Source organism: Ascidiella aspersa, chromosome 1 (genome assembly GCF_963924565.1).
Source record: "Ascidiella aspersa chromosome 1, kaAscAspe10.2, whole genome shotgun sequence".
NCBI classification, from domain to species: domain Eukaryota; kingdom Metazoa; phylum Chordata; class Ascidiacea; order Phlebobranchia; family Ascidiidae; genus Ascidiella; species Ascidiella aspersa.
In genome coordinates this window covers 19,142,324-19,203,271 of record NC_139447.1, presented here as the reverse complement: position 1 = coordinate 19,203,271, position 60,948 = coordinate 19,142,324, and the positions used below count along the sequence as shown (strand labels likewise).

The following is a 60,948-nucleotide window of genomic DNA, read 5'->3' as shown; positions in this document are numbered from 1 at the left end:
TCTATATTTTTGACTAATCTATTTGACGATATATAATAAAATCATGTCAGTTTTCAAACATATATTTAACTAAGTAGCCTACTTAATCACAACTTGGATAAGTAATCCGCCAACGCGAGAAAAACATTCGCCGTTTTTAAACCGCCAAATAAAATGACATTTGACACCTACTACAAAGATACGGTATCCAGTTTCGTCGCTGAGTTAACAGACAAAGAAATTCGGCGTCACGCAGTAAAAACAAGTTGTCAAGATACGTTTCATAAAAGCTTTGTCGGAATTTCGTCGTAGGATTTTCTGGACGTCATACGGCAGGCGAGGCAGGCATTTTGTAGCTATTTAACTATAAAAATGGAAGAAGATAATTACGCCAGTAAGGAACATCGTATAATGCACAAGGTAACATGACGAATGTTTGACGTTGTTTTTATAAAGGTTTTTTTTTATAAACAATGAAAATTAAGTTTTGTCACTAAAGCGGTTTGTTGTTTATTGTCGTTTGATCTGAGTTGCGTTAATTAAATTATTGATTGCTAACTTAAAAGTCGTTTGTTTTCAGAATTGCTTGCTTTACACGTACTTCGCAGCCCACACTGAATTGAATAAGGCCGAATGTTTTGTTTCGCATAACCTTTTTTCTTGATCAAATTAACTTAATATGGCCAACCTAAATTATAATGCAGGTTACTAACAAAATTAATCGCATTTTTTAGGTAAATAATTATTGTTACTTTTATTCAATAAAGTTTGATGAACTTTCGTATGTAACTACAAGTAACAGCCGTTTAATACTTATACGAATATGCGGTTATTTAAAGTTTGGTCATAAAACCTGCTAATGTTCTAACGCAGTGCTTTTCAACCTGGTACGGTATACACATGCGTGGGCTATACCAGATCAATTAGAGCAGTGGTTTTCATAATCCTCCCTTACAAATTCAAACACTGTCGATTCCTCCCCAAAACACGCATTCTATCCTAATATTTATTACCGTAATTCGATGTACCCTGTTGACAGAAAAACGAAAAGCAAACCTACAGGAAAAGAGTCGACAAAATTAAAAAAATATATTTAAAATTATATTTAAAACAAATGTGAGTACGGACCACAAAAAAAGAATATTTAGTGCGTATAAACAAACGAGAAAGGGTTAAACAGTACTTACAGGTACTTACGATATATGTACAATAATTTACCTCCGTAACGTACGCGATCCGACTCCACGATAAACAGTTTGAGCAAGTGCTGATTTTGGTTTCAAATGCCAGCGCTTAAATAACGCATCCCAGCTGGCGGTAATTATATTTCGTAACTATGCGGTTCAGCGACGCAACGAAAAACAGGAAATTCGGACAATTCACAAAACACGATCAGCAATATGTTGTCAAATTGAATGAATACACGCAGGCCGGCGTCGTGACATCATAACCGACCGGCTGAATAAGCGATCCAGCGAAACAAGCTGTTCACCGAATGAACAGAGCTGACCCGGTCATAGTTCCAAAGTCAAAAACCTTTACACTACAAAACAAAAATCTGCCAAAAGACAAGACTTGTAACAAAATTTGGATGCGCTAATCGTCTGAAAGTTAAGTTTGCTGTTTACATTAATCCCTATGTAAAAATGCCTGCATTGGTGTTATTTCTTAAATGCCTGCTACTGTGAAGAAAAAATAGACATATATTATGGGCCTAATAGATTGTTTACAATACCCATCATTACAGTTATTTAGGGCTTTATTGCATATAAGCATATAACCGAATAAACAACTTATTTTTTATCCACGTTTTCTCCCCAATTTCTCCTTGAAACAAATTCCTCCAAAAATTTAAAAATTCCTTCCTTAAGGGAAACACTTTGAGAACCACTGAATTAGAGTATATCACCTTCAAAAGTTATACGAAGGATGTACATATTAGGTCAGTTATAGTACTGTAGGCGCACATAAAACACAACCTCTCAACAGCGCGTAGTTTAATCGAGTGACCTTACATGCAGCACAACGAGACACAGCGAGGCACGAGACGCAAGTCGCGTGTCGCTAATACAATAATGAAACGACATGCTACATTACGTAAACATGTGGAATTGCATGTTTTTGTTGCAAGAAATATAAACCAATATATTCACTAAACTTAAATAAACAACTATAGAATGATTAGTTTTTTACTTTTTGTTCAAGGGGGGTCTAGGTATGGGGCACGTGGTCATGCTCCCAACTATAATTGCCTGTTTTCCTTACCTAAATGCAAATATTTTTCGAATCTTCTATAGCTATTAATATGTTTATACGATTTGAAAAACGTGTTCAGCCTTAGGGCAGTGTGCGTAACATGGCACTCTTTAAAATTATATTTTTCTAAGTTACAAATGAACATCTTTGCGTTTTTTGTGTGTGTTTCTCGTTAAAATATCAACGCAACATAGAGAGTTTTAAGGCATAATTTAAATCGCAATTTTGTTAAATTAGAATATGTAATCAATAAACGTTGTCGGGCTCTTGCAAATTTTTTTTCAATACGGCTCACCACTTGTTTGCCTAAATTAGCTTCTTAAATGATTTATATGACAAATTTACTCTAAAAAGTTTGGCAATTTAAAGTTTAAACTTAATAAACAGAAGGCTAGTTTGACTCGTTTATTTTTCCTTTTCATACGAGTTTTTATAAGTTTTCAAGCTACTTGTTTTATGGCGTCACGTTATGAAATTTTATTCCGTGCCCCTCTCCCCCAATACCAAAAACATCTCTGTGAGTTTTTATTTTATCTGATGATCAAAAATCAGCTTCAGAATGATAGATCACAGTTGTTAATACACATATGTATGTGTATGTTTCATTGCATACCACGTTAATATTAAGTTTTTAAAGGTATTCAGGAGAAAAAATGTTTAAGAGCACTGTTCAAATTATTGGAAAACGCGCTGCGGTGTATGCATTAGTACTTCCAAATAAACATATATATTTTTGTCGCGTCAACCCTTTCCGCCATCTTTCAGTTGTCTATTTACGTATACAAGTTCTACCCTGAACAGCATGTTTTCAAAAAAACGTTTGTTAGCTTTATGACTGCTTTCTATGTTTAAAAATGTATGGCATCTCAAATTCTGCAATGTGTATGTCATCTTAAATATCTCAAATTCTGCCCGATTTAGCTAATGTTTTACCTGTTTGCTCGTATATTTTTCTACGAGTAAGCCGAAATAAAATGGATGTAAAAACTTTGTGTTTAAATTAACCAAAAATCCCTCTTTTTTATTTTGTTGGGAAATGTAAGATAATCAGATTAAGATTTTATTTACGTTTCGGGAATAAAATATAAGTCGAAAGTTTAGAATTGCAAACCATACGACGTACAAAGCAACAAAATAAACAAGGGTAATTTATACTACTAGTTTTTAGACCAACCACATAATAAAGACAAACACACAGTAGACAGTATAATGTCTAAAATCGTCAGAATAGGACGTAAACCTGTCGGAATAACTAAATGTAACGGAATAAGGCCTTACTGGACAATTCAACGCCTAAAACTATAGGGAAATGGAATGGACGATTGGGGGACACCTGTCTGATATCGGCCGTTTTGATATCGGTATCGGATTGTTTGCCCTGGTTTAGGGTTAGTGGCGGGTATTGTATGGGGTTAGATATTGGATTAGGGCTGAAACTATTAAGAATGGAACAAGAATTAAACTCGTCTGACCGAAGCTTTATATCTTGTTCCGGCAATTTTTGATCTTGTTCCGACAGCTCCAAGCCTTAGTCCGACAGTTGTTACACGTATTCCGACGGTTTTACCTTAGGTCGTATTCCGACGAGTATACCCTTGTTTTGAAGCCATTATGTCAAGTCCGAAGGTTTTCGGTCTAAATTTACAGTTTTTGAACTTATTCTGGCGGCTTTTAGTACTAATCCGACATCTTTATACCTTTCTTCAAAAAGCTTTTCGATTAAAATCGAACTGTCTAGAATAGATAGATCTTATTCGAACAAAGTTAGGTTTTACCTAATAGCTTTCACCGGTCTTATGCCAAGGAATTTTGGTGTTATTACGAAGGTTTTGGATGTTATTCTGACGGATTTTGGTGTTAACAAATTTTGTTATTTTTCCGACAGGTTTATACCATAATCCGTTGTAGTGTTTATTGTATTAATGGTTTAAATCCGCTGTAGATGTTATTTCAGTTTTGGTTTTAGTGAAACGTTGGACCCATTGTTGCATTGGTAAAATTGCAACGTTTGGACTTCAAAGTTGGTGTTAATCTGATTTTAATCTTATATCTAATTTCGTTGAAACCCGACTTTGATTTATTACAAAGGAGGTATTGTGACTGGTGTCCTTAAATTAAGGCTAAAAACTAAGAACACAAGAATTGGCACTGGACATCCTAAGCACCATAAGTGAATCTTCGGTGATCCGCATTCGACTCTCGTTTATCATTTTGACTCTCGTTTATGAGTAAAGTAAAAACCTAAAAATAGAGTAAAAACGCAACCCCTCTAAAATTTTATTGTATCACACCATATAACCTTGGCAGAAAACCTATGCGTAGTTAACAAAATTTATCGGATCTTTTCATTTTTAGATTGTTTTTTGTGCAATATATATAATGTACCATTTTTACAACTGTTTATGACTCATTCGAAGTTGTTTGTAAAAAAAAATTAATGGAGTACTTTTTTAATTTAACGGCCCAGCTTATTTTATTGTGGGCTCTTAAACAAATACCCATTAAGTAATATGTTTTGTAATTAAAACATGCTCTTTTTGTTTGAAAATATTTAACCAATAATGCAAATATAAACTCTATAAAGCGTCTGAAAGAGTCTGAGGTCAAACTAGAACAGCTTTACGAGGGTTCGCGAGATGCAACATACAAATTTAAATCGTCCTTTAATGACGTTCAAAAAGCTGAAAAAGAAACTGAACTTCTTCGTCAGCAATATTACCGAATGTTGGAGGTATGTGAAAAATTGCTTTTTTAGGATTTAGCGCGATAGGGACAATCTGCTTCAGAAATGCTCATTGTTGCAAAAATGCTAAACTTTGTTATTTGTCATTAATGTAAACAAATTAAAAAAAATGCTGTTTTAAATACGTGTTTTTACAACGTGTTTAGACCCTAATAAAACACTTTTTTGTCATCGTATAATTTCTAAACAACGTTTTTTAGTCGTTGTAAGTATACAATTTGAAACATTTTGTATTCTAAACGTTTAAACCGATTTTTTTAAACGCAATTGCCCAAACCTTTCGTTCAAATGTACGCCTTTACCTTCTAAAATACCCTTTATTAAAAAAATATATTTTTTAACTGTTTAAAATAAAATTTTTTATTGAGATGAATTTTAACGATTGTTAATAAACCATTTTTGATGCAGTGCGAAAACCTCTACTTGTTTGGAAATTCTTTGTTTGTTGTAAATAGTTTACAGCGTTTTTCAACGCAAATCAAATATGTTGTTTTTTATCGTCAATCGGGTACGTCGGATTTAACGATTCAAAACTCGTTCCCTTAATGGTTCTGTCCCACCCAAACTTCAAGAGGTATCCAACCAAATATGTATATTTTTAAGGTGATCCACTTTAAATACTTCAATAGATAGGATGAGTATATAGGCAAGTGAACGGTGTTCTAAAATAAAATATTTATGTTAACTTCACAGGTTGAATGATTCTCAGAATCCGGTTTAGTTCCGGTTTCGGTTCGAACCGGTGTTGTAATGGCTTAAGTCATGTTTTTAAATGACTTGATAGACTTAAGTATTTTGGACAAATGACTTGACTTGGACTTAAGTCATTTTGTCAAATAATTTAATTAAATTAGGTGTTTTTCATTAAAATGTATCGTAAGTTTTGCGCATTAAACACTATTGCTGTATATTGCGTTTGTGTTATTTTTTAGTTAAATTCATGCTTATAATCGGACAGAATTTATCAATTTTAATAGTTTAACAGTTTTATTTTATGTCAATAATATGACTTGAAATTGACTTGGTCTCTTAATGTTTTGACTAGGACTGAACTTGTTCTTTTTGCAAAACACCTGACTTTGACTTATTTTTCAAATGACTTGACTGGCACTTAAGTCATTTTAAAATAACTTGTTTACAACACTGGTTCGAACTAATAATAAGTACAAGTTTCGTTCGTCTACTAAGTTGTTTGGAAAAGTGATTTATAAAGGTTTTGAAGTGTTCAGGTTCAATAAAAATTAATTAAAAAAAACTAAAGACTAATCGATATTCTAACTTGATGTTTAACCTAGGTTTTACGAAGTAAAAATCAAGAGGCAGTCAGTTAATAAAAATCCTGAACATTAAAAATGCGCTGACGAATGAGAAATGTTTTGCCGTCATCTTTCACGCTATTGTTGTTATCTTTATTACGTTTTTTTGTTCAGTTTACCTCTACAGTTTAAAACAAATGAATTTACAAATTTGTAGGCCTATATGGAAAGAGTTTATCACTCGGGGCATCTTTATTACCTCTTATTTACCACTTTACATTTTTTAGGTTATAAAAATAACAAGTAAACCGTTGTCTAATATTCAATAGAGTAAGTTTTAACTTTGCGGGATGATGACAAACAAAGATTGAAAAAATATAAAAGAGAAAACAAAAAAGTGCATTAAATGTTTTGCTGCGCGATATTCAAACTTGTAATCCTCAAGTTCTATGATGCTGCAGTGAACCGTTTTTAACAGTCCTGATTTTGTCAAGGTTCGAGTGACCGCCAAATATTCGATAAGTCCAGGTTTGAATACTAAAATAGGTTCAGGTTCGGTTACAGTTGGGGTTAAATCATCCTCAAAACCTGTTTATAAAACTGCGGATATGAAGATTCGTTGGGCAGTTAGTGCACTCATACGATTTATTTGGTGGAATAAAATGTGTTAACAAATAAGTAGGCTAATGAAATTCAACATTGAATAGAGAATGATAAAGCTGCCGCCTTTTCAGAAATCGGCTTACAGTGAACAAGAAAGAGAAGAGTATTTTCTATCAGAAAGCAAATTGGCAGATTTGAAAGATATGTACATTTGTCAATCTCAAAAGTTAGCACACGAGTAAGTAAATCTAATTTTCTTCATGTTACAAATTATGGTAAGTTGATTTATCTATTTTAATTTTAATTGCGTATTAATGGTGAACTGAACTAGGCTGTATCAACAGTGATCTGGCAGGGGTTACTTCAATCGCTTAACTAATCAAGGATTTTGGTAAGACAGGGCCTTGCTAGGAAGGGCATAGTTTAAACTCGACCTGACGTTATGAAACGGTTAGGGTCGTAAGGTTGAAAACATTTCACCCAGTTAGACATAATTGAACCACAAATAACTTAGAAAATTGATTTATGGCACCCTGTTATGTCATTTGATGACCATTTTAGGTCCTATCAACGATTCCGGTTACCACGGCATAGGCAGAGCGACTCTTTTCGGCACTTCGTCGAGTAAAACATATTTGCGAAACGCGTTTGGTAAAGGAAGACTAAATGGCTTGACACTTTTGAACGTTCACCGCCACGTGTAGTAATCCGCCGAAAAAGTGGTTAACGTTTCTAATGAGAAAAGGTGTGGAAGGCTTAATTTAGTCTTGTAAATTGTGTAGGCCTAATTGCTTTTTTATTCAGTCTACATCAACTACGATTTTGTTGCAAATTTTTTTATGCGTACGGAATAAACTATATTCACTCATATGTCGAATGAACACTTGCTATCAGCAGTCTACCTGAACGAATAGATAGATAAAGGCGAAAGAGAAAGAAACGTTTCGCGTTTACGGTCGACCCAGGTGCAAACAAGAGACCAAAAACGGTGTTTTGCGTTTGTGATTTTAGTTTCCTATTAGGTTAAGACTCGTGAACGAATTATAATAAAACATTACCTCCAGAAACAACAAAACCGAACGAAAAACGATAATAGCACCTCCAAAATAAGGGGGGGTCCAAATTATTTCAAGCTTGCAAGGGGATACGGTTCCTTGTTATTTAGACACATTCCCACATTTCACTTGGCCACATTTTTCTTGACTCTATACAGTTATTAAAAATTATAATGAATTACACCGATGTTTACAGTAGCGTTACGAAATTGCTCACTGTAAATCAGGTTAAGCTAGTGCAGTTCTCCATGACGTCATTGCTACCGTTGGCGCACATGGACTTACAGTAATAGCGCTATAAAATGTTTGACAAATTAAAACACAGTTATGCTGAAAAGGCATAATTTTAGCCTGTAAAAAGAGGGGCATATAATTCTCTCATTGTAAAAAAGTCCAATTATCTATATTATTTCAATAAAAATATTAAACGCATTATAGTCTTTATCGAATTTAATTGCTTTAATATTTTTGTTGAAATTACTAAAAAAAACGTCTGTTGTGTTCCAAAATATCTATATTAAATTTCAATAATTCAGTTTCATGCAGATAATATACTAGTTTATTTTTTATTTTTCTTAACAGAAAAAGAAACATATTTTAGTTTTTGTTTTGTCAGCAGTCTAAAAATATTTTATAGGAACTCCGCTTACGTTGTTTATTCAAATGAACTTATTGTTCAACATGAGTCATTCGTGATGGATCTACTTAAAGACGCTGACGAATACTACAACACTTGTCAAACGATTGCAAGAGACAAGGAGAACTATAAAGCTCAAGCCGCGGATCTACAAGATAAGGTTTAAACATATTGATTAAAAAGTGCCGACGATAGCGTCATAGTATTGCGTGTACCGGTTTTAATGTAATTCATGAAATTTTGCCACGTATTAAACTCTTATTTAGCAGCGCTTTGGGCCCGCAACAGTATACAACAAAATTTTACAAAAGTTTTAGTTGCTACTCGCATATTTATCACCCAAAAAAACAAAAAGTTTTTCTGTAGTGCCCTTATGCTTTTAAAGAAAGTTCACTTTTTATTTTTTAGTATTAATCAACATTTTTCTGTATTACCCTGTTTTTTCTGTATTGGACGCACAAACAGATCAACTGAAAGAAGAATTATGCATCAAGTAGTCTAATAATAATTATGTAAGGATGCACAATTTGTTTTGGAATCATTACCTCAGCGAATGCATCGTAATTTGTATTTCGCATTCCTATGCTTTGTGTTGTATGTAGCACTAGATGACAACTATTCTTTCTCAGTTAAAAAGTGTTGCTAGCAGTTGTTGTGGGCCGAAAGAGAATTTGTGTCTTGTTGTAGGTTTAGGCTTGAAACCCTTAGCTTCAGAAAAAATATACACAGTCTGAAAATTTTTTTAGGATTGGTTATATTTGCGTGATTTCCATCTATAAACTAAGAAATCCTTTTCTATTACACTGGTCAACACAATTTTTCTTGCACACGGCGTTTGAATCCAGTGCATTTTGGTAACTGATTCCAAATCTGTTATTATTTTTTTCCTATCACATCAAGTTCTAGAGTTTTAGAATTTAAACTTTTTTTGGCAAAAACTTCAATTTTAAGATCTAAAGAGAAAAATACTTTAATTTTTTACTATTTATTTGTACAGGCAAACTGATGATGCCATTTATATGGCAAAATGCATATTCGTATTAAAAGTTTTAGACCTTTGCTGACTGATTTTTGTTCGGAGCGGTGCGCTTCTCACGCTTTTACTGAATTATTGTATTATATATGAGCCATTTCTAATTGAATATTCTAATCAGTATTACATTCTGTTTAAACATGTTTGGTAGCATTTATTCATGTCATAACGACAGTAAAATTTATCTCTAATTAAGCTTCAGTAGTGATTAGCCATCACATAACACTTCCATTTCCCTTGATATCGCTCCTCCATCAGCTTGATATCCTGATAGAATCGTTCACCCTGAACCTTGCTTACGTCGCCAATATTTTGTGGGAGCGCGTTAATGTGACTGTACAGGACTTAATGATTATGTTACACCCCAGTGATTTCAAGCTGAAGAGGAGTCCTTCCATAATCGAGAGACTTCTTGTTCCCGAGGAAGTATTTAATTAACGAACCACTGGTTAATCACAAAAACATCACTCTTCAACCAGTCCCATTACTACACATCAAACTCGGATTTATAAAGCATGTAGTTAAATCTCTTGATCAAGATTCACACTTTTTGCTTGCATTTTTTCTGGGATTAGCGAAGGGCAGAAGAAAGTTTGGATATTTGACGGACCGCAGATTTACATTGCTTAGAGACCGCAATTTTGTTACGACGATGGCCATTCTTTAGGTTTGGCCTTGGAACGCATTTGCTGATATGGTACCTTTTTGTGGTCAATCAGTGGTTCGTTTTTGTGGTGAACCAGTGGTTCGTTAATTACGTTCCTTTTCCTGGGTATCAAATTGATATTTGAGGGCCCTTACTCTATCACGCAGTGCTCCGGGATTTATGAAGGGTACCGTAGCCTATTGTAATCAATTTATAACATCCTGCCAAAGTAAAGGCTCGTACCGTATTGTAGTGGCATTTCTTCCTGTATGATTCAGCCAAATTGTGTATTCTGCAGTTCTTTCAAAATAGTGAAATATCAAACTCTTGCTACAAGGGAAAACTGTGACATAGCCATGAACTTTTTAATGTTCAGTTTTGCGTCTTTTCACAGAGAAAAAAAAGTGTTTCAAATTTCATGTCAAATGTCAAGCGAATCAGTTGTCCCAATCGGGATTGTATTGAAAGGAAGGCCAGGCTGAAAAAATTCAACCTACGGTGAGGTGCCCAAGTGGATACCATGTCTTAGCTTCTTGTTTCGGGCTCTAGGTTCCTTAACATGAAGTTGTTTGAACACCCAGGGTGCAGGAGTCACAGTAGTTATGGTTGTTTCTTCACTTGCTTCACTATTGTGTATGCGCAGCTTACTCGTTAGACTCGTGGTTCTCAAACATGTTTTAAAAAATTACGCAACGTTCCCTTAATTTTTTTCTAAATTGCTCACGGTCCTCTTAAAAATATACACAAACAAACATAAAATAACACGTTGTTTTTTACAATGGTATCAATGGGACGGTTGCACTTGCTTCTGATACGGTGCCTTGTAACGCTAGTAAAATCACTTTATATAAGTTAAGCAATCGCAAACAGTTTTAAAACCGTGACCGTACTGCCCACAGTGGCAGCGCAGCAAGCTGTAAAAACCCAATCCTCATTAGTACAAAGCAACATGACATCACAATGCACAATTTAACTCAAATCAATACAATCACGTGAATGAAGTCGTAGCTTGTGATGACGTAATGCCACTTTCGCGTATAGGTCGATCCTGAGTTTGGCGTTTTTTCTTTTGTCCCACAATTAGGCCTATGCACGACATACTATTATTGTATTTCTACAGCTTGGAAAGTAAGTTGCCTAAAAGTTTTAATGCACAAACAATTTTCTGCTTCAAGAGCGTCGTGTTGATTTTTTGTTAGGTTCTTCGCGGTCCCTAGAAGTTGTCTCGCGGACCCTAAACGGACCGCGGACTCCAGTTTGAGTACCACTGCTCTAGAGTGACGGTCCCGGTATGGCCGAACTTGTATGTTGAATCTTACCTGAGAATAGATTTTTCTAGCCTGGGGCGGCATTATGAACGCACCTCGCTAAGTTGAGCGAGCTCGCTAAGTCGACTTTTGGTATTACGAACCCACTTCTCGTTACCAAAATCTCGCTAAACTCCTCGCTAACTAACGAGCGGCTCAGACCACTCGGTAACGCCTAATTTGTGTTCTAAAAACCTAACTGCTGTTAAAAAAATCATCTTTTTTTATCAGTAAACGTTTATAATAATGCCGACAACTAATGGATGTCATAATAAGGATTCATAAATAATTTGTGAATTTTTCACCAAAATGGCGCGAAATATGGATTTAGGCGATCTCCTACCTACACAATATGAAGTTTGGGGTGCTTACGGCGCCAATAGCATACCCAGTGAAGACTTCTATTTTTGTTGATGCCTACAACTTGAGTTACTATTTTACACATATTCCGGCAGTTAGTCAATTTTATTGACCTTAAAATACATTTTAACTCTTTTACCACTCTGCATGTAAACTTATATTTTTAGTGGACATTTTGTGACGTCATACTTGGCACAAATTTTCGCACACCTGTCAAAAAAGTCGGCGACTACGCTACACACTGATTTAAAACAAACTTCACTTTAAATGTTTTTTTATTCAACCAATTAAGAATTTACAAAAGCAGCATATTTATGCCATAACTCATTTTATTGGTGCTTTTGAGTCAGTTGATTAAACACATATATTCAGTACTAATCAACTAATGCAAAAATATGAACATTTTTTTATAACAGATAGGTAATTTTTAGCAATTGATATTCATGCATGTATATTTTTCATCAAAAGAGTATTTTTGTATGAGGTATTATAATACCATGGTGTACCAGTGGTCCAGCATCTGTCATGATTCATTCATTATACAATAAACAAGAGCTTCAAAAGTGAAGATAAACTTTATAAAACTTATGTTATTTTAGGAACAAAATAGTTTTGTATTAAATAATCCAAAGAAACCCTTAAGCCAGAAGTGCAATTATAATCACAAACACAATTTACTATTGTTTAAAAAATATGCTGTTGTATGTAAGCTTATCAAGTATTTTTGAGTCACAAAAACATGGTATATAAGACAATATAAAAAGAGAAAATAATATACTTTTAGTTGAACGAAATAAGTTATGCTAAAGCATTATTTTATCAAGCCCAAAAATTTCACACAGCAAAATATTTAGGCAATACAATTGAAAACTATATTACCAAATATAAATGGTTAAACTGCAGCCCAATTCATTTCTTTTTATACAAAGAAATTTGCTTTTACCAAAGTTCACAGCTGACATTGTATGATAGCTATTTTTGGGAACTTGAAGAAAACAATATTTGTGCACAAACTGCAAACCGACTATTCCATTGTCTCGATCTTTGAAAGTAAGATGATTCAAGACTTATTTGTTTTTTTTCCAAATTGTATTGATCTATACAAAGTTGTAGGTGGTTCTCATGCTGCTCTTCTGCTACAACTTATCGGTGGTTCAGGAATGTCCAAATTGGACTGCTTTTTTCAGTGTCTCCCAAGTTTTATTATTTTTTTGGTAAACTAGTAACACATGGTTTTTAAATTCAGTTCCATGCACAATTTACTGGTGAAAGTCAGAAGGGTGTAACACCAGCAGCATGTTGTAACTACTGTTTTAAAATGCCAGTGTTAGTGCTGTAATTGTTGCATCCTGGGGAATTATTATCAAAATGTTTACAGAAGCTAGCTTACTAAATATAGATACAAATGAATAAAATGTTTTAAAATAATTATTTTACAAACACGTATATATATAAACGTTGGGCGCTAGAATCCTTCCATAATTGTTAAATAGGGTGCGAGTTAGCGTTTGTAACAGTCATTGTTTAATATTAATACTTGACCCACCCTAATCCAAACGCTAACTCGCACCCTAACCCAAATATTATGCGTTGTGGTAGGATTATAGACCCGCGCCAAACGTTGTTTCCCAAAGCCGTTTTCTATGATCGACTAATTAGGAATTAAATTCATGCGGTTTACCTTGAAAATTGTTTCATAACAAATTTAACATTCAAAAGTAGCTAACAATTTCCTAAACAAAGCGCCAAACGACGTTTCTGCAGCAATTTTGATGAGTCAGTCGTCCTTTTTCTTATGATTTTGACGCATTCTCTCGCGCGTGCGTCTCGTTACAGCGAGGTGTCGGCGAGGACCGTTCGTAATACCAAATGCGTTTGCGAGTTTCTCGCTCGCTCATCCCTCGCTAAAACGAGCTCGGTAACTTAGCGAGCGAGGAACTGTTCATAATGCCGCCCCTGGCCTGTACAAAGTATTGCGTGATCGTTGGCCAGAACTCATAAGCAGGGCTGGTCGCAGTGATTTTACCCATGTGATTTTTTATGGCTCAGTTGTTCTGTACTCACTTATCTTTTAGTTTTTAAAATTTAACGTAAGTCAGATAGAGTGTGCAAATTGAAACGGTTTGTCGAATTAGTTTATTAATTAGGACGGGGATTGAACACACCCTTGGGTGAGTTTACTGGCATATGTGGAATGCAGCTTAGACTAGTGACGTTAATGAGGTGTCAGAATAGCAAAGTGGTCCATCAGTTTTTTTTATAAAAGATGGTCGACGGGCAAAAAAACTTAAAAATCGCTGACTTATACTATGGCAAGAAATGATCATTGTTGCCAGGATTGCAAGCGAAAATTTGTAGAGAAACCTAGATAACATTTCAGAAATCTAGATTTTGCAGAATAAACATAAAATACAAATTCATTATTTTTTCCTAATAACTCGGGAGCTAGTAGAGATTTAAATAGCATGTCGAGTACAAAAGGTTTGACTATTTAGACTTAGAGCATATAAGGGCCCCACATGGACCCCTAAATAGCCGATCTTAAGTTATGAATTTGGTGCGTTTAGAAAGGGGGGCTGTTGAAAAAAAACCCAAATTTCGGTTTAAATATCATGTCGAGTACATCGATCAAACTATCTAATGTTGCGCCACATAACAGTGTCAATAAATGGCCGATCTTAAGTGCGGGAAATGGTGCAAAAACCTTTATGGGGTCACCATGTCACGTTTAAATATCATTTCGAGTACAGAAATGAAACTGGGTGGAAAGTAACTTTATATCCTAATGCAACAGCAATCGTAAGTCTTAAGTTGATGGTTTGGTGCAAAATATATTTAAGAACGGGTCAAATGCAGCACAGATACCTTCTCATAAATGCCGATAGAGGGCGCTCTGTTTTTTTTTTGTATTAACTCAGATTTCCCCATTAACTGTAATGTGGTTGTTTTTGTCGTTCTTTTGATAATGTTTTAAGAACGATTACACATACATTACTTTATTGTCAAGGTAAAGAAAGTGGAATGAAATGCCAATGAAGGAGGTTGTCGAACCAAAAAAAGGAAATCTGTCTGATCAAAATGCCATGATATTACATAATTTTATTTGAACATTACATAGATTCGTTTGACTGGCAACCTGTCTAAACCGTTAATTTTCAATGTTAATGTCAATATTATTCATGTTATCTCGTAAATTCATTTGTACGTCAATATAGCATTCAACGTCGCTTAGTCCTTTCAATTAAGAGCGCATAGCTCGAACGAAAGTCGCTCCCGAGTTAACAACCCCGAATGGCATTTTGAGAAATTCGTACGTACCGCAGTGCGTAACGAAAGCCGTCTTGTGAAAGTCCTCCTTAGCAAGGGCCAGTACCCCTTCGTAAGATCCAGTTTAAGTATTTGCTGATAGACAGTCTTTGGAACACCTCTTCGGCTGTTTGCATCGGTTCCGGATCGAACAGGGATATCTTGTTCAACTTATTATAGTCGATACAAATCCGATTAAAACCATCTTTATTCTTCGCCACATCTAAAGGCGATGCGTATGCTGAGCGGGATCGTCGTATTATTCCCAGATGTAACATCTCGTCGATCTCGCGCTTTAATTCGTCCCTCATGTGGTAAGGAACGGTATCCGGTTTCGACCGCACCGGCCGACCATCCTTGAGCTGAATACAAGGGCGCCCGCACGGGGGGGGGTAAAGGGGGGCACTTGCCCCCCCTCTGAAATTTCAAAATGCGATTATTAGTATTATTTATAAGTGTAATATGAATTACTTATGAAGGTTAAAAGTATTATGCATTATCCATTGGCCCTAGCGGCGTATCCAGGGGCGCGGGAGTTCTTACCCCTTTTTGTAAGTGATATTATCGTTTTTGGTTCGTTTTTGTCATGGTTTAACAAACTGTTCGAAGCGGCGTGCTTTTTAAGTAATTGGGTCATGCGTCTTAATCTAAAGCGAAACCAAAATCGAGCGCAAAACGCCGTTTTTTGTCTTTTATTTGGACCGTAAACGCTGGAAGTTTTTATCTTTCGTTATTTGTTTAGGTTGACTGATTAGCAAGTGTGTATTCGACAATTGACAACGCTAAGTCAAAACTTCTTTATTTTTTTCTTGCTAAAAAACGTCGAGTTATACGCAGTATGTTCCTCGCTGTTCAGCCTCTGCGCTAATATCCGATGTTGGTGTAACATCGACATTTGTTTAACTGAAGCAGATTCTTAAACGGAGGTATAATGGTGACTGTTGTGCGCGTTTCAAAGTCTTCATTTTTAAGTAATAATGGTTAACACAAAATTATGCTCTTTAAGCATACTGTAAGACCACGTTCTAAGTGTGCAATAGACACAACTTATTTACCCTCAACCGCAGCTTGTAATTTAGCTGACTTGGCACATAGCCCGGCACAGATATTGCGCTAATCGTGGCATAATAACACCCGGAAAAAACGATCTTCGTTTAGTATTGCAGGTGGTGAAAGACGTGCTTGTAATTTAGCGCTCGTTCCGTTCATGGACCTTAAAACTGCGCTCCGGATAGTCGAATTATGTGTGATCAATTAGCCACAATTAGTCACACATATTTCACGGTCTTCGTTTATTTTTTCGCCCCAAGTTAACGATTGCACACTGTGATTTCGCAGCTGGCGTCTGACAGTTGTCGACGACGCACGCGGCCCCTTTTGCTGGACGTATTGGCTGTCTCTAATTAGTTTTTCTATCACGTCTTGCAATCACCATTCTATGACGTCATACTGTCACTGTTTTATGACGTCATCAGAAAACCAACATTTCTCGATTAATCGCTAAAAATGTCCACGTAAGCATTTGTAGCCGCTAACTCAGGGGTCCGCAACCTTTCATACTCAGTTTGCCAGTTTATGAGCAATGTCAAAATATCAACAACTCGTGTGCCAAACAATTTTCTATGTTTAGATTTGCACTGGCAATCAGGGTTGCGCAATCGGTGAAAAACAACCCGAGTCCGACTCCGGCCGAATATGCGTTTTCTTTGTGTCCCGAGTCCGGCTCCGACTCTATAGCCTGTCTTTCACCAATTTACGTAACTTAAACAAGATGGATATTCCGCAATCCACTTTTAGGGCTCATGGAAAATATTCCACCAGCATATGTTATACCACCTTAGCAATTTACAATTTGCTGCCTTATCAGTTTCGAAATTTGGTACTGCGCATGCGCACACGTCCGGTTCGAGTCCCGAGTCCGACTCCGCAGCCCTACTGTGATCTGACATCTAATTTATCTATCTTTTTTGGAATATACTTCGATGCTTTCAGCCGATACCTAGAAGTGTTACTATTAGTTTCGCTTTTAGATGTTTTCTCAGTCGCACAAAAACACACGTGCTTACTTTAATGTAGAGCAGTAGTTCTCAACCTTTTTAGCATACAGACCGGTAAAACTGTAAATCAAATTTTGCGGACCGGTTGACCTTCAAAAATTAAAATCAACCCAAAATGTAATTATGACAAAATTATGCAACTTAAAAGCAAGTAACGGAAACTTCAATGTAATGAGCAATTTGCTGCTGTCTTTTTAATATTATACGTGGTTCTATTGAAGCTTTTTAATTATTAAAGTTTAAGACTTACGAGTTGTAGCCTAATTTTAACAGTTGGGCACATGTGACGTAGACAAAGTCCAAAGTAGATCGTTAACTCTATGTTACGTCACAATCCTGTAAATTACCGAAACTGGCGAATTACGGAACCGAAGTTTTGATGGACAAGCTTTTAACATCTCGCATTTCGCAATTGAGATATAAGATTGAAATATATATTGCGGACCGGCACTAAAGTTGACGCGGACCGGCGGTTGAGAACCACTGATGTAGAATACCCTGCTTTAACGCGGTAAACGTCACGCCACTTTTGGGGCATTGTGACGTAATACGAACGGTTAGTCGTAAACAACAAGTGTAACGCCCACAAAAATTAATGTTAAATACAACAGTTAAGACACTTATTCGTGACGTCAACTGAAATTATGTGCAACCATTTAGTTAGCGCTAGTGATATAATAATATTTTTAGTGATGTGGTAGTGATGTAATGGTTGCTCTTTCTTAAGGTGGATATAACGGTCGCGTTAAATCATTTGACGTGCCCTGACAAATCATCTTTTGGCCGACCCCTGCGCTAACTCCTCCCTCTTCTGTTTCGCCGTCAACTCTTCGCCAAACTTGCTAGACTGTAGTGACGTCATCGTGGTTGTGGTATCTTCACTCACAGCCGTACAACCCTGGTGGACCAGTGATGTATCTTGGTTGCCGATGGTAGGCATCTAGAGACATACTTTTTAAGCATGTTCGCATGGAAAACAAGATTTTTTTCTTTCACATTCAGAACAAAATCACACTGTCCTCGTTTCTCGGCAACTGTGAATGGATGGGCCTTTCCACTGGAGAAGCAGCTTGTTCGCTGACTTCCATCCGTCTTGGTTTGGCCTTTTTGTTATAATACCTCTTGTATTTTTCTCTTGAGCTCTTCTTTGGCCACTGATAGAGTCGTCTCAATCTTTTTCTTAGATCAATAACATACTGGTAGCTTGACCTCACTTCCGTATCTGTGTAGGTTAGTCCACATTTCCTTTAGTACTGTCATTGGACCGCGAACCGTCCTCCCGTAAAGTACCGTAGTTGAAAGGGTGAAAATCCCGTTGATTCATGAGGAGCTTCGCGATATGCAAACAACAAAGAACCTATAAATCTGTTCCATTGTTTACGTCGTCACGCATGTCAGACCAAAAGAAGTTCCTCCAAATCCTGTCGAGTGTTTTTTAATACCCACATTCCCGACAATAATGGAATCATGGGCAACCTTAATAACGCTTTCTTACTTGGCACAACAAGTGGTTTCATTCATTCTCCTATGCTGTGTTTCGGGTGTTGAAATATCTTGTATAGCAGTCCGTCTTCCTCCACAAATTTGGTTACTTGTCCCCCCTTAACGTCCGCTGCCTCCTTTAGTTCAACAATTAACGTGTCTTCTCTCTTCCCTTTCGAATTCGGCCTTATCCGTCACAGGCCATTCGTCACATTTTGGCACCATCTCGAACAAAATTTCTATCAATCAGAACGCCTGTGCAACCGGTGTTTCCCAATACAGTCACCGTTTTATCACCAACTAAGCCTTTCGACAAAGGCAAGTTATATCCGTGATCCGACTGTGTAACATTCTTCGGTGCGCATGCGGTCGAGTTTAAGATTCTCGTCGGCCTCAGCGGTATTGCGTTCGAATTGCAATCCTCGGCTAGATGCCCTATCTTATCGCATGTAAAGCATCTTCTCGTGGGTCTGTTGTCAGTATTATACCTTTGACAATTTTCACACTGACACACGTCCAGGGCCAACTCACGGTTGTGTGCCGCCTGGAACTGCTCAGCAACACTGGGATAACTATCCAATTCGTCCTTGTCGTCGACAAACGATATTCCTTGTCTCGCGCCTCGGTTTTCCTTTGCCTTTCTGCCGCTTAAGCCTCGGCAACTCTTTGCTGGGCTTCACCTTCCCTAGCTAGGCGTCGCTCTTCTCTCTCGAACGCCTGAACTTTACAAAATTGGCTCAAGTCAAACCTATTTGCTTGTCAATCTTTTCCATCTCGTTTTCTTGCTTCACCACCATATAAAACTAGGTCAACAGCCACAGTTCAATAGAATAAATCCCGGACGAGCCCTCAATTGTCGCAAACTTTTAGGTCAGATATCCTAAAGTTGCTTTTCTGTGATGACAAACCTAAAACTGGTGTAGCAAAAACTGCAAATGTTTCCCTTAACTTAGTTTATGTAGAATCCTACGCCACGCCTTGCCACATATTCACGTCAAAACAACAGGTTACTACAGATCAGCTGGTCGCACTATAAGATATCAAAATAGCATTATTACGTCACCATGGCCAATGGCGGGTGGCAGAGTAACTGAATGTTTGGGATTGTTAATTAGTTTTACAGGTATACCGCAATTTGTAACAATTACCATGCGGTTATTGATAACTTCAGATAAACTTAAGTATTATATTTATAACACTAGATAGTAATCGTAATGTACATTATATTTATATAAAATAATGCTATCAAAAATGAACATAGCGCCCTTTATCAGCATTTATGAGAAGGTACCTGTGCTACATTTGACCGGTTCTAAATTGTATTTTGCACCAAAAACCTCAACCTTAGACTTACCATTCGTGTTACAGTAGGATATAAAGTTACTTTCCACCCAGTTTCATTAATGTACTCGAAATGATATTTAAACGTGTCATGGTGACCCCATAAAGGGTGGTCTTAAATGGGTTTTGCACCATTTCCCGCAAGATCGGCTATTTATTGACCACTGATATGTGGCGCAACATTTAAGATAGGTTTGATCGATGCACTCGACATGATATTTGAACCGAATTTTTTTTTTTCAACAGCCCCCCTTTCTAAACGCCTTTTGGGGGTCCATGTGGGGCCTTTGTAGGCTATGCTCTAAATCAAGGGTTCTTAAACTGGGGTCCATGGACCCCTTAGGGGTCCGTGAACTAGTTTTAGGGGGTCCGTGAAGGCCAAATTGAAATATTGGTGTATATTTAGGAAGTAATCAATTTTTCTAAGGAAAGAGCTTAATTTAAAAAAAAACGTTTTTTTTTAAATAAAACGTTTTTGCACTGAATGTCTCTATTTCTATTCTCCTTTTTACATTTTGTGGACTGAAAACTGCCGATTTCTACAGTCTATTTGTATTACGACGTCAATTTATGATGTCATTTTTTTAAATTTCTTGCTTACCGTGGTCCACGCGAAGCAAAAATACAATTTAGGGGTCCGCGGTGAAAAAAGTTTAAGAACCCCTGCTCTAAATAGTCAAAACTTTTGTACTCGACATGCTATTTAAATCTCTACTAGCTCCCGGACTATAAAGTATTTCTCGCTTGCCACATTCCTATTAAGTATATCATTTATACGATCGTCACCACTGGCTTCATATAGCCCATACATTGAAACTAATGTTTTAATTCACATACCCTCTTCCTTGTTTGTAGGATTTTTAAGTATTTTAATGTTATAAGGAATTTGGATTGCGACTTAAAATGATTTTTTTTAAACCATACTTACTGAACAACTAAATTTTTGTTAACTAAGTGTTTATCAAAGATGCGTGGTGTGACACATAATATCAAAATGTATTTGTCGATTGATCCGCTTATTATTTTTAAGGCGTGTTCTGTAATGTGAATTGTTATACTCAGATACAACAATATAAACGTAAGATTGAACAGCTTTCTATCGAGCGTACTGAACTAACGTCAAGTAAGGAATGTTTGGAAAACGAATGTACAAATATGAAAAAGGTATCTTATTTTATTTGTTAAGAAGAAGCTAGTTACTGTAAAACTAATTATAATATATTACTTACAAGTTGGGAGAGCAATTCGTTATACAGAGAGACGAACTTAAAAGAACAAATCTGTCGCTCCAGGCCGAAATCGAGCGTTTGTCGACTGCCTCAAAGCAACTGATGGCTGATGTTTCTGAATTAAACACAATAAATATATCTTTAACTGATAAGGTAAGAGAAGCAACCCTTGCAGAGGATTCTTTTGATTTTACTCTGGTGTTATTTAGATTGAACATTACAAAAAGTCGGAAATAAATTTAAAAGATGAAATCAGTATACACGTGCAAATGCAGGACAATTTGGAAAATAAATTGACAAATTTACGTAGTAAATGCTTTAATCTAACTGAAGAAAAAAATGATTATGTTGCCAGGTGAGAAAACTAAACAACAATCAAATAGTTTTATACATATTATAATTCGGTAAATATTTAAAATTTTTAAATTGTGTAACGTAATATAACTCCAAACCTTTAGCAGCAGTTTTATGCTTGTCACTCAATGTTTCGCTTAGGAGAAAATATATTGTTTTTTTTCTAGTGATGTTCAACCGAAATACGCGTCACTGGGCCGCAAGATATGTTATTACCTTCAAAAAAAAATACTTATAATCGTTTTGAATGAAACATTAATGAATAATACATTCACACAATGTATTTACAGTAGTGGTTCTTAACCGGGGCGCGAGCTACACTTTAATATTTAGGGAAAACGGTTAGTCAGTTGGTTGCCCTAATTTTGAGTTTTTCCTACAAATATTTTTTCTACCATTACGTCGATTGGTCATACAACATAGCTTTTTATTATACATACGATCAAAATGCCTGTTTTGGTGTGCCTTCTCGAGTCCCTTGTGTATATTTAACGACTATTTGTCGGTTATTGAAATGCACAACAACAAATATTAATTATCGGTTAACAACGAGGCACACCTCACAGGGTTTTGTGGCGTACAGGTAGTGCAGAACTTTTATAAACGTACTGTTTTATAACAAAACTATTACATAAACTGGTACCAAGTTGTTCAACTTGTAAAACAGTTTTCCTACATTAACATATTTGTTTTTAGAAATAAAATGCTTTCAAAAGAAGTAACAAAGTCTCACTTAACTCTGAAAAAAGTTGAAGAACAACGTGATTTGTTTAAAGAGGCCTTTAAGCAAGTAAAAAAAGAAAAAGAATATTTTACGCAACAATGTGAAAAAGTAAAAAAGGAAAAAGACAAATTCAAAGTATGACTATTCTAAATAATTTTATATAGAGCCTATATATTTCGTCATTTCTAGAATATCCATTATTAAATGCCTGAAGGCCAGGGATGACAACCTGCGGATGTTGATTATTATTTTCGCGCCAGGCAGGGGTTTAAGAATTTGCAAGTGTTGAGCAACTCTTCTTGGAAGTCATTTCAGCTATTCCTTTAGTTCATCCTGTAACTCATTCTCCTTTCTCTATCTCTTCCTCTACTCCAACTCATTTTCTAACTCTTCTTCCGACTCATTCTCTGACTCTTTCAAGTATGCTTAGAAACAACCTTTATTTTGAGTTATTGTTATTAACAACCGGGCTGCCATTTACTGTCTGCAAACGTAACTTCAATTGGTTTGTAGGGTGTTTGAGCACTGTCTACGCGTTGTACCTTTAAGCCTGGGGTTCGTGAACTTTTTGTAACGCGGAACCCTAAAAAACATTTTTGGTTTGCGTGGACCAGGGTGGACATGTTTTTTCAGAGATGACGTCATGAAACAAGTAGACCTAAAAAACTTTCTGTTTACGGCCGAACTTATCTGACACTATTTTAAACTTGAATCGAGTCTTACGTACAGTCAAGGAAATGGCAGAGCATTTTTACCTTGTCTGTTTTCTACTCCAAAATGATTTCATTTTACATAAAACAGTACGATTTTAATAAACGTTCACGGCCCCCAAATATAGTTCACGTATCATCAAGAATTTGTCGGACCCCAGTTTAAGAACCCCTGCTTTAAGCATTTACTAATGGAAAATCCAATAATCTGATAGTCTGAAAGTAAAAGTTTGCAGATGGGCCTGTTTTGGTGGGTAGGTCGGGGCCTACTGTAGCCCTGTTGGTATAGTTTTTTTTTCTTTTTATAGGCAATATAGTGGTGTGGGTTTGATTTTTTTTTTCGAAGATGAAATTAAGAAAGTTTTTTAGTGGAAATAATAATCTAACGTCTAAAATTTTTTTTGTTTCGAGAAGGAAAACAGGGATTAGGCTAAGAGGCAACGATTACAATTAATTTAAAATATTTACTTTGTTGGTGAAGTTATTCTAATAAATTAATTTTGCATTGTTTTTGCTAAAAGACAATTAATGAAAATTTATCTTTTAGCAAATAACCACCTTCGTATTTGCAAAGTCATGATAACGGGAAGTGTTCGGGTCATATCTGTTTTGGCTTGGAGAAATAAGTTAAGGAAAAGTAATAACTTAAGGAAAAGTTACGCAGAGTGTAGCCTTAACCAACTAAGCAAAGTGAAATCTATATATATTTTTAAAATTACCACTGTAATATTAAATATGTTTAAATGAATATATACTAATTCTAACCCTCAAAATGTTACCTGATAAAATATATAAAGCGCATACCAGTCTACTTTAAATAGACTCTTGATAAATGCACCTTTTTGCGCTTCGTTTAATTCTCTCTTTAAAAATTAAAACAAGACCAAAAGTGTACCATTTTTGCCAACTTAAAATACACGATATAAATTATAGGCGGGTCAATCTATGAAATGTATGGCTTGAACCTTTAAAAAATTCCTACAAAAGTTTTTTTAACGGTTTCTTGTAATATCTATCATCAACAATAATATATTAAAAATCTAGGAGAAAAAAATATATTTGAAATTTTTTATTGAAAAAAAATAATCTTGTGTTTTTCAACATTTTGTTGTTTTAATAACACTGGTCAACAAATTTTCACTTTTTTTCTAAACGAGAATGTGAGTATTTCATCTTAGATGTATTTTTCACGCTGATCTTGAATATACGTTTAGTTTTTCTCTAGCACGTCACATTTTTTAGATATCGCCAATTATAATTTTCCGAAAAAGGCGCTTTGAAAACAACGCACAGCTGTGATACATAGCTTTAAAAACGTCTGACATATAATTTTTTTATACACATAACTCGATTCACCACAATAGTACTTCTATGATGGAATTTTTAACTATTCCTCCTTAATAAAATCCTTGGTGACGGGGTTTTAGAGCTTAAAATGTCGTTTTTGTTTGCGCGGCCCACAAGGATATCAATAAGGGCACCATGTTATCCGTCGCTCGCACCAGTTTTGAGCAGGTCTCAGCTCAGAATTAGTCATTGAACAGAGCTTGATGAGATTGCTGAAGACGTCAGGAGGTTTAACGCGTGGAACTGGAATGACACAAGAACAACAATCATTGTGGACGATGTCGACTCCAATCACGTGTCATGCAGGAATTCAATGCACTCTCATACACAACAAGCGAACAACAGAAGGAAGCAACATAGGGTAGGGTTCAGGTAGGCAGTTCTGATCTTGAAAAGCTGAATACATCACTGGCTGGTTATGTACCGTTTTCTCAGCATCAAACCCAGATGATTATTGTGAATGGTGTTGTGGCCGAGGATGACGTTAACGTAGGCTACATCAATTCGAACCAGTAGGGAACATTATGGAAAAAATGACTGGACAGTCTGTTTTCTTAATATATTTTTTGCAGAAGAATAAAGCCAAGACATTTAGCAACATCTTATCAGTGAAGGTGACACCTGAAAAAACGATTGACGTAGGTTTGCTTTTTCAACGTTTCCTATCAATTGAAGCTCATCAATTGAAGATATCTTGAAGTATGAACTAAGTCCGTTCCCTTTTTTGAAGTAAGAAAGTGCTCCGGAAGCCTGATAATTCTCGACTTGCGAATGCTCACAGACTGTGCAACCAAGGCAGTTCGTGAAATTAGTAAATCAATAAGACACTCCACCAAAAACTCAACACTACGTCGTAGATGGAGGTTCGCTACTACAGCGGCTACCATGTAAGAGGGGAAAAACCTGGGGACCATTGCACAATTTTAAATTCACGACTCGGCGTTATCAGCTGAATTAACGACTCGCGTTATCAAACGACAACGGTTGTTCTTACGGACACCTAGGAGGACCGACATTCAAGGACAACACATTCCAGAGGCGTTGGAAGAATGCATGTATCAGCTTTACGGAAGAGACAGTGTTTAATGGAAAGAAGGATGAGTTTCTCTCAAGGGGCATGACCAAACACAAAATGATCGACCTGATCAGTGAAACACTTTGTGGTAAAAGCTGCGAAGTGATCAATTACTTCCTTCTTCCAAAGCAGACAGCAGCATCCATTGTGAACAATGGTTGTCAAGATTCCCTCTCGTCATTGGGCTACAGCAGGGGTTCCCAACCTGTGGTACGCGTACCACTAGTGGTACGCCAAGGTTGTTCAGGTGGTACGCGAGTAGCTTACGTTTTGTCACAAAAACCTGGATTTACAACTTTATATTTTGTGTATTTGGTTTTGTTTACAAAGAAAATCTGAAGCCAATTCATTGTTACGGAACTATCCCTGTTGTTTCCTACCTTTGTTTCCTGGAGCATATAGTTGCTTTGTAAAGCCGTACAACGCTGTGGGACAGTGGGCGTTAATTATGTCAAATGATTGCACTTGATAAATAGCATCTACTGTTTTATAGCTTAATCTACAAATAGCGTTGAACAATGCCAGTTGTAAGCTAAAAATAACATAAAAATATGATTCGAGCAAATTAATTGTTCTGCAAGAAGTGTTACGCGTGGCAGTACAAGGCGTCCAAGTGGTACGAGATCGTAAAAAGGTTGGGAACCCCTGGGCTACAGAGTACTAAGAAAAAACGCGGCCCCAGATACCCTCTTGGAGATTATCCAGTACAACTGCACAACTGCCTGTAGCACCTCAGGTGAAGCTGTAGGCAGAATAATATACCCTGTACCTCAGCATATGGACAGTGCCAACTTTATGCCTGTTTCAATAGGTACAATCAGTCATTACTCGATAAACATGATGACCAGGACTTATTAAGCAACTGAATGTAAATAACTTAATAAGTGGTGTGTGATTCTTATACTACCAGTGTTTTACAATTGTTTTTGTTTAATAAATAAGTCTTTCCATTAAACCATGAGTTCCCAACCTTTTTACACCATGGTCCCTTTTGAAAATTTTGAGAAATCAAACCTCCCCCCTATTTCTATTTTTTTATTAGTTATTACATATTCAGTTAATGTGAGGTTGAGCTTGCTTTTGCTCTGACAATGTCTTAATTGCATGTCATATTGAATATGCGAGACGCTGCGCTGCTTTGTCTTTAAGGGTAACATTGTTGACAACCCACATTCACAACGATATGTTAATGGGAAAGGCTATACCAATGGCAAGACCATTTCATTAGGCTTAGGGTACGAATTGCTTAGTTTTGCCCAAAATGTCGTCAAACTATCGTTCTCAAGGATCAATCGGGTTGCCGTCTCTTCTTGCAGCTTCAAGAGTTCATTAAATTTTAATTTATTTTTTGTTATAGTGGAGTGGATAATAAACTAAAATAAATATTATTTTTTTTGGGGGGGGCATGGGCCACAGGTTTGAAACCCCTGCTTTAAACTGATGATTTAATTTTATTTTGAATTGTTCTAATGAACTCCTTTCCACCTAAGACCTAGGGTTAGACCAGTGCTCCGCAACCTTTTTTCACCTACGGCACACCAACAGAGCTAAAAAAAATTGGCGGCACACCTACGAAATATATGAAGATCAACAATACACAAAAAGGCAAACATACTAGGCAGCCAATAAATAAAGGAGCGATTACTGTTTGAACTCGCCGGAAATTTGATGTATTACATTTTTTTATGTTTTGATTTTGCTATTTTACGGTCTTCCTAAAACAGGGGTCGGGAACCTTTTTAGCCAAGGGAGCCATAACAGCCAAATATTCTTGGTTGTACTTCCATGAGAGCCATATAATTTTTTTAACATCTAGCAAAAATAGCAAACTGAACAGGGCCGTTTATTTTATTCTCATTTAAAGGACAGAACATGCTATGCAACAAAAAATTCTGCACGTTGAATCTGTTTCTTTCTTGGAAAAGCAATTTATTTGCAAAAACCTACGAAACAATTGGTAAAATTGTCCGAGCAACAAAAACGTAACATTTAGCGAGCAAAGTGTTTAACAAGAAATAAAGGTGAAAAACTAAACAAAGTTTAACCAAAATGTGTTTAAACCCTGCACGAAGTCTACGTCTGTCAAGTCGTTTGTCCTAAAGACTTATGTCAAGTTACGTCAATAAGTCATTGACTTGAGTCATTACAACACTGACATTTATGGTATATTACAAGAGAAAGTACTTCTTAATCATATTTGCTTTAAAGGTACAGTACTTGGAATTACAAAATGAAAGAGAATTGGTTGGCAAAGAAAAAGATAAAATTGTTGCTTGTGAACACAAAACAAGAAGAAGAAATGAGGTTAGCGCATCTTTGAAAAAGAGTAACATAATGGTTTGTCGTTGTCCGGTGTCAATGTGTTCGTTGGATATAATATTTAATGTAACATTTTTCTAACTTGATCGGACATATGTAATGTATTCCGTAGACTAACTTATTCAAAATATTACCATCAACTATAAAGACCGCACGAATTTCACAGCTAAAATAATTTTCTTAAGTTAGTTATCTAAACGTGTGATTTTTGAATAAAAGCATAAGACAGCAACTAACGCAACATTGAACTAAATAATTATAAAAAGTAAAATGTTGGAGTAGAGCTCGTGTCCCCGCAAGAATTGCTTGGCGCGGGGTCGACAAAAGTTTTAAAAATGGTCGAAAAATATAGTTTTGCGGGGTTGATGGGCATGGGCGGTAATGACCTGCCCCCTGGATCAACCCCTAGAAGACAGTCGACAATTATTTTTAGGATTTATATGAAGCTCATAAACATCTTATCACTGAACTAGAGGACTTGCGAATGGTATACCGCAAGGCTGAAGACAAGGTGAAAAGAGATTGCAAACTGAGACAAGGACTCAAAGAAACAGTAAGTAAAGAAAAGTTTGCAAACTAAGTTTAAGAACCAAAACACGAGCATTTGAGTTTATTCTTGTTTAATACTCCTTCATACAAAGAATTTTATTACTTTGAACCGCTAGACCATAGTTAGGTATAGCCCAGACTAATGTTTATTGGACAAATTAACAAAAGCCTTATGTCAATGGAACTTTTGTATTCTTTTTTAGATAAAGCGCTTGCATAGAGAAATCGAAGACGAAAGAAAGAAGTTATTAAAATGTACAAAGGATGTAAGAGTTCAAACAGATCCCCATTTAGCTTGCGAAAATAGGGATATAGCAATACAACATGCGAAATTGAAAATGGTTCAGGCAATAAGAGAAAGAGATCGTTCATTAAAAGAAACTGATTCCGAGCAAAAAAAATCATCAAGGTAAATAGTACCTCTACATCTGTAGTTAACAAAGAAAGTGTCGGGTGTATTTTTTTGGCCGGCGTCGGACTCGGGAGTCGGACTCGAGTTGTTTTTAACCGACTCCGCAGCCCTGCTAATAAGTGTACCAATGTACCATGCTTGTTGAAGTTTGCTAAAGCCGTTTGTTATAACCGATAATTTGAATAAAAAATTATGGTGATTAACATGGAACAGATTAAAATGTTGTTTGTTGCTTCTAAAATGCAACGACGAAATACTTGGCTAAGCGATTCACACATATTTTACGCAACGAAAACCCGTGGCCTATATCGGAAATCACTAACAAACGTCTTTTGGGGATACCCTAAGTGTGGCAACAATTTCTACTTGTGGTATAATCAAGTAAGTAATCCCGGTTAAACTGCGTCCAACATAAGAACATGCTCACTGTTTAAACCGCTGCGACAAACGCGATGATTTGCGAACTCCGTCTAAATATTGCTTGGTTAAACACACTGCAAGAAGCCTTGGGGCATTGGCCTAAATCACTATCAAATTATCTCGTGTAGGTGATTGTACAATGTCCGTGTAAGTTTACCTTGCCAAAATCAAAGTAAGTATTTAGCCTGTGTGGTAAAAAGAGTGATTCGATTTGCGTGACTTTAAGAAAACACTTAATCCCAGTACCGAAAGGAGCGATTAGGTAGTGTTAATCAGCATGTGCAATTTGCCATGCGATAAATAATATCATATTATAACTTATAGCTTATAAGTATAACTTACTTAGCATTATAAACATTGTAACTCAATGCTGGAAAACTTTTTATTAGGGTTACGGCCCATAGCCCCCTCCATGGGCTGTCAAAACTTTATGGTCCCCCTATTTTAGTTTCAGAAGATACGTTATTGATCATCATAAGGGAGGCCTCTAAGCTCATTATAAAAACTACACATTTGAGTTTAATTGCTAATAATAATTAAATTATTAGGTGCTGGTGCCTCCCGGAAGACTGATCTGTGGCAGGGCGGCCGGGAGCCACGGTTGAGAAACGCTCGATTAGGGCGTAGTTTAAGGTTAAAAATAAATCACAACATTTTGTTCGGTTCCGGTTCTACTTATTATTATCTGGTGAATTACGGGGATGGCTTAAAGTTTAGACCAAGTTGATCTAAAACTCGCAAAAAGGACCACTGCAGGTTGTCTAAGTTTTATTTCCGTTATGTCTTAATACTACATCAATATCAATCTCAAGCAAGTGGTTTTATTTTAATTCTAATACAAGCAGTTATGACTCTTCTTTTGAAAAAACACGCATCTATAGTAAGCCTGTTTAAATCTGTCTGGAAAACAGAATTGGTTTCAAAGTTTTGTTTTGTTCGTTTACTCCATTCAATTTTCAATTTTATCGGGGAGAATTAAAGACTTCATGAGGAGGAAGTAAAACATGCATTTGGGCAATAGGCGGTATAGGTCTCCTTAAATCTAACAGCTTAAGTACAAGTGATTCCCTACTTGTCGTTGGTCAATCAAATTTGAAAAGGATGTGTAACAACATTACTAATTAAAATCTGGCATTACTGAACATTATCTTGATTATTTCTGCTGTAGTGCTACGAGAACTTGTTTAAACAACATGTATACTCAGCTCGGATGCTGTTTTTACATCCGTAAATTAACTACTTAATTACAAAACTCGTTGATAAATGATCTTTTCTATATTGCTTTATATCAGTAAAACAAACACAGATAAACTGGTGCGTGAGTCATATTATAGTAGGATTATGTCACAGTGCGCAATTTTCCTATATTAATAATACAGCAATCACTGTAAAAAAATAAAATGCGAATATTTTAAAAATCTGCTATAGAAAAAATGACGGCATATTCAGAATCAGCGCCAAAAACACATTAAATTAATCTATCACATCTCCGTTTAAAATTTGCTGTTGACCAGTGATAATTCAGGGTCGGTCGACTCTGCTTATTTATAGCTTTTATCATTTGTAGATTATCAGATAAATTAACATACAAGGAAAAACTTACTTCGAGGCAATCGAAATTTCTTAAGCAAAAGTGTATGGAGCTAAGGATAATACAGGACCATGAAAAAGATGTTGAGAGTTCAAAATTGTATTTGGAAAAAACTCTTTTAAGAAAACAAGCATCATCACTTATCCAACGCAAGCTACTGAAGGTTTGAAATAATGCGTCATTCTATTTACATACCAAACTAAAGTAAACTTTTTTCAAAGAAAACAGAAAAAGAATTAGGTTTCTATAAAGGAGAACTTTCACGGAGCACGGAGAATACAAAACGAGAAACTAGAGTCGGAATAACACAAACAAACAACGTAATTATATTAAATGACGTTCAAGGGAGTCGAGTGTTCGTTCAAGCAAAAGAAATGAGAGAGAAGTATATGGTTCACTTTTCAATTTAACATATAAATATGTTTTTTTAGGTTCACACACCCTACTAAAAACTATTAAAACTTGTTTGATATAACAAGTTTATCAGTTAAAAAATAGGACACTACTTCACAACTTGGCATGCTAACGTGGGTAAAATATTCAGCGGCACAGAAGTATAACGAGAACAAAATTAATATAGTTATTTCACGGCTACGGAGTCGGTTAACAACAACCCGATTCCGGTCAAGGTTACCGACTCCGTCGAGTCCCCAGGCCCCGACCTACAACAACTTATACGGCACCCATTTCCGTAAGTTCAACAGTGAATATACATCAATGCACACATATGGCTATACTCACCAATAATAATACATGACTAAAGATCCACTCCTTGCCATTCCACCGTTACGATTTACACTTAGCGACCTTATCGATTTATAATTTGGTACTGCGCATGCGCACGTCGACAGTAATCTTGCGGAGTCTTACTAGTTCCGATTCCCATTCCCGACTTCGCAGCCCTGATTTATTTGCAATGAACCTAATGTTTAGTTTACCACGCTTTTAAACCCTTCCGCCTCAGGCGAGGGTTCTTTCGACGTTGTTTGATCAATTTTGAATACCCGCAAACGTTACAACTAACATAAATTAGATAACAAATATTTGAATTTGTTAATCTATAGATATACCGGTGTATAACTTAAAAGCACACCAAACGTAAAACAACATGAAAGTATTTACATTATCTTCGTTGCATGCAAATTTAGTATTGTTTTTATTATTATAAAACGAAAAAAACATAAAAATATGTTTAATAAAATGTATAGTAAAGTTTATAAATTGTCGTTTAGTTTAAAAAATTAAGTGTGCTAATTTAGCATACACTAACTTTCCGGTAATAAAGTATTAGTTAATTATTTTGGGATCCGCACCGAAATATGCAGCGGACTAAAATAATTAAACCGGCGGCCGGATAATATGGTCGTATTTTGGGATATAAGATGTAATCCAACATTACGGTGAAATTTATAAGCAAGAAACGAATATATAGTGAGAAACAGGTGTGCGGAGTCGAAGTCGGACTCTTGACTCCGGAGTTGGTTTGTTTTGCTGGGGTTGTCCTCCAAAAAAACTGATAAGGCGCAAACTGTAAAATGTAAAGATGGAATAACACATGTTGGAATATTTTCGTGGTCGGATAAAATATATTACAATCCTATGATTGGATTACTGAATATCCACCTTGTTTTAATTAAATAAATGGTAAAATACAGGCTGTAGAGTTGGAGCTGGACTCGGGACTCGACGGAATTTTTAGCAGGAGGTGGACTGGGTTTAATTTTTTGGCCGGAGTCGGACATTTTCTTCACAAAAAAAAAGCTTTATCTTATATTTGCAGATTGGAAAAGGCAAACATGCAGCTGAATGATTTTACCAAAGAATGTACAGATTTACGAAAGAAGGAGGTCGACCTTCAAACGGAAATAAACCGCCTCAACGAATTAGTTTGTAAACTGAACAAAAAAGTGGCTTCCATTGAAGATAGCGTTAGTTCGCAGAGAACATTTTTCAAAACTATTAAAAGGGCAGCAACACCGAATTCAGTAGCACCCTCTTCCATTCTTTAAACATTTTAAACAAAACAAACATGGTTTCGTAGTAAAAGCGTCACAAATAAAAAAACAACGTTTTAGTTAACATTAAGACGTTCAATTATAAGTCAACATACAACATCAATATATGTAAAATTAAAATCGTAGACACAACAAAACATTTTTCTTTGGTGTATATACAAGAAGGGTTACCCTACCTCTTACACTCATTGACTATAATTCTTTAAAAAATTGTTGTCTTTGATCGCCCACATCATATAACCTGAATAAATAATGCAAGGTTGTTTCTATTTTCCTCTCTATTATTTTTGTAGGAACTAATCCTATACTACCTTGCCAAAGATGCCGAAAATAGGAAAGGTTGCCAACTTTTTGTGCTGTTCTCTGCCTTGTTTGTTTTCTGAGTTACCAATTTATCATCTTTAGCGTTTTCCTAAAAATATATTTGTTTAGCTGTGTTGTTTTTGGTGACACCATAAATGGGCTATTACAGCAGTTCTCAAACGGGGAGGGACGCGCTCATTGTGAAGGTCAAAAAATTCTAAGGGTACTACATTGTTTCATTTATCGTATAGTAAGTTGATAGTCATCAGTTGGTAGAGCGACGGTGCCGGTATGACAGGAGGTCGTGAGTCCGAACCTCACTGTAGGCTAGTTGTTTTTCTAGCCTGCCCTGCTTGCTTCATTGATCGACAGATTCGGTGAGTCTGTGATGGCTTTCGGTGTAGGCCTACTAATTATACGTAAGCCGCAATCATTGGCCAAAAAGAAGCCTTAGAAGGGCTAGATCAGTGCTCTTCAACCCCTTTCTCTTCAACCCTTTTTCATTATGCATATCAATATCATCACGTCAACTAAACCGAGCGGAGCTGCCGAAGTTTTACACACTGTCGGTGAAAGTTCGAACAGCATTTTAGCACACTTGAGAATATAGTAAAGAGACTATTAAATAACTGTTTGGGTTGACCAAAGAGATTATAAGGTTATAATCTCTTTGGGTTGACTAATTAGCAAGTGTGTATTCGACAATTGACAACACTAAGTCAAACCTTTTTTCTTTTTTTTCTCGCTAAAAACTTCAAGTTAGGCGCAGTTACTGTTCCCCACTGATCGGTCTCTGCGCTAATATCCGATGTTGGTGTAACATCGACATTTGTTTAACTGAAGAAGATCCTTAAAAGGAGGTATAATGGTGACTGTCGTGCGCGTTTCAAAGTCTCCATTTTTAAGTAATGAAAGTTAACGCAAAATTATACTCTTTAAGCATAGTCCAAATAAGACAGTGGTTCTCAAACTGGGGATCGCGAGACAATTTTCTGGAACCGCGAAGCACCCTATAAAAATCAACACGACACTCCTAAACAAGAATATTTTTTATGCAATAAAATTTTCAGGCAAATTACTTTTCAAACCAAGCCTAACAAACTAAATAATAGTAACTATGCCGTACATAGGCCTAAATTCTGGAAAAAAGAAGGAATGCCAAACTCTGGCTCGATATACGCATAAAGTACTAACGTAATTCCAACGTGTTTGCGCTCGTCATCATAATTTACGATTAGTTGTTCATTCACGTGATTACATGCTTTAAGTTGAATTGTGTATTGTGACGTCATAGTCTTGCATTGTGCTAATGAAAATTACGTTTTTACGGCTTGCTGCGCTGCCACTGTGGGCTGAACCGTCGCGGTTTTAAAACTTATCGTGATTGCTTCAATAAAGTGTTAGGGTTCCATTACTAAATACGGTATTAACAAGCCTATCGTAGACTGCAAGTGCACCCGCTTCATTTACCAAAAAACAAACGAGTTATTTTGTGTATATTTTTAAGGGGACCTTGAGCAATTACAAAAATTGCTAGGGAAACGTGGCGTAATTTTTTGGAAAAAGTTTGAGAACCACTGCTCTAAGACCAGCTTGTAATTTAGCTGACTTGGCACACAGCTCGGCGCAGATGTTGCGCTAATTGTGGCATAATAAAAAAAACGTTCTTCGTTTAGTATTGCAGGTGGTCAAAGGCGTGCTTGTAATTTAGCGCTAGTTCCGTTGATGGAACTTGAAAACTGCACTGCTGATAGTCGAATTATGTATGATTCTACCACAATTAATCACACATATTTCACGGCCTTGGTTTGTTTTTTAGCCGGAGGTTAACACACTGTGGTTTCGCAGCTGCACACTGTGGTTTCGCAGCATTGAGTGATACAGCGTTTTACAATTTGCAAGTTTTTGGGTAGCCTACTAATTCTGTTTTAGCATGTTTACAATGTTTTAAAAACAAACATATTATCGAAAGCATACCGCCCGCTGGACGAAAGGGAAAGCTCCGGAGCGACTACGTTTAAAAAATCAGTTATTTCAGTTTTTTCAATTCAGCATACACCTAGCCAGAAATCTGACAATATGCACTTTGAATTGCAAGGCAGATTGTTTAGTTTGGATTTACTGGATTTAGATCGCTCGGTGGTTAATGTGTTAGCTGTTAAAATGTACACAATTCAAATTTAAGATGATCACTTTTCAAGACTGACGGCCGCTAAGCGTAGCCTATTAAGAAACAAAGTTTTATTATTTTATTTAAAAATTCTTATTTTGCAATTATGAAGGAAACTTCAAAAATCCACATTTAAAGTGGGGAATAACGTTGAAAATCCAAATAAAATTCGACCATAGTGATCTAAAAAACTCGTTAATTCGTTAAAGTGGTAAAAACATTTGATTTGGAGAAGTTCACCCTTCGTAATAAGGATTGGTTAGTTGGGGTTGTTCAAAAAAAACTTTTTTTGTCGAATTTCTGTAGGGACCCCTGGAATTGTTAGGTTGGGTCTAAAACCCCCACAAACCAAATCTGAGCACGTTTGGTTCAGTATTACCCGTGCAACGTCAAATTGAAAATTCAGATTCGGGGTACATTTTTTGAAAAAAAATATCCTCCCCTAAAAAAATTGTTTTAACTTTGTTTTGCATTGCTTACAATGGGATAGCTACAAATAAACCCGTTTTACAGTTTAAAAGTAAGTATCATGGTTTAAATGTTACATGTTAGCATCCGTTAATAAGTTGTTTTATGCCAAAAAATTGCTTTTTGAGCATGTTTTTCATGAACTTTTTTTTGACTTGTCACACAACAGATCATTATGAGTTGTCACTTACTTGTATAACATGTGCTGCGCAGTACAGCATTAAGTTGAACTTTAAGCCTTGCGCGTAACTGAAAAGCTGCAGTCAACTAATATTTAGATTTTTTAACTTCTGTACTATTTGAAACAGATATTTGTGAAAAGTTATAATTTTGCAAATTTGTTTACCTTGTGTCATGTTTTCAACACGTTCAAAAGATGTGGAAGTATGTTTAATTGTAAAGCCCAGAGATAACAAAGGGTGATGTTTTACAAACGTTTTTTGTTTCTATTAAAAAATTCAAGACATGATGCTGTTCCCCACACATCATGTCTTTGCCAACGCAGTGAGGTTGAATTCCTGTTGTAAAAGATCTCTGAAGGATCCACATCAGCCAGTTTAAGCGCTGTGAGCGGAGAAGATTGGGCAAGTACATCCTTCATCATAGCAAAACCACAAACTTTTTTCTTCGAAGTGCCAAGACAGATAACTATAACCTGCCACAAGTCATAGCAGCTGCGGAAAGCCATAATATCTCAAGCAATGCATGATGTTTTGGCTGCACTGATTATAGAATACCGTGGCGATGTTAAAGATTTTGTTTTGAGTACCAGCAACACCTTAAGTGAAAAATGGTTGGCCTTTCCCAGTTTCCAACGTCCTCACACATTGGTAAAGAAGCTTAAGGTTGTTAAGGATGTTCCTGGAAGTGGTGTTAAAATTATGGAAGACTACAAAAATATACCAACGCAAGACCCAAAGCAACGAAATCTAATTATCCAGTGTGTGGAAACAGCACGGATATTGCTACAAGATTTCGAGAAATTCACACTGACAGGACAAACTAAAACTAGTTCTCTATCATTCAGATGTAATAAGCACAACATAAATCCTTGGTTGTTTACCATAAGATTAAGGTTTCCCTCAGAACTATAGGCAACACCTTGACGTGGTGTCCAGGCTTTTCAAGATTGCCCATCAGCTGCATAATTAAGCCTGATGTGATCAACCAACAGTGGTTTCTAGATTATAGCGGAGTAATTTGGCAACAAATTCTGCTAACTAATGAAAAGATATATTTTAGTCCCAAAATAATTTAATTAAATAGTGCATAGTATTCACACAATTATATCTATTACTTATCTAAAGTTGATAAAAACACACTAAAAGTATTTTTCCGTATAAAACAACTAACAAATGTTGTTGAAATATATGACATTTGTACCATGACTATACTCACTTGTCAACTGCAAAAACAGGTTTATTTATAGCTATTCTACTGCAAGCAATGCAAAAAAGTAAACAAAAAAATTAGCGGGAGGATGAATTTGTTTTTCAAAAATTCTAACCGAAATCTTAATTTTCAAATTGAAGTAGAACGGTTTATACTACACCAAACGTGCTCAGACATAGTTTGTGAGATTTTTAGACGCAACCTAACAGCACCAGGGCCAACCAATTGAAATTAGCAAAAAAGTTTTTTTTTTTAACAACCCTACTAGTTACATTAGGCTTTTAAATATTTAAGTTAGTATTAATAAAGGACTTCAACAGTGCCAGTACATAGTATTTTTATTTGTGACTAACGAAGAATTTTTATAGCCATAAATTAATGTCGTTTTTTTCAGTTTGATGCAACCATTGCATCGTGTATAACGCAAAAAAAAGAATTGTACTGTTAACTTTGACATAAAGTATACTTCGTAGAGGTCTCGTATCGTTTTTTATTCCCGGATATATCGCATCTTTATTGCACTAAAATTGTTAAAACATATTTCAAAAATACTTATGTACTTAACTCACAGTATTAAAATCTGATCGCAAGTTTCTTCTTTGGGGTGTTTCACAAAGCACTTTTATTAGTTTTCGCGTAAGCTCTTGTTCACGAATACGTTTCACGAGGTCCTGCCTCAATATTGTTTTCTAAAAACAAATACACCATCATCTGTCTTGTGTTTATGCAGTTTGTTTTTATTTTGGAAGCTATACAAATTATTATAGGCTATACAGAAAAATGATTTCATATTTTACACCTGATTTTATTAACAGTCTTTACATCGCAGGTCCAATAAGTTTGGTTTGCGAATGTGATTTGCGACTGTATGTGAATTACTTGATTGTTTATAGTCTCCTGGTATAATATTTGGGCTGCCATATCTAGACCTACCCTTTAAATAGGATTTGTCATATTCTTATAAAAATGCATGGTCATGCGAGAAAACTAAATAATGACCGCATATCCCCCTTTTATAACGTTTTTTGCTTGCCTTTTTAACAAAGTTTTATATTTGTATGTCTCTTTTCGACTGGGGAATAAGTCAATCCCTTTTCTGTTACAGCAATTAGGCCTAATCATTTTGCACGATTAAACAACGCCAAATTATATGTAAGCTAGCGCTCTGCACGGTAATATGGCCTCGCTTCACTTTGTTTCTTACTGGACAAACTTGGGAGACCAACAAATATTTATGGTTTAAATATTGTCAATAAATTTGCGTTTTTTATGTTACGTTTGCTGCATATGCGTATATTTATCCAAAAAGATACGAAAGTCTTGACATAGATAAAATAGCAAAATGTTATAATAAAATGTTAAATGAAAACACTCAATTTAAACCCTAAGTTATTTGACTCATGTTCAAGTTAAGTTTTTTGTCTAAAAGACTAAAAGTTAAGTTCAATAATTTTACCAAAACGACTTCAGTCAAGAATTAAGTTAGAACACTGCATATAACTTCGTAACCCAGAAGTAACAAAGAAAAGTCTGATAGTAATTACATAAAAGAGTGAGTAAATATATTTCTAGACTCGTGTCATAGCTAGGGCGATTATTTTTTGACCTAAAAAACTAGAATTTTTGACCTAAAATATATTTTTTGAACAAATTTGGATCTATTATAGCTCATAATTTTGAAAAATTAATGTAGCAATCAACATAAAACCAAAAAGCAATGTCCAGACCCACCGGGGCAGGTCAAAATCCGACGGTTTGTTGGATTTCATTCGGCAATAGTGGTGGAGGGGGGTGTGAGCGCTCCTGCCCCACACAGGAGCACAGTATTCGGCTGGGGTATAGACAAGAGCTAGGGGAGATACGCGGGAGATGTCCGCGCTCACTCCCCACCCCCTACCGGCCAGCCTTCTAACAAGTGCAACGCGTGATGTTATTTTTTTGCGCATTGTTTCTAGATGTCGGCGGAAAGTGAGTGTTCTGTCCAGCTTCTTCCATTGGTATTGACAGACAGTACGCGTTTAGCTTCCATGTTATTAGGGAGGAAGACAGCCGACACCGTTTTGCGTTTGCTAAGCTTTAGTCTCCACTTTAGGAGGTAATCGGTCAAGACCGACATACCTTGGTTCAGAGTGCTTTCAACACTTCGCCAATTCACGTCAGCATGTAAGGTCATCAGCATATGTATATTTCTTGGAGACTGTGGCGGGCAGATTATTTGTATAGATATTAAATAGCAGAGGAGCCAGGGTGGATCCTTAAGGCACGCCGTTCCTAAGGCTTCGTGACCTGCTTTGGTGGGAAACGTTGTTTGTCTTTAAAACAAAGCTGCGATTATGGACAAGTTCCATGATCATGTTATTGTTGACCTTATGTTTGTCCGGCAGCATTCGGAGCAGTCTGCAGGTGAAGCCGCGGTACCAGACTGTGTCGTAAGCAGCGGTGAGGTCGAGAAACACGACACCGGTCTTCTGTGTTGCTTTAAAGCTATCCTCGATGTCTTGAGTAAGTAAAGTTACTTGGTCCACGGTAGATCTCCCGCATCTAAACCCATCCTGCTCCTGAGGGAGTTGTTGGTCTATTACTGGTCCAATACAACTGACAATTGTAACATAACAAACAACAAACGTTTCCAAGGGCGTCACGAAAAAACATATTGACACTGTTCTACATCATGGTTCATGGAGGAAAGCAAATGTCGGTGATCATATATTTAATATACTACTGTTACGTGTTTATCAACACAGTACCTATATTGGGTAATTGCCATAAAGTCTATAATCTCAGAGTTCTTATTATCATTAGGAATTATTTACAAATTGTCAAATAAAGTTTTAGGTTTGCGATTGTTCAAAAATGTTTTTGCATTCCGAATTTGCTCTAGCGATTTTAGTTTTCTGCATATGTGTACATTGATTTTTGATTTTTTTTTTGTTACGATGTACTTTTGTGATTGTAAGTAACGGTGAGTAATGACGCATTCTGTCAAAACAGTGCTTTGGTGCATTCTGCTAAAACAGAGTTGGATAGGAATAATCGGCTCGCGTGCTGGCTTCGAGTGCTAGGGCGTGGTGAAAACATGTTGATTTTAGCCTATAAATTGAGCGTAATATTGTGCCGGAAATGCCAGTTTTTGATTCGTGTTTTTGTAGTAGCATGTTATGGTTTGATGATAATACTGTAGACTTGTATAATGCCTATATAACACCTCTTGTTTGGTGATAGTTAATAGCGTTCATCTATAAAATACTGTATAACACAATATCTTCTGAAGTAGTAATTTTGTGGTGATTGATTTTGTTAAGGACAGAATAGGATTTATATAAACCCGAACATAAAACTCACAGCGGCTTTAGTTATAATTACTTACTAGAGAGGTGGATATTAAAATAGGTGACAAAAATATAACTAACAAGTAGCTACAGCTACGTCTAAGAACTACCAAAGAAAAATTTACTAACAGCATATTTTTGCCACTTGTCTGAAGCTTTTCCCCCAACTGTTAACGGTAGAATGGAAGTGCTATTTCTGCGAGTCCAGCTTTCTGTAAAATTGTTTCTTCTATTAGGTCCTGTAAAATGTTTTATTGTAACGAACAGTAAGTTAAATAAAGGCATTTAAACAGATTAAGGTAAAATGCCCCAAAACGTAGGAACAAAACACTGTGATTACCTCGACCTAAAAAACTTGTTGCAGACAAACTCTTGCTGCTCTGCTAACAGTACGTAAAAGAAATGTTTTTTAAACACTTTAATACATTATCATTATTTTTGAATACTAATCAATGCAAATCATATATATTACTATCTGGACCAGTGGTTTTATTTTTGTCGCGACGCCCTTAGAAAAGTTGGTTATCTTGCACCCAGTAAAATGAATTTCAAAGATTTTCATTTAACTATATTAGTGTATAAAAAGGCACAAGAGAAAACTCAACTACAGCGAAATTAACAAAATTTTAGCATAACAAATTAGTTGTGACGCGTGGTTATGCACATGATTGGTTTAATTTAGTGTGGCGTGTAAGTAGAGCGTCAGATTTTCATAAAAAAATCTCTGGATTTATTCACGAATTACAAATGTAAAAATCGTAATTAACTTCTAAGCTCGATCATGCTGTTACTGACCAATACCTTGCTCCAAATATCAAATCATAAGTAATTGCTATGGTTTTCCAATAATGAGTTGAAATGCACAACTCAGAAAATTCTTATATCTGAAAGCATTTTAATATCGCAGTTCAATTTGGGTATACCGTAAAACGGAAGTATTGTGCAACGTTCTTGATAAATAGAAACGATGACATGCAGTTTGAGGTTCCGGGGTACCTGGGTAGAAACTGACAGCATTTTTGAGGGCGTGACAATGAATTATGGGCAACAAAATATAATAGAGTAGTCACAAATATTTGGTCATATGTCGTGAATTCGTTACAGTTTTGCTGATTTGGACGTTTAGCAAAACTTAAAGATGGAGATTACATTTGGAACCATAATCTTTATAATGTCACAATTACCGGTGATGAATCATTATATTAATTAATTCAATGTCTGTTTCGTTAAAATAATCATTGCTTTAAAATGTTATTGTCTGCAGATTGTTAGTCAGTAACTGTAGTGATTTTCCGTTGATCTACTGGCATGCTGATGAAGTCAGCTAGGGTAATTTAGGAACGTTCATAACGCGATTCATTAGCCTAAAATGTCTTTATTTTGTTGTAAATAGGCCAAGTTATGGCTTTCAACCCTAAAAACATGTATTTTGTGTTTACATGCAGATAAATATATAAGCAGCTCAAAAACACTAAAGCACCCTTTGGTGTAATGAAATGTAATATACTATACATAGGCCTAATATACGGATTTACCGTATTACCAAAAAACCTTTCTCTGTGGAAAGTATCAAGCTCAAAGTAGCACTAAGCCCGTAAAACTCGAGGAAATCCTAAAGCTAAACTATAATCACCCTCAAAACAATTTCCAAGGTTGCTACATATTTTCGAAAAAGAATGCAAGATTTAAAAGAAACGGAACTTTAGAGAAGCATATGGTGTTTTCAAGGTTTTTAAATAAAAAAGTCCCTTTTTTAGTCAAAATCATGGCTTTCATGCTTAATAATAACAATGTTCATCGTGTCATTCAGAGATACGGTGTAAAAATATGAATGCAGCTGATAAACTGATCGCAGCCGAAAAAGTAGTTTGGAAATAGGAAATTATGTTAACTTTCTAATGTTATACGATCTGGGATGAAAATTAAAAAAGAATGTTGCATTATTTTTTCATAATAAACGTATTTGTTTTTACACTTATGCTTTACCGGCGTCTTTTGCGAGCTCTTTTAATTTCAGTAGCATGAAAGGTAAAATATAGATCGAAATCCTTATGTTAATGACTTATACAGTATTGACGAAGAATTCCCCAAATGGGACTTTATATTTATCAGCGAACTTTTACAAAATTATTTTTTTTGCTTTTACAAAATTATTTTTTTTTTTTTGGTGCTCTTAACAGCAAATCTACCAATCTCTGCCAAAGCAAGCGTTGGACTGTTTTATTCCACCCTTAATGTGTTTTTTCTGTTGATCATGCGGCCTGTTGTCAAAAATAATTGCCCACCCTTGCTTTAGATTTAGAATAATGAACCACGCGTTTTTAGTGTTTGCACTTAGAGTCCAAACGGTGTTAGCTAAAGTCACCCAAAAAACTTGCAAAAAAAGCTTTAAGTAAGCGGGATAATATTTGTCTTTTAAATGGTTCAGGTCAGTGGTTCTCAACTTCAGCTCCGAGAGGCGCATATAGCTCCAAACATCTTTTTAGCGGCTTCCTTTAGGGTTTAAAAAAAGAAATGATTTATCAGAAGCATATTTGCACAGGAATTCGCAACAACAGAAGGTGTTTTAGGATTAATTATTTGATGACGACGTAACTTTATAACGCCAACCCTAAAAGTTTTCATGAACCCTAAACAAAAATACTTGATCCGCTCCTGCGCATAACATACCGCGATGCCAAAACAACTTTCGAATACTTCTTTGATATAGGCTATAGTTAGTTGCTATTAAATAAAATTTGTTTTTACTAAACTGCTTGAACTCTTTGCGGCTCCTGTTAAGGTCGATTGTTCAAATTTGGCTCAGATGCTTACAAAGGTCGAGATATATAACCTGGTGCCCCAATTTTAAAAGCCATAAAATAGTTTACCAGCTATTGTAAACAATTAAGAACTCAATTTAAAAAAACGTGCGCTAATCAAAGATTCGCAACGTTGAAATTTTGGAAACAGATGTATGGACACTGGACAGCGCATCAGCTCAACATAAAATGTTTCACTACTCGATACGTACCGTAATTTTGTTCATAGCAGCACATCGCGGTAAGGATGACAATACAAAAAAATACCTTTAAAAACGATGTAATGAATTTGTTTCAATAAAATTTTAAATTAATCCAACGTACCTTTTCTATGTCGATAAACGTTAATGCTGGATTTAAAAAAAATTCTCTGACTGAAATGTAATGTTTGCGAAAGCGCTCCAATGCGACTCAGCTTTCTCTTCTCAGTAAAAAATACTTTTCCAACAACTGCGTTGGAACTTGCATCCTTCACAATGTTTGTTAAGTTCAAACAACTAAAGTTGGAATAAATTCTGGAATCGGGTTTGGTCGACGATTTTACTGTTGCAAAGTTGACTGAAAGAGCTTCTTGGTGTAAATCTGTTACCATTGTCCCTGAAACACAACTTTTTTTGGTTTTTTTGTTCTTTTACGATAAGGAATAAAAAATATTGCGGATTTCATCCGTAAGTTTGTAGACCAATAATTAACATTCACCAACAGTTTGATTAGGTTTCCATACTGCTTAATAGCACTTGTCACGGAGTAATTGGCGTTTGTATCGCTTTATGTGTCCAAGGGTATACCTTGTTAAAGCGTTAAACCAGTGAGCCTTCAATAGGGTCCAAGAAAATAAAAAGCGGAAAAGGCGAAATAAGTGTAATAGTTTTAATTCTAATCAAATTTAGAAAAAAATGAGATCTAATTTTAAATATGATGTAATTTCAAAAGCTAAAACGAATCTTGTTGTTCAAGTCTGGCCCTTATCTTACGCATTACTGAAGCAATAATATTTGCAAAAAGCACAAACAGGGCGATCACGCATTTGCTACGATGCCGTGCGTTCCTGATACGGTTCCAAAAAAGTTCACTAAGGTAAGTATGAAACAAAAAACTGCGCTAACGCTGGACGAATCTATATTACCTTCGTATACTTTTTGTCACTTGTATACATTATACTAGTCTTGGTTCGGTTGCACTTAGCACTTAGTATTCACTGTTGTATTGTTACCTTCATTCAGAATTGAGAGATTTCTAACACGGAATGTACAGGGACAATATTGAAAAAACTCGACCTGTAAATCCCCCTGCTATCGACATATTTTAACTGTTTTTATAAACTTGTGGTACAAGTTGTTTTGCAAAATTTATTGAATATAGCTCCAACGGGTGTACTTACTTGTGTTGTAGACTATAGCTCCAATGGGTGTACTTACTTGTGTTGATTGCTTGACCTAATGATTTGAACGGAAGTTTTCCTTGAGGAATCCTTTCATGTATGGTTGGTAAGAACAATTGACCATTGTAATGTAAATTATCAGCAGATATTATGCCAACGCCTACGTCAATTATAGGAGGGCATGGACATTTTGTTAAAGAAACCTTCATGCATGATTCCATTTTTACTAGAAAAACACATTTCTTGTTGTTGGTTTGTGCTTACTTTAGGCTGTTTTTATCCTTCGCATTTTTACGTATGACGTCATAAACGAATTTACACATCAATACGGTTAGGCCATAAAAAAATCTCTAAAAATGCCAAATTATAAAAGCGCGCCTCTACCATCTTAAGGATTACCAACATTTCACAAAATTTGTATTGTAAACTATAGGCAAGGTGCTTGGTGAAAATAACCTTTACTTTCGTGTATTGACTTTTTGCCTAAATTTTGCCTATTTGAATGGCTGCTAAATTATATGTTATAAAAATATCAACCGTTTAATACATTTTCTATTTAAATCGTATACAATTGGATTGATAGTGGAAACATAGCTTGAGTCTTGTAACAAACAAGACTTTGATGATTGTAAAATGTAAAGGTGAAGAAACTAATCAAGAATTAGGTTTAAAATTAGAGCAAACGTTTTAGAAGTAGGTTAATATAGTAGGTGTCGACCATTGAAGTAGAGTCGCCAATGATAATAAACGCCAGTCAGAAACAGAACTCGTTGTCTTTCGTGAGTGTTTATGGATAACCCAATCATGCAAAGCGCTTAGGTTTTGACGTGGTATCACAAATTATTCGCTTGGCTAATTTCTTAGTTTTGTTGCAGCTGCTCAAGAAGGAAACAAATATATATGACTGGATATCAGCAGTTAGCTGCTTTTTAACAAACTATTAAACAGTTTAGGCTTTGTTAATCAAACGATTTGTAAAGAATTGTTAATAAATTTAGCTGCAGGTTAAAAAAATGTTGCCTTTTGTTTACTCATGTTATAAAAGTGCTTAACTTTACAGCAATTGTCATTTTTAGGTGTAGATTGTTTACACTAGGTTACACTATTCTGTTCCGACAACATGATTTACCTTAAATGGGCAATTTTACTTGTGGTTTTTGTATTTCACGGCAATGGCACAAAAAACGTAAACGTCATAGTCATGGTGCCCGGAATCGAAGCATGGAAACGAGAGCTGCAAACCCAGCAAAACGACTCTCACGTGGATGATGCTAAATGTTCTCAAAAACAAAATTACCGTTGGTCTTTCCTGTTTGCTAAAGCTGGATTAGATATCGCTTTACGAAAAATTAAACGTAAACGCTTATTGTTGGGTCACAAAATTCACTTACAGTATTATGATTCATCTACAGCTTGTGGCGAATCGTCACCAAGGTAAGGTTTTTTAATCCTAGTGTTTATCTGGCTTAATGAAACATTGTGATGTTAACATAATTTTATAGAATCTCCCACATATCGTTCATCGAAGCGGTTATGAAAAATCCGGTGACGGCTGTCATAGGTCCTATGAATGATTATTCAATGTCACGTATTGCACCAATCACTTCACATTTAAATATAATTCATCTGTCGCCTGGCGCCATATCGGTGAACCTCAGGGTAAGATTATTTCGTTTTTTTTCTTTTCGATCGCAAGTTAGAACAAGCAGGGCTGCGTAGTCGGACTCGGAACTCGGTGACACTATATAAAACTAGTTCGACGTGCGCATGCGCAGAACCAAATTTGGAACTTTATAAGGCCGAATACTGTAAATCGTGAAGATGGAATAGCTTGTGGAAGAATATTTTATAACCATGTATTCTGGGTGCGTAAGTTATTTAACAATCGAGACTAGGGAATCGGACTTCGGTTTATTTTTTAAGCCGGAATTGTTTTTAACCGACTCCGCAGCTCTGATAGCCAGCGGTAACGAACTCAATCCAAACTAACGATTGGAAATGGTAGTAGTAGACGTAAATATTTAAAATTATTTTAATTGTTTAATATTGACAATACTTTTTTACATAAATTCAATTGCGCAATATAAGCTTTTAGATTGTTACACCGAAAGCCAATAATATAACCCGGACTTTAATGTTGATCTCGGGAACCGGTCACAACAGCAAATTTGGCCTGCCGCTTACTGCCAAATGTCACACTGAGTCTTAGAGAATAGGGTGTTTTAAGAGGCGAAACAACATAAAGCAAACACTTGCACAGATTAATTATATTTTTATACTGGTCACTTCTATTCCAACTGGTAAAGAACTACTAGCGCTGCAATAAACACATATAATTGCGCCACTCTACATGTATTTTGCGTAGTTAAACTAAATGTTAGAAACCATCAAGCTTAGGGTTTTTATTACTATTGCAAATTGCGTTAATTATAACATGTTCATGTCAGCCGATAGTGATAAAAAATAATAATAATGTGGCAATTAAAGGAACGAAAAATATTGTTATTGCTAGCGTATCACCTTCGTTAGAGGGATAAATAATACTGGTCAACAGCAATTTCTTTTTTAACGAAGATGTGATAAATTGATTCATAATGTGCTTTCGGCGCTGATTCTGAAAATGACCTATTTTTTTCTAGCACATCAGGTTTTTGATATATTCGCATTTTAATTTTTATAATGTATTGCTGTACTATTTACATAGACAAATTGCCCACTGTGACATAATCCAACTATAATGTGACTCCAACACCATTCTATCTGTTTTTAAGTGATATCTCTAAAAGAACAATATAGGAAAGATCTTTTATCCACGATTTTTGTAATTAAGGGTCTAATTTTCAGATGTAAAAACAACAACTGAGCTGAGTATACATGTTGTTTAAATTTTCGTAGCACTACAGCCGAAAAAATCAAAATGAACTAGATGGGAGTCGATAGCTACCGAGAGCTAAAACGGCTCGGTCATAATATTTTGGGTTTTTTGCCCCCCAAGCAAAGGCCCCTAGGGGTGCAGACTCATAAAACTTTTATACGCACCTACTATACCACTATATGTCATGCCTGAAAATTTGAAAGTTCCACGATGTATAGTTTTTCTATAAAGCTCCGGACTAAAATCGGTCTGAAATATACCAAGCAAACCATAGCAAACCATAGCAAACCATACCAAACCATAGGAAACCAAAAAAGAATAACGGCAAAAACAAGATATGTCCCGAAAATAAATTTTCGGCCCATATAATGAATGTTGGGTAATGCCAGATTTTAATCAGTAATGTTGTTACACATATTTTTCAAATTTCAGTGACCAACGACAAGCAATGAATCACTTCAAATATCATTAAGTTAAGTTGGACATTTGTACTAGCAGCGAGACCTATACCACATATTACCCTAATGCATAGTTCACTTCCTCCTCATGAAAGTCTTAAATTCTCCCCGATAAAGTTCGACATTGAATGGAGTTAACAAACAAAACGAAGGTTCAAAACCACTTCTGTTTTCCAGACAGATTTAGCCTTACTGTAGATGCATGTTTTTTCAAAAGAATGTCAGAACTGCTTGTATTAGGATTAAAACAAAACAACTTGATTGAGATTGTTGTGGTAAGAAAAAATATAACGGAAATAAAACTGAGACAACCTACAGTGGATGGTCCATTTTGCTACAACAGCCGTGATACCAACTGCATTACTAAGAGACTATAAGCCTATAAGAGAGCAGTAAGTGGCTGATATCACAAATGCTATAGCCTATGCCTCTTAGAAATATTTTTTGCTCGAGGAATAAAAACTGGAGTTCTATGTTTTGCATTTCTCTACAAAAATGTTCACTACTAAGTTAAAGAAAACAAAAGGAATAACTGGAATAAAGTATTAGTCAAATTCCAAAGGATGCACACTGTAAAAAAGTGGAATTACGCGCTTGGCTGGCATTTAGTGACAGTGTGCTAAATTTTTAGAAAATGCGAATTGCATTATTTTCCGTTCACTGCTTAGCTTAACATATAGATGGGTTATGTATGTCACTTAAAGTGTATTTTCTGCACACCGTGTTGAACTTCTTTCCAGAAAACCTTGGTTCAGTTAATGACGAACAAAAACGACATTTTAAGCAATAAAACCGAGTCACCAGAAAATTTAGAAGGGGGGAATAGTTCAAGATTTCATCATAAAAGTTTTATGATGATGACTTAAGTTATGTGTATAAAAAAGGTATATCTTAGACGTTTTTACGGGCCATGTATCAAAGTTGTGCGTTGTTTTAATGCGTGTTTTCTGAAAATTTAAATTTGACGGTATTTAACAAATGAGATGTGCTAAAGCAGTGGTCGGCAAACACCGGTCCGCGGACCGGTACCGGTCCGCGAGGGGTTGGTTACCGGTCCGTAGCAGGGTTGTCAAATTAAAATTTTGTTTAAACACGAACTGTACGTAAAAACCTGGTAAGAAGTAAAAAATAATTAAATGTATTTTTATATTTAACACATTTACCTTCCTTTTAATATAGCCTACTACTCCATTGTCGATTGGTCTAATAAAAAATCACAATTAGCATTAAGCTCTCGTGAGGTTCAAAACAACTAGTGTGTTAATGTGGCTATATGAGTTCCATAGCACGTTCACAACATCCATAATGCATATTTTTATTACAAAATCTAACTTGTAGTACTTACAATATATCGAAAAATGGGCTAAAATATCATGTGTTCTAATTTTAAGCGTGCTCATCTTAAAGTGCAATAGAATTTCATGTAAACAATGTTTAAAAACTATATCCCATAATGAAATAATTTATTATTTTGATTAGGCAGAAAAGGTTTTAATAAAAACGTATGTATATTAATTAGTTTTAGCCTCTATAATTTTAGACTCTATAAAAATGACAAAAAAGCCAAATGATTTTTCTAACATCAACCACGTTAAAAAATGATTTTTGTTGTCAAAAAAAAACATTCTGGCAAGCCTTGTACGTATGTCTATCCTATGCCTTTCAGGTATTGATAATATTGGTATACAAGTTTAATTTAAGAAAAAACGTTAAGGCCTAAACGTTTTATTGAAATGAGCCGAGGGCTGGGTTAGATTAAATTGTTTGGCTGGCCGAATGCCGCCCGCGGATTTCAGTAAGTTCAATAATTCCTAGATGGGAGCCTCACTTTGCGACAAAACAAGCATAAAGTTCGCATTGAAAGTTGTAATAAATTTCCTTTCCTGAACATTTGTTGTTTTTAAAGGCCGGTCCGCGACAAAATTTTAGTTTTACACCGGTCCGCAGTGCAAAAAAGGTTGCCGACCCCTGTGCTAAAGAAAAACTAAAGGTATATTTGAAATCATCGCGAAAAATACATCTAAGATGAAATACTCACAGTCTCGTTTAGAAAAAAAAAGTGATAATTTGTTGACCAGTGTAATGCAAAACTATTGTTTAAACTGGAATAACTGTGTTACTTATAATAACCCTACACCCTGCACTACGTTTTACTACACGTTTGCGAAAAAAAATTTATACCATGTAATGTGTTTATCATTCATTTCACGGTGATTTGAAAGCATATGGTAAAACAGCCGAGGCTCTGCTTTCCATTACCTAGTAGCGGTCCAAACCAAACTCAGCAAGTTCAAAATAAGTTAAAAAAAAAAAATAAATAAAGTTCTTGGCGGGGTTAATTTCCACCTACAATTTTTTTTATAAGAACGTGTGACTTTTAAGCGGAATTCAGCCATAAGACCAAAATAAGAACAACATCAACGTTATGAACGAAAAAATATATATCAATGGATATCCGTATAGTTTTCAATATTATTTATATAACATAATGTATTTATACATCCTAATACTGTATAAAATCAAGCTTACGTTGCGTTTTTTTTTATTTAAAATCTGGATAAATGTGATGCAATAAATGCATAATACAATGGCTATATTGCAAAAACCCTATAGATTTACACAAACAGGCAAAAAATGCTTCAACTAAATGATGTAAATTGCAATTCGAAAATAAACTGCATTTTCGATTTGTGTCTACACGGCGCTCGGTTGTGAAAACACAGAATTGGTGAAAATATTAAACCGCTCTTTAAGGCTGAAAAAGAATTCCTTAAAACGGGCAAAAAAATATACATTAATGAGAATTTTAAATCTTTACAGGATCGATATGTAAATGAGCATGAACCAAAGTTAATAACGATGGTAAGAACTGGACCCGTCGCATCGCAAGTCGGTGATTGTGTTAAAGCGATTATTGAAAAGTACAAATGGGACCACATCGTGGACTTATATGAAGACGACTTGATTACTAGGTATGTTATCTCACGTTTTGTGTGTTTACAGTACTATGATACCGTATTGTGCCTTCTATGATAATTTCTTTAAATGCTAATTTTGTATTATTAGTTTTTGTTAGATAGTTAAAAGAAAAGCTAAATAAACTTTTAACGTTTAGGATGATTTAAAATAAATAGAAATAAAAACTAAATGTCTCATGAAAAAATCTCTGAATTGAAGGCGTGGCACGTTTGATGATCAGCCAATCACATTATAAGGCAGATTTCATTAATTGATGGCACTAAATCTAAAAATTACCTTGGTTTTCACGTACAATTTGACATTGGTATTATCTGTATAAGAAGGGCTAACCGAAATCAGTTGATCAATTAAGGATTTTAGTGTTAGCACGACCCCGTCGACCAGACTAGAAACAAAAATTAGCCTGTGGTGAGGTTCGAATTCACGACCTATAGGCCGTTTAAACATGGTGTTCTAGTTGTTTCTCTATACTTACTCCCAGAGCCTGTTTTATATTAGTTGGTAGAACGAAGGTCCTGTTATGGTGGAGGTCGTGAGTTCGAATAACCTCAGACTCTCAGACTATAGGTTTTTGTATCCCGGCCTTGCTTACGCGAAAATATTTTACTGGTCAACTGATTTTGGTTAACTCTAAAGGCTCCCGGTGTACTATGATATGTGTGCCGTTATCGTTAGTTAGTATGGGCTATAGAATGCAAGTGGTACACACATGTGTGTGAATGTTGAGTGACTTGTTAAAGCATAATAATCAATCGTACAATGCAAAAAGTTTATTTTCTTTTGTAATGTGGCCGTAGACGTGATGAGGCCAAGCAGTCACGTTGGAGACTGCCTAAAGACATCTACGGGGAAGCCACCTGCCCCACCCTACTCGGTATCATTCTTCCATGACCTTAATGTCCTTGTAAAACCTTTCCGTGCTCTTCACTTAGAATACCTAGATTTGTAAGGAAACGATCGAACTATTGCCAAGCAGAAGAAATAAGGCTTTAATAAACTGCTTCGTTCAGTGTTTGAATGATAATGTATAGTGGTTCATTGATGAAGTTAGTTTTACCAATTCTCATGGAAATTTTAGGTGGCTACCCCTTTTTCATCTAGTGATTACCAGCATTTGTTGCGTTAAGTAACAATACACAGCTTAGCCTTTTCGAATTGTCTAAAAAACATGGAAGCAATTCTTATCTCTCGAACGGTGAAATGGTATGGAAGCTTCGGTTCCAACACAGTTTTTAACTTGGAGTCGGGATTCCTTATTTTTTCCTGCTACTTGAAGTAGTTGAGATCCTTAAGAAGATCACATAGCTTCTCCAGTTTGAATGGCTCTGAAGTATCTGAACTATTTTCAACCACAATTTCCCGCGGTTACTCGCAACGCCTTTTTATCTTCATGAAGTTTTATCATATGTATTACATTGTTTTACCGAAAGCTAAGGAAGTTAAATCTCTCGCAAAACAAACTCATACAGTAATAATATATATATATATAGGCTGCAAATAACAAGTGAGCAATTCCTTTTTACTGAAGAAAGAAGATGCTACAATTACAATTAAACAGATTGGAGTATTTGGTTGCGAATAAGAAAAGTATACTGGTTAAGAAAGATTTACAATATGCATATTACTAATAGGTGCGTTTAAATGTTACAACACATTAAAGTTAGTAATTTGTTTCTAGCTGAAATTTGGAAATATCGATATCTCAACAACTATAATGCCAGTTTAAAGAAAGAGATTTTATTTTTGGATCTAGCGACCCCCCCCCCCCCCCAAAAGTTGATCGCCAACGTTCAATGGCGATCTATAAACCAGCTCTGCCCAAGATGGCGGAGATTTTTCACGAAGCAATATTCATGGAACCTTCTACCTAATATGGTTCCATTAGTCGGAACATACGAACGTTGTCCATGTGGATATGAAACCTTTACACCAATCCTTCAGTATGAGATCGTAATTCCATGATGACCTGCGAACTTCGGCCAGATATCGTTCCGAATTCTTGGAAATGAGTTTGCGCATAGCCCGAACCTATAGGAAGTCCTAAGTGTTGAAACTTATTGTTGCTACGACTTAAAGATATTTGGGTGAGACGATTTTGTGAAAATATCTCCAAGATGGTTGATCTAGGATTCAAGGTGGTTTACTTCAGTTGTATGTCCACCAGTTTAGTTTGAGGGCAGAAAACTTAGTGCCGTAATCTTGAACCGCCTGCTTACGCTAAGTAACGCTGGTTTTACTTGACTTCGTTGACGTACCTCTATTAAGCTTGGAATTGGCGGTCAAAGGGCGCTGGTGATTGGAAGACTATAGAGCTGGGGCGTTTTATAACACAAATGTGAAGCGCTCGTGATCTTTAACTATTTACACTCTACTATCTAAAAATATCGATGATGGCGCATGGTGGTAGGAAGTGGCTAATTCGTTGTAAAATGCGTTGTACTTTTCTGTCGCCATCTGTCGCAAACTGGATATCACGCTCCGTCAATAGACCGCTGGCAAGCCGATAAAATTTTGTGAAGCTTCTGTTAATAGCGACAAACTACATTTTTTTGTTGATTTCGAATCAGATTTATTGAAGTAATATACAACTTCGGACAGGACCAAAACTACCACCGGGTCATTTTACCAAACTATTATAGTTATTTTGTAAATATTTTATTTAGTATATACCGGTACGTATACTTTGGCAGCTTTTTCGTTCATTCGATAATGTTTCGAAAACATTGTTAATAACAGTAACCGTGTTTTGGTGCTGAGAAAATTATCTAAAGTGTATATTATAAGACACGGGCGCCCAAAAAGGTGGACCCCATCCAAGTTTGGTACATGACACGTTAGTGGTGAAAGTAACCGCGTATGGTAAAAATGTTTGTGTTTTTTGCTCACCTGAGTTTGGATTAAAAAAATAACGCACATTATTTGGGTTAGCGTTTCGTTTCAGGTAGGTCAAAAGTATTTTTAATTCTATTTCACATTTTTTTTTATCTTTTGTGACTTTTCAGCGAATATTTTTAGTTTATCTATGCCGGGAGTTGACCTAAAGGTCCAATAAGTGCATTGCCACGACCTCAAGGCAAAAAGTCAGATTTCTGCCCTTACCTGCTCTAATTGTCGTAAACCTTTTTGCTTAGAACTACACTAATTTCTGACGGTTCGGTTGTTTTTTACTATGTTTTGTTCTTGTTATTCTCGGAATTGTTAAGTGGGGGAAAACGTGGTTATGGAAAGTTTAATAGCGTATATATTAGTTGTTAAATAAAGATTTATTGAGTCTGGACAAACGGGTCTTTGGTGTTCGAATGGCAGCCGTTCTTGTTTATTGTAGTAAAATACATTAGAGTGGAGATATGCCTTCCATTTGATTGAAACCACGAGTAACAGTAACGTCATACACACAACTGGTTCACTGGGGAAAATGTCATAAACACAATTGTAAAATAGGCGATTGTTCTTGCTCCGAAGCCTAGTTTTTTTAACATTGTTTGTTTTTCACTTGCCAATTGTTCGCAAAAAGCGTTGCACAAAATTATAGCAGAGTAAAAATGTAATCTGTCCAGTTCGGTCCAAGCATTTCATGTGGGGCAAATAATATAGAGGGAACGCTATAATTAGGGTTTATTCTTGTAAAAAATACGGTTTGCATCAATTTACCGCCAGTTCCTGCGTACCAGAGTCCCAGTGTCACCCAGAACGCTTTCCAAAAAACATAGTTACAGTACATTGAGAAGACATATATATCCAGTAAGGCTAAAAAAGGCCAATCTAAAAAAAAGAAAATCGTGTTTCTCAACTTTTTTCTATGTTATTTGGGGCAAATATATAAACCAAAAAAACGTTCCAGATCATCTGGTCGGAAAAGCTGTCAGACCATGCAACATTTGGTTTCAGATTCTCGAAATTGTTATTAAAAGTCTTTCTAAAAAAATTGACATATTTATTTTACTCAAATACTTTTTTTATATTCGGAGATATGGCCTTTTACGTAAGGTCACTCATTTTTTGTTAAAACGTAACTGAAAAAATAAAATGTAATGTTATGTAAGTTTCTTGCATTTTCTCTATGATGTTATTTTCTATGAGATTTAAACAAGGTTTAAACAAAAAACCTTGGCATCTACGCGATCTTTATTACGATTTTTCTAACACCAATATTGCATTTTTTACACAAATGTGCTTCAGCCAAAGTAAGATTAAAGACAATCGAAATGACGAAATAAAGGCACAAGCGCAAAGAGTAAACGGAGAAAAAAACAGGGTTGCCAGTTAAGATTTTTGAAAGCCAAATTTGAAAATTTTGGCTTTTTTGAAACTCTTGGATTTTATTTTATCAAAAAAAATCTAAATTAAATTTGGCTTTTTTATTATTGTTTTGCGTTATTCAAAAATTACATGAGTGTTGTGTTAAGAAGAGATCAAACTAACACAAACCACAAAAAAAAAACTGCCAAAAAAGTCATTAAAAGCGAAAATTTGCCAAAAAAATTTCCAAAAAAATTTAAAAAAATTGCGACAAAAAGAGAAATTCAACGTACAAGCATGATCATTTATTGCAATTTTATTAATTTAAGGAAAAATATAGGCATGTTGGAGTTTGTAGTAGATTTGGCTTTTTTGGCTTTTTTTAGGTAAGTCAGTCCCAAATTTCTGCCACGGCACCTAGACTAGGAGCTTAAGCAAAAACTCTATGCTTAGGTTACGTTTTGAGAAACGTGTGCATTTAAATAGGTACGGTAAGAGTCTTGATCTGACATTTCCAAGAGTTTAGCTAGGTAGTTTTCTCTTTTAGCTAGTGAGCCGCCATTTCTAAACCCTGTTAGTGTGTCGCAAGGAAAAACATGTTGTGTACTACTGTAATAAACTATAGTTATTTTCTGAAATGTAATTAACCTTTAACGAAAAAAATGCAATCCACAGACAACATTACTTCATGGCCGAAGGAATTTTCGAGGCACTCACGTTGCAGAACTTAAACGTCCACGAATTACGCTTTTCCACGTACTTTCATGAAGATAGATACGATTATGTAGCACTAATAAACAACCTGAATGACCTATCAAGAGGTATTTTCATTTATAATAACGTGAATTGCAAGGAACAAATAAAATACTAACAAGATTAATTTTGTTTCTCTTTCAGTATACATCATTAATGCTGGCATTACAACTATTCACGATTTTTTTGAACAACTCCAAAGTGAAAAAAACAAGCACATAGAATATGCTTACATTGTGGTAGATCTAGATAACCGACTTGGAGAAGAACCGTGGAAGATAAAGAATGGCTCGAGTGTTAAGGTTGTCTTTTATTGTACAGAAACGGCAATGTAGGGGTCATAAACCTGCGTGATGCAAGGTATAAAAACGACTGGAAAACATATTTTATAAAGCACTTCTTTCGCATTCTGCAATATTTTCTAACAAAAAATGCTTTCTATATATTTTTATAGAGTATTTTTAAATAAAACGTTTTATTATTAGAAATATTGACCACCGCCAGAGTTTAAAGCATTCGAATAAATTTTTGAGCTTCAACCTAAAATAACCCTTTTTAAGTAAGAATGCTTTAAAGTTAGCTAATAATCTACAAGTATTGTTTTTACTATGTTTCAGGAATTGTTAATAAAGCAAAGTATGGAAAGCGCACTTATTATCACATGTGCTCGAACAAATCAAACAGCTGGTCTTAAAAAGTTTATTAGATCAGTTAACGCTAACATTCACAGGTACGGTACGTGGGTTTTGGATTCTTTGTTCTGTTCTTTACAATGCTACAATGTTTTTAGAGACTTGTCCAATTCGAAGACATTGCTTCATGAAGTGAAAAAGGTAGAATAAAAAATTAGAAGCGATTTTGTTGACGTTAAGTCGCAAGGGAGTAACACTTGGGAGCATATTGGTTGCAGGTTTTAGTTAGACGTAGTAGGAATATTATAGCTCATATAGAAGTAGGTACGTAACATGTTGAACGTTTCGTATATCTATTTAATAATGTTTAACATGTTGAGAAACGTTAACTAGTTTTATGTGAAGTAGCACTTGTTTTCATTTTTTTCACAAAAACTTAAGGTTAGTTGTTCACAGAACTACTCTTAATTTATAGATATTGCTATACCCTTGTGTTTCTTTAATTTTGTAGCCGAGAAAAAGAGGTTTACATCGTTAAAAATATTGTTTGTCTATAAGCCGAACAAGAATTTCGCCAGCAGGAACGCTGCTTTTTGTATGAAAAAAATGAAAACAAGTGCTACTTCACATAAAACTAGTTAACGTTTCTCAACATGTTAAACATTATTAAATAGATATACGAAACGTTCAACATGTTACGTACCTACTTCTATATGAGCTATAATATTCCTACTACGTCTAACTAAAATGTTTTGATTTCAAAATTTCCGTTTTAAAAGTTTGTGTAAAAAAATTGTAAAACTAGAACGAAAACCGCATTTATACCAGTGTTTTATTGTTGTTTTCGTACAAATGCCGCCAGTCAATATTTTGGATATCTTTGATAAATGTCCTAATAAAATCAAAACCGATATAAATATCCAAAAAAAAATGATACCATGCGTAAGGTAATTTTTGCTCTGGGTTTGTTTTTGTCCCGTTTTATTGCTTTCATTAGTGATTGCTCTGCTACACCGTATTATGACATGCTTATCAGTTGCGTTATTTTTCCGGAACTGAACCGAATATTTTGAAAGAACCTGAACCTTAACCGAACCCGAACCTTTTAAAAAATCTGTTCACTCCACCATGACATCACAGCTTAAATTTTAGTCAGTCAAGTTATACTAAGTTGGAAAATTTATGAAAAAAAATATTTATTGAATCAAACATTGTTTTTTATGTGTTAGATATTTCAATAAAGAGTTCCTTGTTTTTTAATACCTCACAAATTAACAACTAAATACGAATGCGAACTTAAACCGGAATACTCAAACGGTTTGCCTCCCTCTTTTTTTCTTTGCCATTTCGCTAAGTTGTTGTTTTTGCCATTGACCTCTACATGTTTTTATAATTTTATACGCGATCTTATTTTTACATTTTAACTACTACTTTTGGCATACTATACATGTTTGCTTTTTGTACAGAAACTGATAACGCCTATTCATAAGACGAAATATATGTAAAATTTTAAGAAATTATCATGTTTTATACCTGTTTTATAAACCATCTTAACATCGCTATTGTGCTAAAATCGAAATTATCCTTGAAGCACAAAGGTAAACGATCGTATATGTGCGCGACTCGACTCACAGGGAAAAACTATACATGCACGATCAGAACATATGCGCCGGGGTGCTATTTATTTTTATACCAACCAATTTACACGATAACAATCACGATTTCGGCTGCGAGTTTAAAAAAAAATATTATTTTTCTAAATCATGTTACGTTTTTTGTATTCTTAACAGAACGAATCAGTATTTGTCAACATTATTGCCCAATTCCACCAATGCTTGTACGACTAGTATTGGAACAACCTTTGTGCCCAGTCGGACACTAGTGCACAAACTTGGAACTGAATACATTAGGTTTAGTTACACCACGGTTGCCAACGATTTCGCAAAAAATGGTTGCCCACACTTTTAATATACTTCGATACACGTAAAGGAGGGACTTGTTTTACATTAAAATGCGCTGATATGAAGATTTCTCATTTTAAAAACGACAAACTGGAGTTTAACTGCTAAACAATTACATCCTTATATGCCCGTTGGTCACCCTAAATCCTAACATGAAAATCAAATTGTCCCTGAAATCACTTCCCATTCCAATGTATCATTGACTTACTATAATATAAGTTGGTGTGTCACCGTGTGAACTTTTAAAACTTAAAGGAGTTGTCTATTGTTTGTGTTTTTTCAGATAAAGTTTTAATTCTTTGATAAAAAAAAATCGCCTTATTTCGTTCGAATTTTCCGAATCTATTTATGTCCATTGCGATTATTTTTGGTCTTATGTAGGCCTACAACGTTTGTAAATATTTTACGACCGTTTTCTTAATACACAAAATTAGTAATTGGCAATTAACGTATTTGCTTTCCTATGTACAGTATTTTAACACAAAGAGAGCAAACATATATGTATTTTTTTTTCTTGTTAAGCATAATCGTTACCCCTCGTATTTCCACGATACATTATGGATGCTGGCAAACGTGTTGGACTCGGCTTTCAAAGCAAATCATTCATCAGTCCCTCCTAAAAAAAGACAGAATGAACGAAATCTATGCGATCATTTGAAGCAAGTTAAAAGTATCAATGGAAAACAATTGATAAACGATTATGTTTCTAATAAAGAGTTTGAAGGTAATGATACTTTATCCATACTGTTTCACAAGACGAGTACGTCGTGAAATACTATAATAGCAGCATGTTGAAAGCAGTCTGATAATATCTTTGTTACTATTTTTTGTTTAAGGGGTTATGGGTCGCTTCCAAATGAATGGAAATGGAGACAGAAAATTTAATTTCGATGTGAGAAAGTATAATTTCAAAGTTGGTACGTACATGATATATATATATATATATATATACATAGGTATACATTTGTTAACAAATATTTACATTTCATACCAAAGTTATATAGATCGAAGTGCGGTGCAGCTGGTAACCGTCCATGGCGCGAAAGCACTGTTTAGAAAACATACCCTCAAAAATATAAATGTTTTCTAGCCCCGAAAATCGCACGATTTTGGTAAACATCACATTTTTTTTTTTTAAAAAACGTAAAAGAATGTTGAAAATTAGCAAATTCATCCAGTTTTAAACGTTGAATGCGCCTCGGCAAAAAAAAATAGAAAAATGAAAAACAATTAACGCGAACCACAAGCAGTTAAGGGCGACATGCAGCCCTTATAGGTTGTATCTTTGAGACAACTTATTTAGACCGAATTTCTCCATTTTAAACAGGCAAGCTTTCCAAGTTTATACTAAATATTTAGGTTTAGGGCAGTTAATTGACAATATAGCACATGACAATATTGGTAAAAAGACGATGATGCCACAATTGGTGCTTTAAGCCAGTGGTCGGCCGGTGCCGGTCCTCAAAGAGTTTGTTACCGGTCCGCAGTAGAGTCGCCAGATTAAAATTTAGATTCAACCTGAATATTTAAAAATCCGGAGAAAAGTCAATACAATTAAATGTACTTTTATTGTCAAAACACGTTTATTTTCGTTTAAATATACTCCATGGTTCATTGGTATAATAAAAACTCGCAATTAGTATAAGCTCTCGTGAGGTTTCAAACTAGTGTGCTGTGTTAAACATTTGTTTTTTTAAGGCCTGTCCGCGATAAAGTTTCAGTTTTAAACTGGACCGTAGTGCAAAAAAGGTTGCCGACCCCTGCTTTAAGCTATAGTTTTGTACTGAAACGAATTAATTTGTACTGTCCGGTTGAGTGCCGTTTAACATTTAAAATAATATATTTCATTAGAAACTCCTTCATTTAAACAAAAATTCCAATATGCAGGTATTTAAATAGAATACGCCAGAAATGTTTCTTTTGTGCTTTTGTGCACAATAACGACGTAAGCTCGCATGAATAGGATCAAAAATTTGTTGGGAAATATATTTTAAAACATATTTTCTGTTTGGCTAAAATCAAACGCAGGACAGTAACCAAGTTCATAAAGTTAAATTTATATCCGAATCGGCACGCCTTACTGTCGAACTGTTTTTTATGAAGGAATTCATGAAAAAAAAATTTAATGTGTTTGTCTAAGTCACCAACAAAACGTTTTTTTTTCGTTTTACTATGCCAGGTGTGCCGCGGCATTTCCCGAACTTGCGTTCTATACGGGTACTTTTCACAGTAGAAATAACACAAAAATGTACATCGAGGCTGGAATCTTGACCATTATGCTATAATACAGATATAACTTTATGAACATTCCTAATTATTTAAAACTTTTTAAAATATATTTTACATTTAATCGACAAAAGTCGAATTTTTTAACTAACAGGGATATAAGAATACAGCAATT

The 60,948-nt window shown here is 35.4% G+C and overlaps 2 protein-coding genes across 2 annotated transcripts in view; both read left to right on the top strand.

Annotated features, from left to right (window-relative positions):
* The first annotated feature begins 265 nt into the window (after window positions 1-265).
* LOC146168174 (uncharacterized) lies at window positions 266-33,075 on the top strand. Its single transcript, XM_083382797.1, has 14 exons — window positions 266-399; window positions 4,820-4,966; window positions 6,969-7,075; window positions 8,530-8,689; window positions 21,124-21,225; window positions 21,294-21,443; window positions 21,500-21,645; window positions 22,341-22,503; window positions 27,709-27,804; window positions 28,253-28,372; window positions 28,572-28,777; window positions 30,768-30,954; window positions 31,013-31,176; window positions 32,572-33,075. Exons 1-14 carry the CDS (start codon window positions 352-354, stop codon window positions 32,798-32,800), a joined length of 2,025 nt encoding a protein of 674 aa, XP_083238923.1. The 5' UTR covers window positions 266-351; the 3' UTR covers window positions 32,801-33,075.
* Window positions 33,076-45,733: 12,658 nt separating this feature from the next.
* Window positions 45,734-60,948, top strand: part of LOC146168173 (atrial natriuretic peptide receptor 1-like) — a 43,614-nt gene continuing 28,399 nt past the window's right edge. Inside the window, exons 1-9 of the mRNA XM_083391029.1 lie at window positions 45,734-46,084; window positions 46,153-46,309; window positions 50,804-50,955; window positions 55,877-56,022; window positions 56,099-56,256; window positions 56,572-56,684; window positions 56,745-56,787; window positions 59,070-59,271; window positions 59,384-59,464. Of these exons, the coding sequence (XP_083247155.1) occupies window positions 45,771-46,084; window positions 46,153-46,309; window positions 50,804-50,955; window positions 55,877-56,022; window positions 56,099-56,256; window positions 56,572-56,684; window positions 56,745-56,787; window positions 59,070-59,271; window positions 59,384-59,464 (1,366 nt within the window). The 5' untranslated portion in view covers window positions 45,734-45,770. The remainder of the gene's footprint in view (window positions 46,085-46,152; window positions 46,310-50,803; window positions 50,956-55,876; window positions 56,023-56,098; window positions 56,257-56,571; window positions 56,685-56,744; window positions 56,788-59,069; window positions 59,272-59,383; window positions 59,465-60,948) is intronic.

Bases quoted from the DNA above. Each gene is read 5' to 3' on its own strand.
- LOC146168174 (XM_083382797.1), top strand. From the start codon at position 352: ATGGAAGAAGATAATTACGCCAGTAAGGAACATCGTATAATGCACAAG. The intron at 400-4,819 runs GTAACATGACGA...AACTCTATAAAG, and splicing joins AACATCGTATAATGCACAAG to CGTCTGAAAGAGTCTGAGGT. The intron at 21,646-22,340 runs GTGAGAAAACTA...ATTTGTTTTTAG, and splicing joins AAAAATGATTATGTTGCCAG to AAATAAAATGCTTTCAAAAG.